Source organism: Dryobates pubescens, chromosome 24, assembly GCF_014839835.1.
Source record: "Dryobates pubescens isolate bDryPub1 chromosome 24, bDryPub1.pri, whole genome shotgun sequence".
NCBI lineage: Eukaryota > Metazoa > Chordata > Aves > Piciformes > Picidae > Dryobates > Dryobates pubescens.
This window is the reverse complement of record NC_071635.1, coordinates 17195147-17264702: the sequence shown is the minus strand read 5'-3', so window position 1 is coordinate 17264702 and position 69556 is coordinate 17195147.

The following is a 69556-nucleotide window of genomic DNA, read 5'->3' as shown; positions in this document are numbered from 1 at the left end:
TCCCTCTGGAGCCCACTGGGAATGTCCCCAGCAGGACCTTGCCCCCAGCCCCCCTTGGCTTTGCCATCAAGCACAGCCCTGTGAGGAGAGGCTGAGGGAGCTGGGGTTGCTCAGCCTGCAGAAGAGGAGGCTCAGGGGAGACCTTCTTGCTCTCTGCAACTCCCTGCAGGGAGCTTGGAGCCAGCTGGGGGTTGGTCTCTTCTGCCAGGCCCCCAGCAGCAGAACAAGAGGACACAGTCTGCAGCTGTGCCAGGGGAGGCTGAGGCTGGAGGGGAGGAGAAAGTTCTTCCCAGCAAGAGGAATTGGCCACTGGGATGAGCTGCCCAGGGAGGTGGTGGAGTCCCCAGCCCTGGAGGTGTTCCAGAGGGGATTGGATGTGGCCCTTGGAGCCAGGGTTGAGTTGCTCAGATGGTGCTGGGGGAGAGGTAGGACCTGGTGAGCTCTGAGGCCTTTTCCAACCTGGTTAATTCTATTCTATTCTATTCTATTCTATTCTATTCTGCACTGGGACAGGAGGAGTTTGGTGTTCAGCAGGTGTAGGAAGTGCAAGAGGTCTCCCCATGGGGAATCACAGAGCTGCCAGGGCTAGAAGGGACCCCAAGGCTCAGCCAGCCCCAGCCCCCTGCCCTGGGCAGGGACACCTCACCCCACAGCAGGTTGCTCACAGCCACCTCCAGCCTGGCTGCAAACACCTCCAGCCAGGAGGCTTCCACCACCTCCCTGGGCAGCCTGGGCCAGGCTCTCACCACCCTCCTGGCCAACAACTTCTTCCTCACAGCCAAGCTCCAGCTCCCCACTTCTACTTCTGCTCCAGCCCCCCCAGTCCTGTCCCTCCCTCACCCCCCAGAGCAGAGGGGCAGGATCCTCTCCCTCCACCTCTGGCAATGGGCACTGGCAGCCCAGAAGGCTCAGCTCAGCTGCCCTTGGCCTTCTGGGCTGCCAGTGCCCATTGCTGGCTTTCTGTCCCAGGCCTGATTCCTGCCCCCCTCAGAGGTGTCCCAGACCCCTATCCCTCCCTCACCCCCTCCAAAGTCCCTCCCCAGCTCTCTTGCAGCCCCCTGCAGCTCCTGGGAGGCCACCAGAAGGTCTCCTGGGAGCCTTCTCCTCTGCAGCCTGCACAACCCCAACTCTCTCAGGCTGTGCTCAGAGCAGCTCCAGCCCTCTGCTCCTCCTCCTGGCCCTGCTCTGGACACCTTCCAGCCCCTCCAGAGCCTTCCTGGCACAGAGGCTCCAGAGCTGGCCCCAGAGCTGCAGCTGTGGGCTCAGCTGTGATCCTCCTGACCAGCTAATGACCCCCATGGGGCAGATCCCCTCTCAGGCTTCTCCCTTCTAGCCAGCCCCATGGCTCTCAGCCTCTCCTCACCAGGCACTTTCCTATCTCTGAATCCATCTTTCTCCTCCTCCTGCATCCTGGGGCCCTGCCAGGCAGCCCAGGCTGCTCCTCCCGGGCTCCCTCCCTGGGCTTTGAAGTGCCCCTTGATATTCAAAGCTGCTGGAGCCTGCTGCCTGGCACTGGCAGCCTCCAACCCAGCTCAGGGCCACACTACAAATAAACTTCCCTGTGCTGAACCTGCTGCTGGCTCCAGCCCTGCTAACGTCAGCCCCAGCCCCCCCCCGGGCCGGGGGCTCAGCTCAGCAGCAGCAGCAGGGCAAAGCCAAACAAACCCCCAGCAGGAAGCCCTGCAGAAGGCAAACAGTCAGGGACTGAAAGCTCCCCAGCTCCTCTTCTCCCCCCTGTTAAAACACTTGGGTGTTCTTCAGGAGAGGGAATTTCCCCCCCCTGCTCCCCACCAGAGGTGGCCAAAGTGTTACTCACTGTTTACAGAGCTTTGATCTCAGCCTCCTCAGTCTCAGTTCAGCTTTGAGGAATGTGAGGGTCAACTGCTGGAGCTTTCTCTCTCCCTCTCTTTCTCTTTCTGGGGCAGTTTAGGCTGAGCTTCATCCCAGCACCTACTGCAAGCAAGGAAATGCAGGGAGGAATCCTGCTGTAGCTCTCAGCAGTGCTTGAGGTGATGATGAGGAGGAGGAGGAGGAAGCTGAGGGGCCTGGAACATCTCTCATGTGAGGAGAGGCTGAGAGCCCTGGGGCTGGAGAATCATCGAAGCAGAGGGACAATAAGGTTGGAAAAGACCTCAGAGATCATCAAGGCCAACCTGTGACCTAACCCCCAGCACAGAGCCCAGGGTGCTGGGGGATGGATGTGATTCAATTCACCTTCCTGCTGCACAGCTGCTCACCCCAAACCTCCCCTCAGCTTGTGCAGGGGAGGTGATCTCAGTTCCCAGCCTGATCATTTCTCCCTGAGAGGAGTTCTGCTCCACTCAGCAAACCTTCTTCTTCTCCTCCTCATCAACTCTTACAGCAGCACAGCTGCCAGGGTGCTGGGGGCTGGGAGGGAGCCCTGGAGAGCTTCCAGTGGCAGCCCCTGGCAGAGCAGGAGCAGAGGATCCAGCCCAGGGCACACAGAACACAGCCAGCCAGGGCTGCAGAGGCTCCACAGAAGGAGACTCCACAACCTCTCTGGGCAGCCTGCTCCAGGCCTCTGGCAGCCTCCCAGCCAAGAAGTTGCTCCTGATGCTGAGCTGGAGGAGAGGGAGAGGGAGAGGGAGAGGGAGGGGGAGAGGGAGGGGAGGAGAGGGAGGGGGAGGGGGAGGGGGAGGGAGGGGGAGAGAGGGGAGAGGAGAGGAGGGGAAGGGAGAGGGAGAGGGAGAGGGAGAGGGAGAGGGAGAGGGAGAGGGGAGGAGAGGAGAGGGAGAGGAGAGGAGAGGAGAGGAGAGGAGAGGAGAGGAGAGGAGAGGAGAGGAGAGGAGAGGAGAGGAGAGGAGAGGAGAGGAGAGGAGAGGAGAGGAGAGGAGAGGAGAGGAGAGGAGAGGAGAGGAGAGGAGAGGAGAGGAGAGGAGAGGAGAGGAGAGGAGAGGAGAGGAGAGGAGAGGAGAGGAGAGGAGAGGAGAGGAGAGGAGAGGAGAGGAGAGGAGAGGAGAGGAGAGGAGAGGAGAGGAGAGGAGAGGAGAGGAGAGGAGAGGAGAGGAGAGGAGAGGAGAGGAGAGGAGAGGAGAGGAGAGGAGAGGAGGGGAGAGGAGAGGAGAGGAGGGGAGAGGAGAGGAGAGGAGGGGAGAGGAGAGGAGAGGAGAGGAGAGGAATTACCCATGTTGGAAGAGACCTCTGAGCTCCTGCAGTCCAACCTCTGCCCCAGCACCATCTGATCCCTAACCCATGGCACCAAGGGCCTCACCCAGTGCAGAGCCAGCCCGTGGGGAGGGGGCTGTGGGGTGGCTTCAGTGCAGGCTGGGCACTGGAGCTGGGGGTCTGCAGGGGGCCCTGGGGAAGTGGAGGCCCCAGCTGGGTGTGCACAGCCCCAGGCAGCCAGGCACAGGCTGTGTGCTCCAGCAGGTGCTCAGCTGCCCTGAGCCTGCCTTTGAACCCTGGGATGCTGCTTTGATTAAAAGGCTTTGCTGGCTTTTCCCTCCCCCCTTCCCCCTCACCTCTGCTCTCTAATAGGTTCTGCATTGCCCACTGTGAGCTGTGATTTGCACTACACCACGGGCAGTTACCTGAGGCTTCAGCCCTGCTGCAGCATTAAATCACCCAGAAAAAGCAATTTATTGCTTCACACATCCCAGCACCATGACCAGCAGCCATTAAATCTCCATCTCCCAGAGTGACCACCCTGCTGCCTGCTGGGATGGCAGCCTCAGCCTGCAGCCTCAGCCAGGCCACTGCCCTCTCCCTGCCAGCCTGAGGCTCCTGGCAGCAGCCTGTGGCCTCCCCAAGGTGTGCTGCAGGCTCCCAGCTGGGAGACCAAGCCCCAGGAGCCCAGGCCCTGCTGAGGTGGTGCTGCCCCTCTGCTGCTCTGCTGAGAGCTCTCCTTGCACACAGCTGCTGCCCCACATCCCTGAGCTCCTCATCCAAACAGCCCCTGCTGGGAGGCTGAGGCTGGGGCACAGAGCAGCCTGCCCAGCAGTGACCTTGCTGGGGAGGAAATTCTTCCTGATGACCAACCTGAGCCTCCCCTGGGGCAGCCTGAGGCCATTGCCTCTCCTCCTGGCCCTTGTTCCTGGGGAGCAGAGCCCAACCCCCCCTGGCTGCAGCCTCCTCTCAGGGAGCTGCAGAGAGCAAGGAGGTCTCCCTCAGCCTCCTCTGCTCCACACTCCCCACCCCCAGCTCCCTCAGCTGCTCCTCCCCAGCCCTCTTCCCCAGACCCTTCCCCACCTTTCTTGCCCTTCCCTGGCCCTGCTCCAGCTCCTCAAGCTCCTTCTGGCAGCCAGGAGCCCAAAGCTGAGCCCAGCCCCCAAGCTGTGGCCTCCCCAGTGCTGAGCCCAGGGGCACAATCCCTGCCCTGCTCCTGCTGCCCACACCACTGCTGCTCCTCTCCAACCTGAGCCTCCCCTGGGGCAGCCTGAGGCCATTGCCTCTCCTCCTGGCCCTTGTCACTTGGAGAAAGAGCCCAACCCCTACCTCCCTGCAGCCTCCTCTCAGGAAGCTGCAGAGAGCCAGAAGCTCTCCCCTGGAGCCTTCTCCTCCAGGCTGAACCCCCCAGCTCCCTCAGCCTGTCCCCACAGCAGAGCTGCTCCAACCCTCCCTTGGTGGCCAGCCTTGAGGGCAGGAGCAGCCACCTGAGTGTCCATAGGGCAAGACCCTGGCAAAGGGACTTGGGAACTGCAGCCAGGAAAGAAGAGGCTCCAGGGCTGTGCTGCAGTGCTGTGAGGTACACACAAACACTTCAGCTGCTCTGACCTGCTCATGGCAGCCCCAGGAGGTGCAACCAGCCCAAGGGCAAGGTCCTGCAGCTGGGGCAGGGAAATCCCAGGCCCTGATCCAGGCTGGGCAGGGACTGGCTGCAGAGCAGCCCTGGAGGAAAGGCCTTGGGGGTGCTGGGGGAGGAGAAGCTCAGCAGGAGCCAGCAGGGAGCACTTGCAGCCCAGAGAGCCAAGCAGAGCCTGGGCTGCAGCAAGAGAAGTGTGGCCAGCAGGGCCAGGGAGGGGATTCTGCCCCTCTGCTGCACTCTGCTGAGCCCACAGCTGCAGCTCTGGGGCCAGCTCTGCAGCCTCTGTGCCAGGAAGGCTCTGGAGGGGCTGGAAGGTGTCCAGAGCAGGGCCAGGAGGAGGAGCAGAGGGCTGGAGCTGCTCTGAGCACAGCCTGAGAGAGTTGGGGTTGTGCAGGCTGCAGAGGAGAAGGCTCCCAGGAGACCTTCTGGTGGCCTCCCAGGAGCTGCAGGGGGCTGCAAGAGAGCTGGGGAGGGACTTTGGAGGGGGTGAGGGAGGGATAGGAGTGGGGGGGCTGGAGCAGAAGTAGAAGTGGGGAGCTGGAGATTGGCTGTGAGGAAGAAGTTGTTGGCCAGGAGGGTGGTGAGAGCCTGGCCCAGGCTGCCCAGGGAGGTGGTGGAAGCCTCCTGGCTGGAGATGTTTGCAGCCAGGCTGGAGGTGGCTGTGAGCAACCTGCTGTGGTGTGAGGTGTCCCTGCCCAGGGCAGGGGGCTGGGGCTGCCTGAGCCTTGAGGCCCTTTCCAACCTGGAGGATCCTTGGGGTCCCTTCCAGCCCTGCCAGCTCAGTGGCTCCTTCCAGAAGCAGCCCATCCTTGGCTTGGGAGCTGCAGCTGTGCTGAACCCCACATGGAGCAGGGACTGAAAGCCTCATAAATGTAGCACATAAAATCAATGGCAGTGTCAGGAGCATTTAGCTGGAGGGGGTTTTTTCCCCACCCCCACCCCTGAGCCTGTAGATCATGTTGAAATAAGAGCCTTTCAGTCCACTTTTAGTCAAATCTAAGTCTAATGGATATTGCTTTTTAAGACACTAAAACCACTTTTATTTCTCTCTTTGGCCATGCAGAGCAGGCTCTCAGGGAGGTACTCTGAGCAGCATTAGTTATTTATTTCCACCCCCCACCCCCCCCAGACTTTGTTCTTCCCTCCACAGGCACTGAAACACCAATTCAGCAGTTCCAGCCTCTGCTGCCTCCAGTGCAGAAAGGCTTCCCAAGGAGAAACGACTCCTGCATGCTGAGGGAGAGATCCCCTTGGCCTGCTGGACACAGAGTCACAGCAGCACAGAAATCAGAGGCTGCAAGGGAGCTCTGCAGATCCTCCAGGCCAGCCCCAGCCAGGGCAGGGCACCCAGGGCAGGGCACCCAGGGCAGGGCACCCAGAGCAGGGCACCCAGGGCAGGGCACCCAGGGCAGGGCACCCAGGGCACACCCAGGGGGGTTGGAAGCTCTCCAGAGCAGGAGGCTCCACAACCTCTCTGGCAGCCTGCTCCAGGCTCCAGCAGCCTCACCCCAAAGCAGTTTCTCCTCCTGCTGAGGTGGAACCTCCTGGCTCCCAGTCTGTGCCCACTGCCCCTTGGCCTGTCCCAGGGCACCACTGAGCAGAGCCTGGCCCCTGCTGCTTGCCCCCCAGCCCTCAGCTCTTGAGACATTGCTCAGCTCCCTCTCAGCCTTCTCCTCTCCAGGCTAAGCACCCCCAGGGCTCTCAGCCTCTCTGCACAGGGGAGATGCTCAGGTCCCCAACTCCTCCTCCTGGCTCTCCCTTGGGCTCTCCCCAGCAGGTCTCTGTCTCTCTGCACCTGGGGAGCCCAGAGCTGGGCACAGGATTGCAGCTGTGGGCTCAGCAGGGCAGAGCAGAGCAGAGGGGGAGCAGAACCTCCCCAGCCCTGCTGGCCACACTCTTCCTGCTGCCCCCCAGGCCCCCATTGGCTCTCTTGGCCCCCAGGGCCCTTTGCTGTCCCCTGCAGACCTTGCTGCCCAGCAGCACCCCAAGGTCTTTCTCCCTGGAGCTGCTCTGCAGCAGGGCAGCCTCTAACCTGTCCTGGGGCTGCTGTGCCTCCCCCCCAGGGGCAGGACCCTGCACTGCTCCTGATTGCCCTTCCCCCAGCCCTCAGCATGTGCAGCCCTGCTGGGATGGCAGCACAGCCTGAGGGGGCTCAGCCACCCTCCCCCCCAGCTTGCTGCCATCAGGAACTTGCTGAGGGAGCACTCAGTGCCCTCAGCCAGGAGGGGAATGAAGAGGTGGAACCAGGCTGGGCCCAGTCCTGATCCCTGGGGAGCACTGAGGGACCCTCACTTTTAGGGGCTGGAGCAGGGCCAGGGAAGGGCAAGAAAGGTGGGGAAGGGTCTGGAGAAGAGGGCTGGGGAGGAGCAGCTCTGCTGGGAGCACAGGCTGAGGGAGCTGAGCCCCAGGGGGACCTCAGAGCTGCTGCCAGGAGCTGAAGGGATCCTGCAGGAAGGCTGCAGAGGAACTGCTCCTGAGGGGGTCTGAGCCAGGCCAAGGGGGAAGGGTTTGGAGCTGAATTAGACTGGAGCTAAGGAAGAAGTTCATCAGCATGAGGGTGGTGAGGAGCAGCTGAGGGAGCTGGGGGTGGGGAGTGTGGAGCAGAGGAGGCTGAGGGAGACCTCCTTGCTCTCTGCAGCTCCCTGAGAGGAGGCTGCAGCCAGGGGAGGTTGGGCTCTGCTCCCCAGGCTCAGGTGAGGGAACCAGAGGCAATGTCCTGAACTTGTGCCAGGGGAGGGTCAGGTTGGAGAGGAGGAAGAATCTCTCTGCTGCCAGAGTGGTCAGGGCCTGGCAGAGGCTGCCCAGGGGGTGGTGCAGTCCCCATGCCTGGAGGTGCTGCAGCAAGCTGTGGCCATGGCACCTGGGGCCAGGGCTTGGTGGCCATGGTGGGGCTGGGCTGGTGCTGGACTGGGTGCCCTGGGAGGCCTTTTCCCACCCAAAGCATTCTCTGATTGCATGAGAAAGCCATCAGGCAGCAGGTACCACAAGGACATCTCTCAGTGGGTCAAAGGCAGCAGGTTGAGGGCCGGGGGGGGGGGGTGTTCCCTTCCTCCCCACCCCCCCAAAAAAAGCAGAGGTCATAAATCTCAGCCTAGGTGACTGCCACCCTGGGCAGCACTGTCAGCCTTGGAGGTTTGGGCAAGCTGCCAGTAATGAAGATGTATTAATGCTTAATGCAGCTTAATGTAATAGGTGTCATGTTCATAATTTACAGAAGCTCTTTCTAAAGCATTAAATTCATTTATACTCCTTAAAAGCTACTCAATCCTCAGGGCTCAGGGAGTTTGCTGGGCTGGGGGGGGGGGCAGGGGGAGGGCTCCCTTCTTCTTAGGCCCAAATGATATCTAAGTTGTGACCATCTCCAAAGTCATCCATTAGTGTGGGTGGTGGAGACATAAATGTGCCAGGGCTGCCACAGCCCCAGGGGGGGAAAACCCTGTGGGCAGCAGGGATGGAAGGGTGTCCTGAGTGCCCCCCAAGGAGGGGGAAGAATGGGAGGAGAGGTTCGGAGAGGTTCGGAGAGGAGAGGTGAGAATTAACCAGGCTGGAAAGGCCTCAGAGCTCATCCAGTCCAACCTCTCCCCCAGCACCATCTGAGCAACTCAACCATGGCACCAAGGGCCTCAGCCAGGCTCTTCCTTGGCTCAGCCTCCTCTTCGCCACACTCAACACCCCCAGCTCCCTCAGCCTCTCCTCACAGGGCTGTGCCCCAGCCCCCTCCCCAGCCCTGTGCCCCAGACCCCTCCCCAGCCCTGTGCCCCAGACCCCTCCCCAGCCCTGTGCCCCAGCCCCCTCCCCAGCCTTGTGCCCCAGACCCCTCCCCAGCTTTGTTGCCCTTCTCTGGACACCTTCCAGCAGCTCAACCTCTTTCCTACCCTCAGGAGCCCAGAGCTGGACACAGGACTCAAGCTGTGGCCTCAGCAGTGCTGAGCACAGGGCACAAGGACTTCCCTGCTCCTGCTGGCCACACTCTGCCTGACCCAGGCCAGGCTGCCCTTGGCCTTCTTGGCCCCCTGGGCACACTGCTGGCTCCTCTTCAGCTGCTCTCCCCCAGCACCCCCAGGTCCCTCTCTGCCTGGCTGCTCTCAGCCACTACACAAGGCTACAAAAGACCCCCTGGGAGCCATGCCCCCAGGAGCAGGGGGCAGCACAGCTCAGGAAAACCTGCAGAAGAGGAGGCTCAGGGGAGACCTTCTTGCTCTCTCCAGCTCCCTGCAGGGAGGTTGTAGCCAGCTGGGGGTTGGTCTCTTCTGCCAGGCCCCCAGCACCAGAACAAGAGGACACAGTCTCAAGCTGTGCCAGGGGAGGTTGAGGCTGGAGGGGAGGAGAAAGTTCTTCCCAGCAAGAGGAATTGGCCACTGGGATGAGCTGCCCAGGGAGGTGGTGGAGTCCCCAGCCCTGGAGGTGTTCCAGAGGGGATTGGATGTGGCACTTGGAGCCAGGGCTTAGCTGTCAGGAGGGGTTGGGGATGAGGTCCCAGGTTGGACTGGATGAGCTCTGAGATCTTTTCCAACCTGGTTGATTCTCTGATTCTAAGCCTTTGGTCCTGTGTGCCAGCAGAGCAGGGCAGAGCCTGGCAGCAGAGCTGTCCCTGCGCTGCTCACAGCCCCCTGGGGTGGGCAGCGGTGGGGGCAGCCTGGGCGCCGCCTCCGTGGCAGCTGCAGCTCAGCCCTCACCCACCTGCAGAGCCCTGTGCAGAGCCCCAGTGCAGAGCCCTGTGCAGAGCCCTGTGCAGAGCCCCGGTGCAGAGCCCCTGTGCAGAGCCCCTGTGCAGAACCCCTGTGCAGAGCCCTGTGCAGAGCCCTGTGCAGAGCCCCTGTGCAGAGCCCTGTGCAGAGCCCTGTGCAGAGCCCTGTGCAGAGCCCCGGTGCAGAACCCCTGTGCAGAGCCCTGTGCAGAGCCCCTGTGCAGAGCCCCTGTGCAGAACCCCTGTGCAGAGCCCCTGTGCAGAGCCCCTGTGCAGTGCCCTGTGCAGAGCCCTGTGCAGAGCCCCTGTGCAGAGCCCCTGTGCAGAGCCCTGTGCAGAGCCCTGTGCAGAGCCCCTGTGCAGAGCCCCTGTGCAGAGCCCCAGTGCAGAGCCCCTGTGCAGAGCCCCTGTGCAGTGCCCTGTGCAGAGCCCCTGTGCAGAGCCCCAGTGCAGAGCCCTGTGCAGAGCCCCTGTGCAGAGCCCCTGTGCAGAGCCCCAGTGCAGAGCCCCTGTGCAGAGCCCCAGTGCAGAGCCCCTGTGCAGAGCCCCTGTGCAGAGCCCCAGTGCAGTGCCCTGTGCAGAGCCCTGTGCAGAGCCCTGTGCAGAGCCCCTGTGCAGAGCCCTGTGCAGAGCCCCTGTGCAGTGCCCTGTGCAGAGTCCTGTGCAGAGCCCGGTGCAGAGCCCCTGTGCAGAGCCCCAGTGCAGAGCCCCTGTGCAGTGCCCTGTGCAGAGCCCTGTGCAGAGCCCTGTGCAGAGCCCCTGTGCAGAGCCCCTGTGCAGAGCCCTGTGCAGAGCCCCTGTGCAGAGCCCTGTGCAGAGCCCTGTGCAGAGCCCCAGTGCAGAGCCCCTGTGCAGTGCCCTGTGCAGAGCCCCAGTGCAGAGCCCCTGTGCAGAGCCCCTGTGCAGTGCCCTGTGCAGAGCCCCTGTGCAGAGCCCCTGTGCAGAGCCCCTGTGCAGTGCCCTGTGCAGAGCCCCAGTGCAGAGCCCTGTGCAGAGCCCTGTGCAGAGCCCCTGTGCAGTGCCCTGTGCAGAGCCCTGTGCAGTGCCCTGTGCAGAGCCCCGCTGCAGAGCCCTGTGCAGAGCCCCTGTGCAGAGTCCTGTGCAGAGCCCTGTGCAGTGCCCTGTGCAGAGCCCCTGTGCAGAGCCCTGTGCAGAGCCCCTGTGCAGAGCCCCTGTGCAGTGCCCTGTGCAGAGCCCTGTGCAGTGCCCTGTGCAGAGCCCTGTGCAGAGCCCGGTGCAGAGCCCCTGTGCAGAGCCCTGTGCAGTGCCCTGTGCAGAGTCCTGTGCAGAGCCCGGTGCAGAGCCCCTGTGCAGAGCCCCAGTGCAGAGCCCCTGTGCAGTGCCCTGTGCAGAGCCCCAGTGCAGAGCCCCTGTGCAGAGCCCCTGTGCAGTGCCCTGTGCAGAGCCCCTGTGCAGAGCCCCTGTGCAGTGCCCTGTGCAGAGCCCCAGTGCAGAGCCCTGTGCAGAGCCCTGTGCAGAGCCCCTGTGCAGTGCCCTGTGCAGAGCCCTGTGCAGTGCCCTGTGCAGAGTCCTGTGCAGAGCCCTGTGCAGTGCCCTGTGCAGAGCCCCTGTGCAGAGCCCGTCGCAGAGCCCCCTGTGCAGTGCCTGTGCAGAGCCCAGTGCAGAGCCCCTGTGCAGAGCCCCTGTGCAGTGCCCTGTGCAGAGCCCCTGTGCAGTGCCCTGTGCAGAGCCCCAGTGCAGAGCCCCTGTGCAGAGCCCCTGTGCAGAGCCCCTGTGCAGAGCCCCTGTGCAGTGCCCTGTGCAGAGCCCCAGTGCAGAGCCCTGTGCAGAGCCCTGTGCAGAGCCCCTGTGCAGTGCCCTGTGCAGAGCCCTGTGCAGTGCCCTGTGCAGAGCCCCGCTGCAGAGCCCTGTGCAGTGTGCCCTGTGCAGAGCCCTGTGCAGTGCCCTGTGCAGAGCCCTGTGCAGAGCCCTGTGCAGTGCCCTGTGCAGAGCCCCTGTGCAGAGCCCGTGCAGAGCCCCGCTGCAGAGCCCTGTGCAGAGCCCTGTGCAGAGCCCTGTGCAGAGCCCCGGTGCAGAGCCCTGTGCAGAGCCCAGTGCAGAGCCCTGTGCAGAGCCCCTGTGCAGAGCCCTGTGCAGAGCCCTGTGCAGAGCCCTGTGCAGAGCCCTGTGCAGAGCCCCAGTGCAGAGCCCTGTGCAGAGCCCTGTGCAGTGCCCTGTGCAGAGCCCTGTGCAGAGCCCTGTGCAGTGCCCTGTGCAGAGCCCTGCTGCAGAGCCCCTGTGCAGAGCCCTGTGCAGAGCCCTGTGCAGAGCCCTGTGCAGAGCCCTGTGCAGAGCCCTGTGCAGAGCCCTGTGCAGAGCCCGGTGCAGAGCCCTGTGCAGAGCCCCTGTGCAGAGCCCTGTGCAGAGCCCTGTGCAGAGCCCTGTGCAGAGCCCAGTGCAGAGCCCTGTGCAGAGCCCTGTGCAGAGCCCTGTGCAGAGCCCAGTGCAGAGCCCCTGTGCAGAGCCCTGTGCAGCCCCTGTGCAGAGCCCTGTGCAGAGCCCTGTGCAGAGCCCTGTGCAGAGCCCTGTGCAGACCCTGTGCAGAGCCCTGTGCAGAGCCCTGTGCAGAGCCCTGTGCAGAGCCCTGTGCAGAGCCCCTGTGCAGAGCCCTGTGCAGAGCCCCTGTGCAGAGCCCTGTGCAGAGCCCCTGTGCAGAGCCCTGTGCAGAGCCCGGTGCAGAGCCCTGTGCAGAGCCCTGTGCAGAGCCCTGTGCAGAGCCCTGTGCAGAGCCCTGTGCAGAGCCCCTGTGCAGAGCCCTGTGCAGAGCCCTGTGCAGAGCCCTGTGCAGAGCCCCAGTGCAGAGTCCGGTGCAGAGCCCTGTGCAGAGCCCTGTGCAGTGCCCTGTGCAGAGCCCCTGTGCAGAGCCCCTGTGCAGAGCCCGGTGCAGAGCCCCTGTGCAGAGCCCTGTGCAGAGCCCCTCTGCAGAGCCCTGTGCAGAGCCCGGTGCAGAGCCCTGTGCAGAGCCCTGTGCAGAGCCCCTGTGCAGAGCCCTGTGCAGAGCCCTGTGCAGAGCCCTGTGCAGAGCCCCTGTGCAGAGCCCTGTGCAGAGCCCCTGTGCAGAGCCCTGTGCAGAGTCCGGTGCAGAGCCCTGTGCAGAGCCCGGTGCAGAGCCCCTGTGCAGAGCCCTGTGCAGAGCCCCTCTGCAGAGCCCTGTGCAGAGTCCGGTGCAGAGCCCCTGTGCAGAGCCCTGTGCAGAGCCCCTGTGCAGAGCCCTGTGCAGAGCCCTGTGCAGAGCCCCCGCCGCAGCGCCAGGCTTTGCCACCTCCGCGGCCCCCCGGGCCGGCAGCGCCGGGCTCGCAGTCCCCCTAGTGTCAGCAGCCCCGCAGCTCCCCCGGCCGCGGCGCTCAGGCCTCTGCCGCCCGCTCCGGCAGGGGGCTTGCACCGGAGGAGCTTCCCAGCTCCCTTCCAGCCCTGCTGTTCCGTGTGACCCGGCCGGCACTGCCCCCCCGAGCTCCACACAGCTGCACCCCCGGCTCAGGGAGACCTTCTTGCTCTCTACAGCTCCCTGCAGGGAGGTTGGAGACAGCTGGGGGTTGGTCTCTTCTGCCAGGCCCCCAGCCCCAGAACAAGAGGACACAGTCTCAAGCTGTGCCAAGGGAGGTTGAGGCTGGAGGGGAGGAGAAAGTTCTTCCCAGCAAGAGGAATTGGCCACTGGGATGAGCTGCCCAGGGAGGTGGTGGAGTCCCCAGCCCTGGGGGTGTTCAGGCAAGGCTTGGATGTGGCACTTGGAGCCAGGGTTTAGCTGTCAGGAGGGGTTGGGGATGAGGTCCCAGGTTGGACTGGATGAGCTCTGAGGTCTTTTCCAACCTGGGAGGCTGCCAGAGGCCTGGAGCAGGCTGCCCAGAGAGGTTGTGGAGTCTCCTTCTGTGGAGCCTCTGCAGCCCTGGCTGGCTGTGTTCTGTGTGCCCTGGGCTGGATCCTCTGCTCCTGCTCTGCCAGGGGCTGCCACTGGAAGCTCTCCAGGGGTCCCTTCCAACCCCTAACACCCTGTGAGCTGTGATGCTCTAGCAAGGGCCAGCTGGGATCAAGGAAGTTGATCTCTGGCCCTGCTGACAGCAGCACTCAAGACCACAGGCACACAGAGAGCCTTAGACTCACCTTGGCTGGAAGGGAGCCTGAGGGTCCCTGAGTGCAGTCACTGCCTGACCCCCACAAGGATCACAGAATGCAGCAGGCTGGCAGGGACCCCTTGTCCACCCCCCTGCAGCCAGCAGGGACAGCTCCAACTGGAGCAGGCTGCCCAGGGCCACAGCAGCTTTGACCTTCATTGTCTCCAGGGCTGGAGCCTCCACCACATCCAGCAGTGACCAGCACCAGCTCTGCCGGGTCTGGTGCTGAGCAGTGCCCCTTGGGTGGCACCCTGGCTGGATCCTGAGTCTCTGCTGGGAGCATTGTGGCCTGGGGAGCATTGCCTTGCTGAGCAGTGCCACACACCCTGCTTAGCCCCCAGAGGAGCTGCCTGCAGGGAGAGCCTCACATCTGCATCAGAGCCCTGTGGTGGTGGTGTGCCAAACCCCTGCCTGAGCAGCAAGCTGCCCCTTGCAAGCAGGACTCCACAGAGGGCTCTGCCCCTGCTCTTTGCCCACCCTCAGAGAAGGGTTTGCACAGGAAGGGACCTCAGAGATCATCCAGTGCCAGCCTCCTGCCATGGGCAGGGACACCTCCCCCCAGCCCCAGCTTGCTCAGGGCCTCATCCAGCCTGGCCCTGAGCACCTCCAGGCAGGAGGCAGCCACAGCCTCCCTGGGCAGCCTGTGCCAGAGTCTCCCCAGCCTCACTCTCAAGGATCTCTTCCTCCTCTCCACTCTCAGTCTCTCCTCTCCCAGCTCCAAGCCATTGTTCCTCAGCCTGGCACTCCCAGCCCTTGCCCAGAGTCCCTCCCCAGCTCTCCTGGAGCCCTTCAGGTACTGGAAGCTGCTCTGAGGTCTGCCTGGAGCCTTCTTTCCAGGCTGCACAGCCCCAGCCCTCCCAGCCTGGCCCCACAGGGGAGGTTCTGCAGCCTCTGAGCATCTTGGTGGCCTCCTCTGGACCCCCTCCAGCAGTTCCAGGTTCCTCTTGCACTGGGGTCCCTGGCCAAGGAGGATCTTCTCAAAGACCCCTCCAGACTCCCAGCAGCAGAGCCCTGAGCCTTCCTCTTCTGCTGCTTGCCTGGGGGGTGGTGGAGTCCCCACCCCTGCAGGGCTTTACGAGATGCTGGGACAAGGAGCTCAGGACCACTCTGCCAGCTCTGTGCAGGGGCCTGCGAGGTTCTGGCTGGGCTTAATGATCTCAAGACCTTCCCCAGCCAGGCCCTTGTGTGGGGTTTAATCCCTGCTTCCCCCCCCCCAGCTGCCTGCACCCTCAGCACCCTGCCAGCAGGCTGAACCCTTCCCGGGCGGGCAGGGCGGGCGCAGGAGGGGCACAGCCCTGCCTGCAGGGGCAGCTCCGGCGGCTCCCCGCTGTGTCTAACAAGCTGTAATTAAGTCCTGTCATGTCAGCCAGGCTGGGCCGGGAGAAAAATGCCTCCAGTAATTGCATTTAGTTCATCTTGTAGCACGGTCCCCATCAGAAGCGCTAATTCAATTGTCCCGCCGCTCTGCCAGCTCGCTGCCATTAAGCACGCATTTAATTACCTCCACTAAAGGATTAATATGCGGCAGAGAGAGAGAGAGGGGAGGGAGGGAGAGGGGAGAGCAGCCAAGGCACACAGCTGCCCCCGGGCTCAGCCAGCGAGATAAAGCCGGCAGCTCGCCGGGCAGCCGCAGCCTGCTCCGCAGACATCATCATTAGCGCTGCCGCTGGCCGCGGCCGCAGCCCTGCCTGGCACCAGAAAGAGTCATAACGGGGCCCTGACAGCTCTGCCTTTGTTGGCCCGGCCCGGGGGGGCACTGCTGCCCCCCGCGCTTTGCCTAGCTCCCCCTCCTCTCCCTCCCTCCGAGCTTGTAAGGTTGCTCTTATCTCGTCTCCAGGCGAGGGGCTTACAGCAGCTACATTACAACATCCTGAGATAAGGAGCTCTGCTTGACATTGTTCCTGTCTGGGCTGCAAACGTCTGACAAGCACAACACACACGCGGAGGGGGGAGAAAAACGAGAGAGGGAGAGAAAAGGGAAGAAAGAGCAACAAAGGCAGCTGCCCCCCCGCCCCCTCCTCACCTCCTCCCCATCCTGGCTGCCTGCTCCCCCCTGCTCCCTCCCCAGCAGACAGCTCATCAATTCTGCAGGATGTACACAATGATTATTGTAGGGGAAACAAAGCCCAGTGTCAATTGTGCGGTGTTATAGAGCAGTCCCTCAAATTAAAGCCTTGTACCTAACTGCATCTGATGGCAGAAGCTATTTAGCAGCCGCTGCTTCACGGAGGGCAATGAAAAGCAATAACTGCTTTTATTTAATGTATCTGCTCCATCCAGCTGCCTCGGGGAGGCCTTAATAGAAGCTGTCCATCACTGTCAGGGCCTCGGAAATAACTGCAGCAGACTGCAATAAACATGAAGGGAAAGATAACTGCAGCTCCTGATCAGCCGCTCGTTACCTGCCCGCGGCCGGGGAGCTGTCACCGGCGGCCCGCAGGCTGCCGGGAGGGCTGCAGGCTGCCGGGAGGGCTGCAGGCTGCCCGGGAGCAGAGCAGGAGAGCAGCCACAGGGGGGGACAGGCACTGCCCAAAGGAGCACAGCCAGGACACCACAACTTAGGTGCTGCGCCAGCACTGCTGAGGCCACAGCTCGAGTCCTGTGTCCAGTTCTGGGCTCATCAGGTTAAGAACATTGAGAGACTTGAAGGTGTCCAGAGAAGGGCAAGGAGGCTGGGGAGGGGTCTGGGGCACAAGGCTGGGGAGGGGTCTGGGGCACAGCCCTGTGAGGAGAGGCTGAGGGAGCTGGGGTTGCTTAGCCTGCAGAAGAGGAGGCTCAGGGGAGACCTTCTTGCTCTCTGCAACTCCCTGCAGGGAGGTTGGAGCCAGCTGGGGGTTGGTCTCTTCTGCCAGGCCCCCAGCCCCAGAACAAGAGGACACAGTCTGCAGCTGTGCCAGGGGAGGTTGAGGCTGGAGGGGAGGAGAAAGTTCTTCCCAGCAAGAGGAATTGGCCACTGGGATGAGCTGCCCAGGGAGGTGGTGGAGTCCCCAGCCCTGGAGGGGTTCAGGCCAGGCTTGGATGTGGCACTTGGAGCCAGGGTTTGGCTGTCAGGAGGGGTTGGGGATTAGGTCCCCAGTTGGACTGGATGAGCTCTGAGGTCTTTTCCAGCCTGGCTGATTCTATGGTTCTGTGATCTCCAGAGAGCACAGAGCTGTCCTGCTGCTGCCCCACTCCAGCACAGCTGCTCCCTCACTCTTCTCTGGTCAGAGGGTCACAGGATGGGTTGGGTTGGAAGGGACCTGAAGATCAGTGAGGCCCCAGCTGGAAGATTGCCTCCAGCCCTGGGCTGCCCAGCTCAGGAGGGACAGGGAGCTGCTGCAGAGAGGCCAAGGCAGGCTGCAAGGCTGCTGAAGGGACTGCAGCACTGCCTGGGGAGGAGAGGCTGAGAGCCCTGGGGGTGCTGAGTGTGGAGAGCAGAAGGCTGAGAGGGAGCTGAGCAATGGCTCTCAGGAGCTGAGGGCTGGGGGGCAGGAAGGGAGGCACAGGGACAGCCTCTGCTCACTGTGCCCTGGCACAGGCCAAGGGGCAAGGGATGGAAAGTGCAGCCCAGGAGCTTCCAGCTCAGCATCAGGAGCAACTTCTTGGCTGGGAGGCTGCCAGAGGCCTGGAGCAGGCTGCCCAGAGAGGTTGTGGAGTCTCCTTCTGTGGAGCCTCTGCAGCCCTGGCTGGCTGTGTTCTGTGTGCCCTGGGCTGGATCCTCTGCTCCTGCTCTGCCAGGGGCTGCCACTGGAAGCTCTCCAGGGCTCCCTCCCAGCCCCCAGCACCCTGGGAGCTGTGATGCTGTGATCCCAACCCCCTGCCATGGGCAGGGACACCTCCCACCAGCCCAGGTTCCTCAAGGCCTCATCCAACCTGGTCATAAGGCTTATTGAATATTCACACAGATGCTCAGGGTGCCCAGTGGTGCACCAAGGGCAAGGGGCACAAAGTGGACCCCAGCAGGTTCCACCTGAACAGGAGGAGAACCTTCTTTGGGTGCTGTGGCCCTGGAGCATGCTGCCCATAGAGGTTGTGGAGTCTCCTGCTCTGGAGAGCTTCCAACCCCCCTGGGCATTTGCTCCTGGGCCAGCTGCTGTGGGTGCCCTGCTGCAGCAGGGGGCTTGGGCTACATCTCCAGAGGTCCCTTCTGCCCCCCACCACGCTGGGGTTCTCTGAGCTGCTTCAGACAGAATCAGCAGAACCTCCTTGCCCAGTCTGCTCCTCTGAGGAAAGCAATTCCTTGCCCCTCTCCCTGCTGAGCCAAGCAGATCTGTGCCTCCAAGAGCAGAGCAGCCTGATCCAAAGGGAAGCCTCCAGCAGCACCAAGGCTGCTCCCCAGCACTTCCAGGGCACAACTGAGACAGGAGGCAAGGCCAAGATTAAGGAAAGGCCAGGAGAGGAGCTCAGGTCATGAGAGCAATGAAGACAACGATTGACTTGCAGCTGCTCTGCTCACCCCCTGCCCCTTGGGCTCCAGAGCTTCCTTAAACAGCTTTTGATTATCAACTTCTCTGGGCAGGCTTTGAAAGCTTCCTCTTGGCAGCTGTCACAGGAGCAGGGTTTGTCATCACTTCAGCTCCAGGCTCCAGCTGATGGTTGTTGACTTTGCTGCAAGGGAGCCAGGGGAGCTCCACAGGAACCTGCAGCTGCTGGGAGAGCCAAAAGTCCTCTGCCCCACTTTGCACAGCCCTCCAAGGTCACTCCAAGGCTCTCAGAGTCTCCCTCAGGAAACTGAAGCCTTGGCCTCTGGGCTTCCACCTGCTGGCCTCCAAGGAGCAGCAGGGAGAGATTTGGTATTAGCAGGGAGCCTGTGGTCAGCATTGGCCTGAGGGGAGACCTCCTGGCTCTCCACGACTCCCCCCAGCCCCAGCCTGCTCAGGGCCTCATCCAGCCTGGTCCTGAACGCCCCCAAACAGGAGGCAGCCACAGCCTCCCTGGGCAGCCTGTGCCAGAGTCTCCCCAGCCTCACTCTCAAGGATCTCTTCCTCCTCTCCACTCTCAGTCTCTCCTCTCCCAGCTCCAAGCCATTGTTCCTCAGCCTGGCACTCCCAGCCCTTGTCCAGAGTCCCTCCCCAGCTCTCCTGGAGCCCTTCAGGCACTGGAAGCTGCTCTGAGGTCTCCCTGGAGCCTTCTCCTCTCCAGCAGCCCCAGCTCTCCCAGCCTGGCCCCACAGGGGAGGCTCTGCAGCCTCTGAGCATCTCTGTGGCCTCCTCTGGAGCCTCTGCAGCAGCTCCAGGTCCTTGTGCTGGGGGCCCCAGAGCTGCCCCAGCCCTGCAGGGGAGGGCTGAGCAGAGCAGAGGGCAGAATCCCCTCCTTGCCCCTGCTGCCCACACTGCTGGGGCTCAGCCCAGCACAGCCTTGGCTTCTGGGCTGCCAGCTCCCCTTGCTGCCTGCTGGGGAGCTGCTCCTCCCCCAGCACCCCCAGGGCCTTCTCCTCAGCACTGCTCTCTGCCCATTGTACCAAACCCTTCCCCTCCTGTCTGCTGGGCAGACTGTGACTATGATTCTGTGACTCTCTGACTCTGACTCCATGACTCTCTGTGTGACTCTATGACTCTTTGGCTCTCTGACTGTGTGACTCTATGACTCTCTGACTCTGTGACTCTATGACTCAATGCCTCTGTGACTGCCTCTCTGACTCCATGAGTCTGTGCCTCTGACTCTGATTCTATAACTCTATGATTCTGTGACAGTTCCTCTATGATTCTGAGAGCCTTGACTCTATGATTTTAGGATTCCATAACTCTATGACTTTATGATTCAGAGACTCTGTGACTCTATGACTCTGAGTCTATGACTGACTCTGACTCTATGATCCTATGACTCTTTGAATCTATGATTCTATGGGCAGGGACTGGCTGGAAAGCAGCCCTGAGGAGAGAGACTTGGGGGTGCTGGGGGAGAAGAAGCTCAGCAGGAGCCAGCAGGGAGCACTTGCAGCCCAGAGAGCCAAGCAGAGCCTGGGCTGCAGCAAGAGAAGTGTGGCCAGCAGGGCCAGGGAGGGGATTCTGCCCCTCTGCTCCACTCTGCTGAGCCCACAGCTGCAGCTCTGGGGCCAGCTCTGCAGCCTCTGTGCCAGGAAGGCTCTGGAGGGGCTGGAAGGTGTCCAGAGCAGGGCCAGGAGGAGGAGCAGAGGGCTGGAGCTGCTCTGAGCACAGCCTGAGAGAGTTGGGGCTGTTCAGTCTGGAGAAGAGAAGGCTTCCAGGTGACCTCATTGTGGCCTTCCAGGATCTGCAGGGGGCTCCAAGAAGGCTGGGGAGGGACTGCTCAGGATCTCAGGCAGTGCTAGGACTAGGGGGAATGGAATGAAGCTGGAGGTGGGGAGATTGAGGCTGGAGGTGAGGAGGAAGTTCTTCCCCATGAGAGTGGTGAAGCCCTGGGATGGGTTGTCCAGGGAGGTGGTTGGGGCCCCAGCCCTGGAGGTGTTTAAGCCCAGGCTGGATGAGGCTCTGGCCAGGCTGATCTAGTGTGGGGTGTCCCTGCCCATGGCAGGGGGTTGGAACTGGATGCTCCTTGTGGTCCCTTCCCACCCTGACTGATACTGTGATACTGTGACTCTCTAGGATTCTCTGACTCTGTGACTCTTTGACTCTGTGAATCTGTGACTCTGACTCCATCACTCTATGATTCTGTGACTCCATCACTCTACAAGTCTTTGCCTCTCTGGCTCTGTGACTCTGGTTCCATGATTCCAGATCTCTATGACTCTGTGACTCCATCACTCTGATTCTGGGACTCTGTCTTTGAGTCCATGACTCTGTGGCTCTATCATTCTATGTCTCTATGACTCTGTTACTCTGTGACTCTATCATTCTATGCCTCAGTGACTATGATTGTATGACTCTGTGACTACATGATTCTGTGGCTCTGTGACTCTTTGGCTCTATGACACTGTGGCTCTATGACACTGTGGCTCTATGACTATGGCTCTGTGACTCTGAGTCTATGAGACTATGATTTTATGATTCCATAACTCTGTGACTTTATGACTCTGACTTTATGACTCTGTGATTCTATGATTCTATGACTCTGTGACTCTGACTCCATGATTCTATGACTCCATGACTCTGTGACTCTGATTCTATCATTCTATGATCTATGACTCTCTGACTCTCTGATTCTCTGACTCTCTGACTCTGACTCTCTATGACTCTCTGACTCCATGATTCTATGACTCCATGACTCTCTGATTCTATCATTCTATGATCTATGACTCTCTGATTCTCTGATTCTATGACTCTGACTCTCTCTGACTCTCTGACTCTCTGATTCTATGACTCTGACTCTCTGACTCTGACTCTCTCTGACTCCATGATTCTCTGACTCTGTGTCTCTTTGACCTCAGAGACCTGAGGTCTCTGCCCTTATCTCCCTCACCACCTGAACATGGAGTGATTAGTTGCAGGTCTACTCCCTCATGCCGCACTCTGCACATCTTCCCCATCAGGCTGCAGAGCCCTGGTGCAGAGCAGAGCCCTGGTGCAGAGCAGAGCCCTGGTGCAGAGCTGAGCCCTGGTGCAGAGCAGAGCCCTGGTGCAGAGCAGAGCCCTGGTGCAGAGCAGAGCCCTGGTGCAGAGCACCACCTGTCAGCAAGCTGCAACCCCAAGCACTGCCCAGCCGCAGGGCCGGGGCTTGCCGACGCTGCCCACACACAGAGCTCCTGCTGGGAGGGGGAGCTGTGCCCACCCACTGTGCTACCAGCCCCCAGAGCAGCTCCAGGCACTGAAGTGGTGGCCAGAGGGGCTCCAGCCTTTGCTGTGTGCTCAGAGATAATCCCTGCTAGCACTCAGGGGAAATGGAAGTTTCCCAGGAGAAGGAGGAGACCCCAAGGGGCTGCAAATGACTGATGTGCCCAAAGCTGCAGGAAAGCCACTTGGAGCCTCATGTCCACCTCCCACCCAGGGGCTGGAGAGCTGCTGACCAGCTGCATGTGGCAGTTGTGCCTGGAGAGGTGGCTGCAGGACTACAAGAGCCACTGGGGGCTGGCCAGCAGAGGTCAGCCCCCCCCTGGCTATTAGTAGAACACAAAAAATAGTGATGAATAAGCCCCAGCAGGGACTGGCAGCTGCTCTGGGCTCTGCCTGCAGCCTTCTCTTCTGCAGGCTCAACACCCCCAGCTCCCTCAGCCTGGCCCCACAGCAGAGCTGCTCCAAGCCCCTCAGCATCTTGCTGGCCTCCTCTGGAGCCTCTCCCTCAGCTCCAGCTCCCTCCTGTGCTGAGGGCTCCAGAGCTGGCCCCAGCCCTGCAGGTGAGGTCTCCCCAGGGCAGAGCATAGGGGCAGGATCCCTCTCTCCAGCTCTGGCCTCCCTACTTTGAATAGAATAGAATAGAATAGAATAGAATTAACCAGGTTGGAAGAGACCTTCGAGATCATCGTGTCCAACCCATCATGCGACACCACCTAATCAACCAAACCATACAACCAAGCATCCTGTCAAGCCTCGCCCTGAACACCCCCAGCGTTGGCGACCCCACCACCTCCTCAGGCAGCCCATTCCAGTGGGCAATCACTCTCTCTGTGTAAAACTTCCTCCTAACCTCCAGCCTAAACCTCCCCTGACGCAGCCTGAGACTGTGTCCTCTTGTTCTGGTACTGGTTGCCTGGGAGAAGAGACCAACCTCTGCCTGTCTACAACCCCCCTTCAGGTAGTTGTAGAGAGCAATAAGCTCACCCCTGAGTCTCCTCTTCTCCAGACTAAGCAACCCCAGCTCCCTCAATCTCTCCTCACAGGGCTGTGCTCCAAACCCCTCACCAACTTTGTTGCCCTTCTCTGGACTCGTTCCAGCAAGTCAACCTCCTTCCTAACCTGAGGGGCCCAGAACTGGACACAGTACTCGAGGTGCGGCCTAACCAGTGCAGTGTACAGGGGCAGAATGACCTCCCTGCTCCTGCTGGCCACACTGTTCCTGATGCAGGCCAGGATGCTTTGGGTGCAGCCCAGGCTGCCCTTGGCCTCCTGTGCTGCAGCCTCACCCTGCCTGCTCCTGGCCAGCTTCTCCCCTCCCCAGCCCCCCCAAGGCCTTCTCCTCAGGGCTGCTCTCACTCTCCTCACCCCCAGCCTGGACTGGTCTCTGGCCTTGCCCTGACCCAGCAGCAGGACCTTGCCCTGGGCCTTGTTGAAGCTCAGGAGGTTCTCTGCAGCTGCCTCTGCCTGGCTCCCATCCCTCACACTCCTGCACCACACCACTCAGCTGGTGCCATCTGCACCCTCCTGGGGGGGCCTCAATGCTTTCTCTGCCCTCCTCCCCCAGGCTGTGCTGGCAGTGAGGATTGTCCCAGCCCAGAGCCAGGACCCTGCCCTTGCTCTGGTTGAGCCTCAGCAGCTTCCCCTGGCACCACCTCTGCAGCCTGCCCAGGGCCGTCTGGATGCCCTCCTGTCCCTCTGGCCCATGGACAGCACCACTCAGCCTGGTGCCAGCTGCACACTGCCGCTGCTGCCTGCAGCCTGCTGCCTGCAGCACTGACAAAACATCCCCAGAAGCCAGGCCCCCAGAGGTGCCTTCCAGAGGCCTCTCTGACCAATCTCCATCGGCCAGCAGGAGCTTTGTCCTCGACCTGCACACAGGACCAGAGCTGTTCCCTGCACTGCCCTCAGGGGTGAAGGGCCAGGGCTGGGCTGGGCGCTAAAGGAGTGCCAGAGGCTCCCCAGGGAGCTCTCTGCTTCCCAGAGGGAAGGGAAAGGGAAGGAGGGAGAGAGGCTGCTGGGCTGGGGAAGAAACTAAAGCAGCTGGGATGGAAAGAGCAAAGCCCTGGGACAAAGGCAGAGACACAAAGCCAGGGGGGAGCCAGCCCCTGAGGACTGTTCAGCCCAGGGGCAGGACCCTGCACTTGCTCTGGTTGACCCTCAGCAGGAAGGTACATTGTGGATGTTCTCCTTGTGCTTGAGGCTGATGGAGCCACACTCTCTGTCACCTGCTGGGGTCAGGCACTGGACACCTGCACCCACTGCTCCTTTTTGAAAGCCATCTGCAAGCATTAAGTGCCCTGAAGCTCCCCCAGTCTCTCCTCTCCCAGCTCCAAGCCATTGTTCCTCAGCCTGGCACTCCCAGCCCTTGGCCAGAGTCCCTCCCCAGCTCTCCTGGAGCCCTTCAGGGAGTGGGAGGCTGCTCTGAGCTCTGCCTAGAGCCTTCTCCTCTCCAGGCTGAGCACCCCCAGCTCCTGGGTACAAGAGCTGAGCCAGACCCAGCTCCCCCAGCCTCCCTGCACACTCTTGGCCATTCCTTCCCAGCAGACAATGGCTTCAGCAGCTCCACAGCCTGAGCTCACTAACCTCATTTCCAAGTGTGACCCAAGCCTGAATTGATCCTCCTGCTTCCAGGGGTGAGAGGCCACAGCACTGCATTAACCCCCAGAAATGGAGATATTCCCACTCCTCTCCTGCCTCCTCAGCTGCTCTGATTTACATGCAGCCTCTGTTCCTCACCTTGGCCAAGGCATCCCAGACACCAGCTTTGCTTCCCAGTTTTTCACAGCTGCATAGCTCAGAATCCTGGGAGAGCTCAGAGCAGCCTCCCAGCCACACCTTCAGTGCTGTGTCCAGCTCTGGGCTCCTCAGTTTAAGGACATTGAGAGACTTGAAGGTGTCCAGAGAAGGGCAACAAAGCTGGGGAGGGGTCTGGGGCACAAGGCTGGGGAGGGGTCTGGGGCACAGCCCTGTGAGGAGAGGCTGAGGGAGCTGGGGTTGCTTAGCCTGCAGAAGAGGAGGCTCAGGGGAGACCTTCTTGCTCTCTCCAGCTCCCTGCAGGGAGGTTGGAGCCAGCTGGGGGTTGGTCTCCTCTCCCAGGCCCCCAGCCCCAGAACAAGAGGACACAGTCTCAAGCTGTGCCAGGGGAGGTTGAGGCTGGAGGGGAGGAGAAAGTTCTTCCCAGCAAGAGGAATTGGCCACTGGGATGAGCTGCCCAGGGAGGTGGTGGAGTCCCCAGCCCTGGAGGTGTTCCAGAGAGGCTTGGATGTGGTACTTGGAGCCAGGGTTTAGTAGTCAGGAGGGGTTGGGTGACAGCTTGGACTTGATGAGCTCTGAGGTCCTTTCCAGCCTTATTGATTCTATGATAAGGGGCTCCAGGGGAGCTGGGGAGGGACTCTGAGCAAGGGCTGGCAGTGCCAGGCTGAGGAACAATGGCTTGGAGCTGGGAGAGGAGAGACTGAGAGTGGAGAGGAGGAAGAGATCCTTGAGAGTGAGGCTGGGGAGACTCTGGCACAGGCTGCCCAGGGAGGCTGTGGCTGCCTCCTGCCTGGGGGGGTTCAGGGCCAGGCTGGATGAGGCCCTGAGCAAGCTGGGGCTGGGGGGAGGTGTCCCTGCCCATGGCAGGGGGCTGGGGCTGGATGAGCTTTGGGATCCCTTCCAACCCAACCCATCCTGTGAGGATCTTTCTGTTCAGCCTGTCCAAAAGCACAGAACATGACCAATGCTTGACTCCTGGTGCACCTTCTGCACAAACAGCCAAGAAAGTGCTGCAGGAAGGAAGCAGAAAACACCACTGAGAACTCAGGAAGGGACCTCTGGAGATCATCCAACCCCTGCCAGAGCAGGGCACCCAGGGCAGGGCACCCAGCACACATCCAGGTGGAGTCTGAGTATCTCCAGAGCAGACTCCACAACCCCCCTGGGCAGCCTGCTCCAGGCTTCAGCACCCTCACAGGGACAAAGGTTTCCCTCCTGTTCCCCTGGCACCTCCTCTGCTCCAGCTTGCCCCCAGTGCCCCTGGTGCTGTCCTTGGCCAGCCCTGAGCAGAGCCTGGCTCCAGCCCTGCACATCTTCATCCCCAGCAATGAGGTCACCCTCAGGCTCCTCTGCTCCAAGCTCCAAGCCCCAGCTCTCATCCTGGCTCACAGGGAGATGTTCCCCTGGCTGCAGCAGCTCTGTGCCTCTGGGCTGGGCTCTCTGCAGCAGCTCCCTGAGCTCCTGCTGGAGCTGAGGGGCCCAGAACTGGAGACAAGATTGCAGCTGTGGCCTCAGCAGGGCAGAGCAGAGGGAGAGGGTTAGGGTTGGCCACCAGAGCACATTGCTGGCTCATGGTCAACCTTCCATCCACAAGGACCCCCAGGTCCCTTTCCCCTTTGCTGCTCTCCAACAGCTTAGAATAGAATAGAATAGAATAGAATAGAATAGAATAGAATAGAATAGAATAGAATAGAATTAACTAGCTTGGAAAAGGCCTCAGAGCTCATCCAGTCCAACCTCTCCCCCAGCACCATCTGAGCAACTCAGCCATGGCACTAAGGGCCTCAGCCAGGCTCTTCCTGAACACCTCCAGGGACGGCGACTCCACCACCTCCCTGGGCAGCTCATCCCAATGCCGAACGACTCGCTCAGGGAAGAACTTTCTCCTCACCTCGAGTCTAAACCTCCCCTGGCGCAGCTTGAGACTGTGTCCTCTTGTTCTGGTGCTGAGGGCCTGGGAGAAGAGACCAACCCCTCCCTGGCTACAACCTCCTTTCAGGTAGTTGTAGAGAGCAATGAGGTCACCTCTGAGCCTCCTCTTCTCCAGGCTAAACAATCCCAGCTCCCTCAGCCTCTCCTCAGAGGGCTGTGCTCAAGGCCTCTCCCCAGCCTTGTTGCCCTCAACTGTGCCCAGAACTGGACACAGGACTCAAGGTGTGGCCTAACCAATGCAGAGTCCAGGGGCACAAAGACCTCCCTGCTCCTGCTGGCCACACTGTTCCTAATGCAGGCCAGGATGCCATTGGCCTTCTTGGCCCCCTGGGCACACTGCTGGCTCCTGATTAGGCAGCTGTCAATCAGCATCCCCAGGTCCCTCTCTGCCTGGCTGCTCTCAGCCACTCTGCCCCCAGCCTGTAGCTCTGCCTGGGGTTGCTGTGGCCAAAGTGCAGCCCCTGGCACTGGGACTTGTTGAATGCCATCCTGTTGGCCTCTGCCCATCTGTCCAGTGGGTCCAGGTCCCCCTGCAGAGCCCTTCTGCCCTCTGACTGACCAACATCTGCTCCCAGCTTGGTGTCATCTGCAAACTTGCTGATGCCTGACTCAATGCCCTCATCCAGATCATCAATGAAGATGTTAAAGAGGATGGGGCCCAGCACTGAGCCCTGGGGCACATCACTGGTGCCTGGCTGCCAGCTGGCTGTGGCACCATTCACCACCACTCTCTGGGCTCAGCCTCCAGCCAGTTCCTCACCCAGCTCAGAGCTGCTGTCCCAGCCAGGGGCTGACAGCTTGGCCAGCAGTTTGCTGTGGGGGACAGTGTCAAAGGCCTTGCTGAAGTCCAGGCAGACCACATCCACAGCCTGCCCCACATCCCCCAGGCAGTCACCTGATCATGGAAGGAGATCAGGTTGGAGAGGCAGGACCTTCCCTTCCTAAATCCATGCTGGCTGGGCCTGAGCCCTTGGCCATCCTTCAGGTGCAGTGGTTGCCCCCAGGATAATCTGCTCCATCACTTTCCCTGGCACTGAGCTCAGGCTCCAGGCCTGGAGCTTCCAGGTTCCTCCATCCGACCCTGCTTGTGGATGGGGACCACCTTGGCCAGTTTCAGTCACCTGGAACCTCTCCAGTGAGCCAGGGCTGGAGGAAAATGATGGAGAGCGGCTTGGCAGCTCATCTGCCAGCTCTCTCAGCACCCTGGGATGGATCCCATTGGGTCCCATGGACTTGTGAGTGTCCAAGTGGCTCAGCAGGTCCCCAGCTAATTCCTCATGGATTTCTGGGGCATCACACTGCTCCCCAACCCTATTACCCAGCTCAGGAGGCCACTGGTGCTGAGCTCCTCCCTTGCTGTTAAACATTGAGGCAGAGAAGGTGTTCAGGACCTCAGCCTTTGCCTCCTCTTCAGTCACAGTGTTCCCCTCCAGCTCCAGTAAGGAGTGCAGGTTCTTCTTGCCCTTCTTTTTAGTGTTGATGTATTTGTAACAATGCTTTTTGCTGTCTCTCACAGAGGTGTTCAGCTTCAGTTCCAGCTGGGCCTTTGCCTCTCTATGAGCTCAGATATTGTAGTTGTTGAGGTCACAGAGGGCAGTTGTTGAGGTCAGAGAGTGCAGCTGCTGAGGTCACAGAGTGCAGCTGCTGAGGTCACAGAATACAGCTGCTGAGGTCACAGAGTACAGCTGATGAGGTCAGAGAATACAGCTGCTGAGGTCACAGAGTGCAGCTGCTGAGGTCACAGAGTACAGCTGCTGAGGTCACAGAGTGCAGCTGCTGAGGTCAGAGAGTGCAGCTGCTGAGGTCACAGAGTGCAGCTGCTGAGGTCACAGAATACAGCTGCTGAGGTCACAGAGTGCAGCTGCTGAGGTCAGAGAGTACAGCTGCTGAGGTCACAGAGTGCAGCTGCTGAGGTCACAGAGTGCAGCTGCTGAGGTCACAGAATACAGCTGCTGAGGTCACAGAGTGCAGCTGCTGAGGTCACAGAGTACAGCTGCTGAGGTCACAGAGTGCAGCTGCTGAGGTCACAGAGTACAGCTGCTGAGGTCACAGAGTGCAGCTGCTGAGGTCACAGAGTACAGCTGCTGAGGTCACAGAGTGCAGCTGCTGAGGTCAGAGAGTACAGCTGCTGAGGTCACAGACTGCAGCTGCTGAGGTCACAGAGTGCGGCTGCTGAGGTCACAGAGTACAGCTGCTGAGGTCAGAGAGTGCAGCTGCTGAGGTCACAGAGTACAGCTGCTGAGGTCAGAGAATACAGCTGCTGAGGTCACAGAGTACAGCTGCTGAGGTCACAGAGTGCAGCTGCTGAGGTCACAGAGTACAGCTGCTGAGGTCAGAGAATACAGCTGCTGAGGTCAGAGAATACAGCTGCTGAGGTCACAGAGTGCCACTCTTGAGGTCACAAAGTGCATTTATTGAGGTCACAGAGTGCAGCTACTGAGGTCACAGATTACAGCTGCAGAGGTCACAGACTGCAGCTGCTAATGTCACAGAGTGCCACTCTTGAGGTCACAAAGTGCTGTTGTTAAGGTCACAGAGTGCTGCTTCTGAGGTTACAGACTGCAGTTGCTGAGGTCACAGAGTGTAGATTATGAGCTCACAGAGTGCAGTTGTAGAGGTCACAAAGTGCTGCTGTTGTGGCCATACTGTTTAGCTAATGAGGTCACAGAGTGCAGCTAATGAGGTCACAGGAAGCAGCTCTTGAGATCACATAGTGAGGCTGTCGAGGTCACAGAGTGAGCTGTCAAGGCCACAGAGTACTGCTGCTGAGGTCACAGAGTGCATTTAATGAGGTCTGTGAGTGCAGTTGGTGAGGTGAGAGTGGTGTTTGAGCTCACATAGTGCAGTTGTTGAGGTCACAGAGTACCGCTGCTGAGCTCAGAGAGTGCAGCTGCTGAGGTCACAGATTGCATCTGCTAATGTCACAGAGAGCCACTCATGAGGTCACAAAGTGTTTTGTTGAGCTCACAGAGTGCAGCAGTTTTGTTCACAGAGTGTAGCGTATGAGGTCACTACGTGCATTTGTTGAGGTCACTAAGTGCAGCTGTTGAGGTCACAGAGTGCAGCTAATGAGATTACAGAGTGCAACTCTTGAGCTCACAAAGTGCAGCTGTTGAGGTCAGGGATTGCAGAGTATGAGCTCATAGAGTGCAGCTCTTGAGGTCACAGAGTGGGGATAATGAGGTCACAGAATGCAGTTGATGAGGTCGCAGAGTTCAGCTGTTGAGGTCACAGAGTGCCACTCTTGAGGTCACAAAGTGCATTTGTTGAGGTCACAGAGTGCAGCTGATGAGGTTACAGAGTCTGGCTCTTGATGCCACACAGTGCAGCTGTTGAGGTCAGAGAGTATTGCTACTGAGGTCACAGAGTGCAGCTGTTGAGGACACGGAGTGCAGTAGTTTTGGTCACAGAGTGCAGCTTATGAGGTCACGGAGTGCAGTTGTTGATGTCACAGAGTGCAGCTGTTGAGGTCACAGAGTGCAGCTTATGATCTCACATATTCCAGTTGTTGAGGTCACAGAGTGCAGCTGTTGAGGTCACAGAGTGCAGTTTATGATCTCACATATTCCAGTTGTTGAGGTCACAGAGTGCAGCTTATGATCTCACATATTCCAGTTGTTGAGGTCACAGAGTGCAGCTGTTGAGGTCACAGAGTGCAGTTTATGATCTCACATATTCCAGTTGTTGAGGTCACAGAGTGCAGCTCTTGAAGTCACAGAGTGCAGCTAATGAGGTCAGTGAATGCAGTTGTTCAGGTCACAGAGTGCAGCTTATGAGCTCACAAATTGCAGATGTTGAGGTCACAGAGGGCAGTTGTTGAGGTCAGAGAGTACAGCTGCTGAGGTCACAGAGTACAGCTCCTGAGGTCACAGAGTGCCGCTCTTGAGGTCACAGAGTGCCGCTCTTGAGGTCACAAAGTACATTTATTGAGGCCACAGAGTGCAGCTAATGAGGTCAGAGAGGGCAGTTCTTGAGGTCAGAGATGGCAGTTCTTGCAGACACAGAGTACAGCTGCTGAGGTCACAGATTACAGCTGCAGAGGTCACAGAGTGTAGCTAATGTCACAGAGTGCCGCTCTTGAGGTCACAAAGTGCATTTGTTGAGGCCACAGAGTGCAGCTGATGAGGTCACAGAGTGAGGCTCTTTATGTCACGGAGTGCAGTTTTTCAGCCCACATAGTGCTGCTACTGAGGTCACAGATTGCAGCTGCTGATGTCACAGAGTGGAGCTGCTGAAGTCATGGAGACTACCTCTTGAGGTCACAGAGTGCAGCTAATGAGGTCTCAGAGTGCTGTTCTTGAGGCTCATAGTGAGGCTCTTGAGGTCACAGAGTGCAGTGTATCACAGCATCACCAAGGTTGGAAGAGACCTCCAGGATCATCGAGTCCAACCTGTCTCCACAGACCTCACGACTAGACCAAGTGCCACATCCAATCCCCTCTTGAACACCTCCAGGGATGGGGACTCCACCACCTCCCTGGGCAGCACATCCCAGTGATGAACAGCTCTCTCAGTGAAGAACTTTCTACTCACCGTGAGCCTAAACTTCCCCTGGCACAGCTTGAGACTGTGTCCTCTTGTTCTGGGGCTGGTTGCCTGGCAGAAGAGACCAACCCCCACCCAGCTACAACCACCTTTCAGGTAATTGTAGAGAGGTCTCCCCTGAGCCTCCTCTTCTGCAGGCTAAGCAACCCCAGCTCCCTCAGCCTCTCCTCACAGGGCTGTGCTCAAGGCCTCTCCCCAGCCTTGTTGCCCTTCTCTGGACACCTTCAAGTCTCTCAATGTCCTTCCTAAACTGAGGAGCCCAAAACTGGAAGCAGGACTCAAGGTGTGGCCTAACCAATGCAGAGTCCAGGGGCACAATGACCTCCCTGCTCCTGCTGGCCACACTGTTCCTGCTGCAGGCCAGGATGCCATTGGCCTTCTGGGCCCCCTGGGCACACTGCTGGCTCATGTTCAGGCAGCTGTCAATCAGCACCCCCAGGTCCCTCTCTGTTTGGCAGCTCTCAGCCACTCTGCCCCCAGCCTGTAGCTCTGCATGGGGTTGTTGTGGCCAAAGTGCAGCCCCTGGCACTGGGACTTGTTGAATGCCATCCCATTGGCCTCTGCCCATCTGTCCAGCCTGGCAAGGTCCCTCTGCAGAGCCCTTCTGCCCTCTGACTGACCAACATCTGCTCCCAGCTTGGTGTCATCTGCAAACTTGCTGATGACTGACTCAATCCCCTCCTCCAGATCATCAATGAAGATATTGATCAGGCTGGGGCCCAGCACTGCTCCCTGGGGCACACCACTGGTGCCTGGCTGCCAGCTGGCTGTGGCACCATTCACCACCACCCTCTGGGCTCAGCCTCCAGCCAGTTCCTAACCCAGCTCAGAGCTGCTGTCCAAGCCAGGGGCTGACAGCTTGGCCAGCAGTTTGCTGTGGGGGATGGTGTCAAAGGCCTTGCTGAAGTCCAGGCAGACCACATCCACAGCCTGCGCCACAGCCACCAGGCAGTCCCCTGGACATGGAAGGAGATCAGGTTGGAGAGGCAGGACCTTCCCTTCCTACATCCATGCTGGCTGGGCCTGAGCCCTTGGCCATCCTTCAGGTGCAGTTATTGCTGCCAGGATAATCTGCTCCAACAATGCTTTTTGTTGTCTCTCACAGAGGTGTTCAGCTTCAGTTCCAGCTGGGCCTTTGCCTCTCTAAGTTTTCTCCTACATAATCTAACAGCTTCCTTAAACATACCTGGAGAAGCCTTCCCCTCCTTCCAGAGGTGATACAGCCTCTTTTTCCCCTTCAATCCTCCAGCAGCTGCTTGCTCACCCAGGCCCAGAGCCTTCCCCTGGGCTCATCTTTCAGCACATGGGCACTGCCAGTTCCTGTGCCTTCAAGAGCTCCTGCTTGAAGCAGCTCCAACCCTCCTGGACCCCTCGGTTCTTGAGGGTTGGTACCCAGGGAACTTTACAAATAAGTTTCTTAAAGAGGCTGCAGTTTGCCCTCCTGCAGTCCAAGGTGAAGGTTCTGTTGGTGCTCCTCCCTAGCTCCCTGCATATTGAAAACTTCACTATCTCGTGGTCACTGCACCCTGGGCAGCCTCCCACGGTCACATCTCCCACCAGCCCTTCCCTATTGGAGAGCAGCAGGTCAAGCAGAGCCTGGCCCCTGCTAGGCTCACTTAACAGCTGCAGCAGGAAGCAGTCCTCCATGCGCTCCAGGACTTTCCTGGACTGCCTTCTCTCTGCTGAATTAAGTTCCCAGCAGATATCTGGCAGGTTGAAGTCACCCACAAGGACAAGATCTGATGATCTTGAGATGTATGAACTGACAGAGCACAGATGTTGAGGTCACAGTGTGCAAATGTTGAGGCCAGAGAGCATTGCTGTTGAGGTCACAGAGTGCAGCTGCTGAGGTTACAGAGTGTGGCTGATGATGTCACACAGTGCAGGTTTTGAGATCACAGAGTCCTGCTACTGAGGTCACAGAGTGCAGCTGTTGGGGTCTGAGATTGCAGTGTATGAACTCAGAGAGTGCAGCTGTTGGGGTCTGAGATTGCAGTGTATGAACTCACAGAGTGCAGCTGTTGAGGTCTGAGATTGCAGTGTATGAACTCACAGAGTGCAGCTGTTGAGGTCAAAGAGTGCAGTTGTTGAGATCACAGGGTGCAGGTAATGAGGTCAGGGAGTGCAGTTATTGGGGTCACAGAGTGCCATTTTTGAGGTCACAGAGTAGAGCTGCTGAGGTCAGAGAGTACAGCTGATGACATCACAGAGTGCATCTGCTAATGTCACAGAGTGCAGTTGTTGAGGTCACAGAGTACAGATGTTGAGGTCACAAAGTACAGCTGATGAGGTCTGAGACTGCAGCGTATGATCCCACTGAGAGCAGTTGTTGAGGTCACAGAGTGCTGCTACTGAGGTCAGAGACTGAATCTCTTGAGATCACAGAGTGCAGTTGTTGATGTCACTGAGTACAGCTGTTGAGATCACAGAGTGCAGCTGTTGATGTCACTGAGTGCAGCTGTTGAGGTCACAGAGTGCGGTGTATGAGCAGATAGAGTGCTGTTGTTAAGGTGACAGAGTGCAGCTCTTGAAGTCAAAGAGTACAGCTGCTGAGGTCACAGAGTGCAGCTGCTGAGGTCACAGAGTGCAGCTGCTATTGTCACAGAGTGCAGTCAATGAGGTCAGTGAGTGCGGTCACAGAGTGCTGCTAATGAGGTCACAGAGTGCAGCTGCTGAGGTCACAGAGTGCAGCTGCTATTGTCACAGAGTGCAGTCAATGAGGTCAGTGAGTGCGGTCACAGAGTGCTGCTAATGAGGTCACAGAGTGCAGTTATTGAAGGCACAGTGTATGGCTGATGAGTTCAAAGAGTGCAGCTGAAGTGGTCCCAGAGTGCAGCTGTTGATGACACAGAGTACAGCTGAAGAGGTCGTAGAGTGCGGCTATTGAGGTCACAGAGTGCAGCTAATGATGTCACAGAGTGCGGCTGTTGAGGTCACAGAGTGCAGCTGCTGAGGCCAGGGGTTGCACTGTCTGTCCTCACGGAGTGCAGTCACTATGTTCAAAGCGTGCAGCTGTTGAGGTCACAGAGTGCAGGTGTGTGGGGGGGTAGGAGTGAAGCTGTTTGGGTCAGAGATTGCAGTGTATGACCTCACAGAATGTAGTTGTGGAGATCACAGATTGCACCTGTTGAGGTCACAGAGTGCAGCTAATGAGGTCACAGAGTGCGGCTATTGATGTCACAGAGTGAGCTGTTGAGGTCACAGAATGCAGTAGTTGAGGTCACAAAGTACAGTAGTTGAGGTCACAGAGTTCAGTTGTTGAGGTCACAGAGTGTGGCTGCTGAGGTCACAGAGTGCAGCTGTTGAGGTCACAGAGTACAGCTGTCGAGGTCACAGAGTGCGGCTGTTGAGGTCACAGAGTGCAGCTGCTGAGGTCACAGAGTACAGCTGTCGAGGTCACAGAGTGCGGCTGTTGAGGTCACAGGGTGCAGCTAATGAGGTCACAGAGTGTGGCTGTTGAGGTCACAGAGTACAGCTGTTGAGGTCACAGAGTACAGCTGCTTAGGTCACAGAGTACAGCTGTTGAGGTCACAGAGTGTGGCTGCTGAGGTCACAGAGTACGGCTGTTGAGGTCACAGAGTGCAGTTGTTGAGGTCACAGAGTACAGCTGCTGAGGTCACAGAGTGAGGCTGTTGAGGTCACAGAGTGCAGCTGCTGAGGTCACAGAGTGAGGCTGTTGAGGTCACAGAGTGCAGCTGCTGAGGTCACAGACTGCAGCTGCTGAGGTCACAGAGTGCAGCTGTTGAGGTCACAGAGTACAGCTGCTGAGGTCACAGAGTGCGGCTGTTGAGGTCACAGAGTGCAGCTGCTGAGGTCACAGAGTACAGCTGCTGAGGTCACAGAGTGCGGCTGTTGAGGTCACAGAGTGCGGCTGTTGAGGTCACAGAGTACAGCTGTTGAGGTCACAGAGTACAGCTGCTGAGGTCACAGAGTGCGGCTGTTGAGGTCACAGAGTGCAGCTGCTGAGGTCACAGAGTGCGGCTGTTGAGGTCACAGAGTGCAGCTGTTGAGGTCACAGAGTGCGGCTGCTGCGGTCACAGAGTGCGGCTGTTGAGGTCACAGAGTACAGCTGTTGAGGTCACAGAGTACAGCTGCTTAGGTCACAGAGTGCAGCTGTTGAGGTCACAAAGTGTGGCTGTTGAGGTCACAGAGTTCGGCTGTTGAGGTCACAGAGTACAGCTGCTTAGGTCACAGAGTGCAGCTGTTGAGGTCACAGAGTTTGGCTGTTGAGGTCACAGAGTACAGCTGCTTAGGTCACAGAGTACAGTTGTTGAGGTCACAGAGTGCGGCTGTTGAGGTCACAGAGTACGGCTGTTGAGGTCACAGAGTGCAGCTGTTGAGGTCACAGAGTACAGCTGCTGAGGTCACAGAGTGCAGCTGTTGAGGTCACAGAGTGTGGCAGTTGAGGTCACAGAGTGTAGCTGTTGAGGTCACAGAGTGTAGCTGTTGAGGTCACAGACTACAGCTGCTGAGGTCACAGAGTACAGCTGCTGAGGTCACAGAGTGCAGCTGTTGAGGTCACAGAGTGCAGCTGTTGAGGTCACAGAGTGTAGCTGTTGAGGTCACAGAGTACAGCTGTTGAGGTCACAGAGTGCAGCTGTTGAGGTCACAGAGTGCGGCTGTTGAGGTCACAGAGTACAGCTGCTGAGGTCACAGAGTGTAGCTGTTGAGGTCACAGAGTGCAGCTGCTGAGGTCACAGAGTGTGGCTGTTGAGGTCACAGAGTGCAGCTGCTGAGGTCACAGAGTGCGGCTGTTGAGGTCACAGAGTTCGGCTGTTGAGGTCACAGAGTGCGGCTGTTGAGGTCACAGAGTGTAGCTGCTGAGGTCACAGAGTGCAGCTGCTGAGGTCACAGAGTGTAGCTGTTGAGGTCACAGAGTGCAGCTGCTGAGGTCACAGAGTTCGGCTGTTGAGGTCACAGAGTGCGGCTGTTGAGGTCACAGAGTGCAGCTGCTGAGGTCACAGAGTGTAGCTGTTGAGGTCACAGAGTGCGGCTGTTGAGGTCACAGAGTGCAGCTGCTGAGGTCACAGAGTGCGGCTGTTGAGGTCACAGAGTGCAGCTGCTGAGGTCACAGAGTGCGGCTGTTGCGGTCACAGAGTGCAGCTGCTGAGGTCACAGAGTGCAGCTGCTGAGGTCACAGAGTGCGGCTGTTGAGGTCACAGAGTGCAGCTGCTGAGGTCACAGAGTGCAGCTGCTGAGGTCACAGAGTGTAGCTGTTGAGGTCACAGAGTGCGGCTGTTGAGGTCACAGAGTGCAGCTGCTGAGGTCACAGAGTGCGGCTGTTGAGGTCACAGAGTGCAGCTGCTGAGGTCACAGAGTGCAGCTGCTGAGGTCACAGAGTGTGGCTGTTGAGGTCACAGAGTGCGGCTGCTGAGGTCACAGAGTACAGCTGCTGAGGTCACAGAGTTCGGCTGTTGAGGTCACAGAGTGTAGCTGTTGAGGTCACAGAGTGCAGCTGCTGAGGTCACAGAGTTCGGCTGTTGAGGTCACAGAGTGTAGCTGTTGAGGTCACAGAGTTCGGCTGTTGAGGTCACAGAGTGCGGCTGTTGAGGTCACAGAGTGCAGCTGTTGAGGTCACAGAGTACAGCTGCTGAGGTCACAGAGTGCAGCTGTTGAGGTCACAGAGTGTAGCTGTTGAGGTCACAGAGTGCAGCTGCTGAGGTCACAGAGTTCGGCTGTTGAGGCCACAGAGTGCGGCTGTTGAGGTCACAGAGTACAGCTGTTGAGGTCACAGAGTACAGCTGCTGAGGTCACAGAGTGCGGCTGTTGAGGTCACAGAGTGCAGCTGCTGAGGTCACAGAGTGCGGCTGTTGAGGTCACAAAGTGCAGCTGCTGAGGTCACAGAGTGCAGCTGTTGAGGTCACAGAGTACAGCTGTTGAGGTCACAGAGTACAGCTGCTTAGGTCACAGAGTGCGGCTGTTGAGGTCACAGAGTGCGGCTGTTGAGGTCACAAAGTGCAGCTGCTGAGGTCACAGAGTGCAGCTGTTGAGGTCACAGAGTACAGCTGTTGAGGTCACAGAGTACAGCTGCTTAGGTCACAGAGTGCGGCTGTTGAGGTCACAGAGTGTGGCTGTTGAGGTCACAGAGTTCGGCTGTTGAGGTCACAGAGTACAGCTGCTTAGGTCACAGAGTGCAGCTGTTGAGGTCACAGAGTTTGGCTGTTGAGGTCACAGAGTGCAGCTGTTGACGTCACAGAGTCCAGCTGTTGAGGTCACAGAGTACAGCTGTTGAGGTCACAGAGTACGGCTGTTGGGGTCACAGAGTGCAGCTGTTGAGGTCACAGAGTACAGCTGTTGAGGTCACAGAGTGCAGCTGTTGAGGTCACAGAGTACGGCTGTTGGGGTCACAGAGTGCAGCTGTTGAGGTCACAGAGTACGGCTGTTGAGGTCACAGAGTACAGCTCTGAGGTCACAGAGTGCAGCTGCTTAGGTCACAGAGTGCAGCTGTTGAGGTCACAGAGTGCAGCTGCTGAGGTCACAGAGTGTGGCTGCTGAGGTCACAGAGTGTGGCTGCTGAGGTCACAGAGTGCAGCTGCTGAGGTCACAGAGTGTGGCTGCTGAGGTCACAGGGTGCAGCTGCTGAGGTCACAGAGTGCAGCTGCTGAGGTCACAGAGTGTGGCTGCTGAGGTCACAGAGTGTGGCTGCTGAGGTCACAGAGTGCAGCTGCTGAGGTCACAGAGTGTGGCTGCTGAGGTCACAGAGTGTGGCTGCTGAGGTCACAGAGTGCAGCTGGTGAGGTCACAGAGTGCAGCTGTTGAGGTCAGAGTGCAGCTGTGCAGGGCACTGAGCTGTCCTGGAGCTGTGCGTGAGTCTTTGGGAGGCATTTGCAGCTCAGCCTGGGGAGTGACTTGCCTGGGAGTGCTTCGTGCTGCGCGGGTCAAAACCTTGTCACTGTGGTGCGCAGGGCACGGCCAGCGGCTCCTCTGCATGGGGGAAGTGACTCCTGCCACGGCCCGGGGGCTCGGCCCTGATGGCTGCCGGTCCTGACAGAGCAAAGTCCCCACTTCAGCGTGGGGAGGTGGCTGTATCGCTCCGGGACGGGTGGTGCACACAGGGCTACCACGGTTCCCTCACTCAGCAATGCCACAGGCAACAGCTGGCCCTGTCCGCAGGACGTGGGGTGCAGGACACGGGGTGTGGGATGCAGGCTGCAGGACACGGAGTGTGGGGTGTGGGGTGTGGGATGCAGGCTGCAGGACATGGAGTGTGGGATGTGGGGTGTGGGATGCAGGCTGCAGGACACGGAGTGTGGGATGTGGGGTGTGGGATGCAGGCTGCAGGACATGGAGTGTGGGATGTGGGGTGTGGGATGCAGGCTGCAGGACACGGAGTGTGGGATGTGGGGTGTGGGATGCAGGCTGCAGGACACGGAGTGTGGGATGTGGGGTGCAGGACACGGTGTGGGATGTGGGGTGAGGAATGAGGGGTGCAGGATATGGGATGCAGGCTGCAGGACATGGAGTGTGGGATGTGGGGTGTGGGATGCAGGCTGCAGGACACGGAGTGTGGGATGTGGGATGCAGGACACAGGGTGCGGGATGTGGGGTGAGGAATGAGGGGTGCAGGACATGGGATGCAGGGTGTGGGTCATGGGGTATGGGATGCGGGCTGCAGGACATGGGGTGTGGGATGTGGGGTGCGGAATGAGGGGTGCGGGATGTGGGATGCAGGACGCAGGGTGTGGGTCATGGGGTGTGGGACATGGGGTATGGGATGCAGGGTGAGGGACGCAGGGTGTGGGACGTGGGGCTCAGTCCGTGGAGCTCAGTCCGTGGGGCCGGCAGGCAGAGCGGCATTGACCGTAGCCAGGCAACGGCGTCAATCTGCAGCCAGGCGCTAGGGAATGATGCTGGTTCGAGTCCCATGCAGGGCAGACCCTGTGGCAACGCAGTGCGTGAGGCAAACACGGGCATGGGCACGGGCACAGGGCACTGGCTTGCCAAACCTACCCCTACATGTGACTGTGTGAGGCTGTGCCTTTAAGCAAGGGACAGTGCTGGGACACTCTGGCTGAATGGTTTGGTACCAGAATGAAAACACTCAGATATTCTGAACGGATTTCATCGGTGCATGGGCAGAGTGCAGCTTTAACTTGTAGGGCAGTGGGAATTTTCTCTGAGATTCTGCCTCTGTTCTGCCTTTCCTGCCTGCTCTGCCTTTCCTGCCTGTTCAGCCTTTCCTGCCTGCTCTGCCTTTCCTGCCTGTTCAGCCTTTCCTGCCTGCTCTGCCTTTCCTGCCTGCTCTGCCTTTCCAGCCTGCTCTGCCTTTCCTGCCTGTTCTGCCTTTCCTGCCTGCTCTGCCTTTCCTGCCTGTTCTGCCTTTCCTGCCTGCTCTGCCTTTCCAGCCTGCTCTGCCTTTCCTGCCTGTTCAGCCTTTCCTGCCTGCTCTGCCTTTCCTGCCTGTTCTGCCTTTCCTGCCTGCTCTGCCTTTCCTGCCTGTTCTGCCTTTCCAGCCTGCTCTGCCTTTCCAGCCTGTTCTGCCTTTCCTGCCTGCTCTGCCTTTCCTGCCTGTTCTGCCTTTCCAGCCTGCTCTGCCTTTCCTGCCTGTTCTGCCTTTCCAGCCTGCTCTGCCTTTCCAGCCTGTTCTGCCTTTCCTGCCTGCTCTGCCTTTCCTGCCTGCTCTGCCTTTCCAGCCTGTTCTGCCTTTCCAGCCTGCTCTGCCTTTCCTGCCTGCTCTGCCTTTCCTGCCTGTTCTGCCTTTCCAGCCTGCTCTGCCTTTCCAGCCTGCTCTACCTTTCCTGCCTGTTCTGCCTTTCCAGCCTGCTCTGCCTTTCCAGCCTGCTCTGCCTTTCCTGCCTGTTCTGCCTTTCCAGCCTGCTCTGCCTTTCCAGCCTGTTCTGCCTTTCCTGCCTGTTCTGCCTTTCCAGCCTGCTCTGCCTTTCCAGCCTGTTCTGCCTTTCCTGCCTGTTCTGCCTTTCCTGCCTGTTCTGCCTTTCCAGCCTGCTCTGCCTTTCCTGCCTGTTCTGCCTTTCCAGCCTGCTCTGCCTTTCCAGCCTGTTCTGCCTTTCCTGCCTGCTCTGCCTTTCCTGCCTGCTCTGCCTTTCCAGCCTGTTCTGCCTTTCCAGCCTGCTCTGCCTTTCCTGCCTGCTCTGCCTTTCCTGCCTGTTCTGCCTTTCCAGCCTGCTCTGCCTTTCCAGCCTGCTCTACCTTTCCTGCCTGTTCTGCCTTTCCAGCCTGCTCTGCCTTTCCAGCCTGCTCTGCCTTTCCTGCCTGTTCTGCCTTTCCAGCCTGCTCTGCCTTTCCAGCCTGTTCTGCCTTTCCTGCCTGCTCTGCCTTTCCAGCCTGCTCTGCCTTTCCTGCCTGTTCTGCCTTTCCAGCCTGTCTGCTTCTGAGCAACCAGCCGGAGCTGGCATTGAGATAAGCAAAACTAATCCCTGCATGTGCTTTGAAGCCTAATAACATCTCTTTTCCTTAATAACTGCCTTTCTTTCTCTCTCTAACCCCTTTCTGGGAAAAAAAAAGAGGTAGGGGGAGAAGGAGGGGGTTACAGGGAGGGAAACCCTCCCCGAGGAGGTTCCCATGTGCGAAAAGATGAGCCGAGGGGAAGGCTCTGGGCCTGGATGAGCAAGCAGCTGCTGGAGGATTGAAGGGGAAAAAAGAGGCTGTATCAGCTCTGGAAGGAGGGGAAGGCCTCTCCAGGTATGTTCAGGGAAGTGGTTAGATTATGTAGGAATAAAATGAGAGAGGCAAAGGCCCAGCTGGAACTGAAGCTGAACACCTCTGTGAGAGACAGCAAAAAGCATTGTTACAAATACATCAACACTAAAAAGAAGGGCAAGAAGAACCTGCACTCCTTACTGGAGCTGGAGGGGAACACTGTGACTGAAGAGGAGGCAAAGGCTGAGGTCCTGAACACCTTCTCTGCCTCAATGTTTAACAGCAAGGGAGGAGCTCAGCACCAGTGGCCTCCTGAGCTGGGCCATGGGGTCGGGGAGCAGTGTGATGCCCCAGAAATCCATGAGGAATTAGCTGGGGACCTGCTGAGCCACTTGACCACTCACAAGTCCATGGGACCGGATGGGATCCATCCTAGGGTGCTGAGAGAGCTGGCAGATGAGCTGCCAAGCTGCTCTCCATCATTTTCCTCCAGCCCTGGCTCACTGGAGAGGTCCCAGGTGACTGAAACTGGCCAATGTGGTCCCCATCCACAAGCAGGGTCGGATGGAGGAACCTGGAAACTCCAGGCCTGGCAGCCTGAGCTCAGTGCCAGGGAAAGTGATGGAGCAGATTATCCTGGGGGCAATAACTGCACCTGAAGGATGGTCAAGGGCTCAGGCCCAGCCAACATGGATTTAGGAAGGGCAGGTCCTGCCTCTCCAACCTGATCTCCTTCTATGCCCAGGTGACTGCCTGGTGGATGTGGGGCAGGCTGTGGATGTGGTCTGCCTGGACTTCAGCAAGGCCTTTGACACTGTCCCCCCCAGCAAACTGCTGGCCAAGCTGTCAGCCCCTGGCTGGGACAGCAGCTCTGAGCTGGGTTAGGAACTGGCTGGAGGGCCGAGCCCAGAGAGTGGTGGTGAATGGTGCCACAGCCAGCTGGCAGCCAGGCACCAGTGGTGTGCCCCAGGGAGCAGTGCTGGGCCCCAGCCTGAGCAATATCTTCACTGATGATCTGGATGAGGGGACGGAGTCTGTCATCAGCTAATTTGCAGCTGACACCAAGCTGGGAGCAGATGTTGGTCAGTCAGAGGGCAGAAGGGCTCTGCAGAGGGACCTCGACCGACTGGACAGATGGGCAGAGGCCAACAGGATGGCATTCAACAAGTCCCAGTGCCTGGTGCTGCACTTTGGCCACAGCAACTCCAGGCAGAGCTACAGGCTGGGGTCAGAGTGGCTGAGAGCTCCCAAACAGAGAGGGACCTGGGGGTGCTGATTGATCACCACCTAAACATGAGCCATCAGTGTGCCCAGGGGGCCAAGAAGGCCAAGGGCATCCTGGCCTGCCTGAGGAACAGTGTGGCTAGCAGGAGCAGGGAAGTCATTGTGTCCTGTACTCTGCATTGGTTTGGCCACACCTTGAGTCCTGTGTCCAGTTCTGGGCTCCTCAGTTTAGGAAGGACATCGAGACACTTGAAGGTGTCCAGAGAAGGGCAACAAGGCTGGGGAGAGGCCTTGAGCACAGCCCTGTGAGGAGAGGCTGAGGGAGCTGGGGTTGTTTAGCCTGCAGAAGAGGAGGCTCAGGGGAGACCTCATTGCTCTCTACAACTCCCTGCAGGGAGGTTGGAGCCAGCTGGGGGTTGGTCTCTTCTGCCAGGCACCCAGCAGCAGAACAAGAGGACACATCTCAAGCTGTGCCAGGGGAGGTTGAGGCTGGAGGGGAGGAGAAAGTTCTTCCCAGCAAGAGGAACTGGCCACTGGGATGAGCTGCCCAGGGAGGTGGTGGAGTCCCCAGCCCTGGAGGTGTTCAGGGAAGGCTTGGATGTGGCACTTGGAGCCATGGTTTAGCTGTCAGGAGGGGCTGGGGATTAGGTCCCAGGTTGGCCTGGATGAGCTCTGAGGTCTGGGCCCAGTCCTGCTCCCTGGGGGCCTCCCCTCTGAGTGCCAGGGAGGTTTTGGTGGCCAAGAGCCTTGTCAAGAGCAGAGAGAGGTGTTCAAGAGGGGATTGTAGGTGGCACTTGGTGCCATGGTCTAGTCATGAGGTCTGTGGTGACAGCTTGGACTCGATGATCTTCGAGGTCTCTTCCAGCCTTGGTGATTCTGTGACACGCCACACACTGCGACCTCAAGAGCAGCACTCTGTGACATCAGCAGCTGCTCTCTCTGACCTCAAGAGCTGCGCTCTCTGAGCTCAAACGCTGAAATCTCTGGTCTCAACAGCTGAACTCTTTGTCCTCAACAGCTGTACCCTATGACCTCAACAACTGCACTCTGTGACCTGTTCAGCTGCACTCTATGAGCTCTTCAGCTGCACTCTGTTACCTCATCAGCTGTACACTGTGACCTCAACAACTGCACTCTGTGACATCAAGAACTACACTCTGTGACCTCAACAGCTGCACTCTCTTACCTCAAGAGATGCCCTCTATGATGTCAACAGTTCCACTCTGTGACCTCTGTAGCAGCACTCTGTGACCTGAGCAACTGCACGCTGTGACCTGAACAATTGCACGCTGTGACCTCAAGAGCTGCACTCTGTGAGCTCATAATCTGCACTCTGTGACCTCAACAACTGCCCTCTATGAGCTCATAGGCAGCAATCTCTCAACTCAACATCTACACTCTGTGCCCTCAACGGCTCAAGTCTGTGCCCTCAACAACTGCACTCTGAGACCTCAAACACTGCAATATGTCAGCTCATGATCTGCACCCTGTGATCTCAACAGCTGCCCTCTATGACTTCATATGCTGCTATCTCTGACCTCAACAGCTGCACTCTGTGTCCTCAACAGCTGCACTCTGTGACATCAACAAAACACTTTGTGACCTCATGAGTGGCTCTCTGTGACATTAGCAGATGCAATCTGTGACCTCAGCAGCTGCACTCTCTGAGCTCAGCAGCGGTACTCTGTGACCTCAACAACTGCACTATGTGAGCTCAAACACCACTCTGTCACCTCACCAACTGCACTCACTGACCTCATTAAATGCACTCTGTGACCTCAGCAGCAGTACTCTGTGGCCTCGACAGCTCACTCTGTGACCTCAACAGCCTCACTATGTGATCTCAAGAGCCGCTTTCTGTGACCTCATTAGCTGCCCTCTGTGACCTCACCAGTTGCACTCACTGACCTCATTAAAAGCATTCTGTGACCTCAGCAGCTGTACTCTCTGACCTCAACAAATGCCCTCTGTGACCTCAACAACTGCAATATCTGAGCTCATAGAGAGGCAAAGGCCCAGCTGGAACTGAAGCTGAACACCTCTGTGAGAGACAACAAAAAGCATTGTTACAAATATATCAACACTAAAAAGAAGGGCAAGAAGAACCTGCACTCCTTACTGGAGCTGGAGGGGAACACTGTGACTGAAGAGGAGGCAAAGGCTGAGGTCCTGAACACCTTCTCTGCCTCAATGTTTAACAGCAAGGGAGGAGCTCAGCACCAGTGGCCTCCTGAGCTGGGCCATGGGGTCGGGGAGCAGTGTGATGCCCTGGAAATCCATGAGGAATTAGCTGGGGAGCTGCTGAGCCACTTGGACACTCACAAGTCCATGGGACCGGATGGGATCCATCCTAGGGTGCTGAGAGAGCTGGCAGATGAGCTGCCAAGCCGCTCTCCATCATTTTCCTCCAGCCCTGGCTCACTGGAGAGGTCCCAGGTGACTGAAACTGGCCAATGTGGTCCCCATCCACAAGCAGGGTCGGATGGAGGAACCTGGAAACTCCAGGCCTGGCAGCCTGAGCTCAGTGCCAGGGAAAGTGATGGAGCAGATTATCCTGGGGGCAATCACTGCACCTGAAGGATGGTCAAGGGCTCAGGCCCAGCCAGCAGGGATTTAGGAAGGGCAGGTCCTGCCTGACCAACCTGATCTCCTTCTATGATCAGGTGACCCGTCTGGTGGATGTGGAGCAGGCTGTGGATGGAGTCTGCCTGGACTTCAGCAAGGCCTTTGACACTGTCCCCCACAGCAAACTGCTGGCCAAGCTGTCAGCCCCTGGCTGGGACAGCAGCTCTGAGCTGGGTTAGGAACTAGCTGGAGGCTGGGCCCAGAGAGTGGTGGTGAATGGTGCCACAGCCAGCTGGCAGCCAGGCACCAGTGATGTGCCCCAGGGATCAGTGCTGGGCCCCAGCCTCTTTAACATCTTCATTGATGATCTGGATGACGGCATTGAGTCAGTCCTCAGCAAGTTTGCATATGACAGCAAGCTGGGGGCAGATGTTGGTCAGTCAGAGGGCAGAAGGGCTCTGCAGAGGGACCTCGACCGACTGCACAGATGGGCAGAGGCCAACAGGATGGCATTCAACAAGTCCCAGTGCCAGGGGCTGCACTTTGGCCACAGCAACCCCAGGCAGAGCTGGGGTCAGAGTGGCTGAGAGTGGAGTCACCGTCCCTGGAGGTGTTCCAGAGGGGATTGGATGTGGCACTTGTGCCATGAGGTCTGTGTGGTGACAGGTTGGACTTGATGATCTTTGAGGTCTCTTCCAACCTTGGTGATACTGTGACACACTGCACTCTGTGACGTCAACAGCTCACTCTGTGTCCTCAACAGCCTCACTATGTGTTCTCAAGAGCAGCACTCTAAGACCTCATTAGCTGCACTCTGTGACCTCAGCAACTGCACTCTCTGACCTCATAAGCTACACTCTGTGACCAAACCTGCTGCACTCTATGTACTCAACAGCTGCAATCTGTGACCTGAGTAGCAGCACTCTGTGACCTGAAGAGCTGCACTCTGTGAACTCAACAACAGCAATATGTCAGCTCATAATCTGCACTCTGTGGCCTCAACATCTGCAATCTGTTATCTCATAAGGTGCACCCTGTGACCTCAAGAGCTGTGCTCACTGACCTCATCACTGTGAGACCTCAACAACTGCACTCTCTTACCTCAAGAGCTGCGTTCTATGACATCAACAGCTCCACTCGGTGACCTCTGTAGCAGCACTCAGTGACATCAACAACTGCACTCGGTGACCTCAGCAACAGATCTGTGTCACCTGAAGAACTGCACTCTGTGACCTCAACAGCAGCAATATGTGAGCTCATAATCTGCATTCTGTGACCTCAACCACTGCCCTCTATAAGCTCATACACTGCTATATCTGACCTTAACAGCTCCACTCTGTGACCTCAAGAGCTGCACTCTATGAGCTCATATGCTGCAATCTGTGATATCAAGAGGTGCACTCAGTGACCTCAACAACAGCAGTATGTGAGACCATAATCTGCACTCTGTGACCTCATCAACCATTCTCTATGAGCTCATACACTGCTATCTCTGACCTCAACAGCTGCACTCTGTGACCTCAACAACTGCACTCTCTTACCTCAACAGCTGCACTCTATGACCTTAACAGCTCCACTGGGTCACCTCTGTAGCAGCACTCAGTGACATCAACAACTGCACTCTGTGACCTCAACAACTGCACTCTGTGACATTAGCAGCTACACTCTGTGACCTAATTAGCTGCACTCTGTGACCTCAACAACTGCACTCTGTGACATTAGCAGCTACATTCTGTGACCTAATTAGCTGCACTCTGTGACCTCAACAACTGCACTCTGTGACATTAGCAGCTACACTCTGTGACCTAATTAGCTGCACTCTCTTACCTCAACAGCTGCACTCTATGACCTCAGCAGCTCCACTGGGTCACCTCTGTAGCAGCACTCAGTGACATCAACAACTGCACTCTGTGACCTCAACAGCTGCACTCTGTGACATTAGCAGCTACACTCTGTGACCTAATTAGCTGCACTCTGTGACCTCAACAACTGCACTCTGTGACATTAGCAGCTACATTCTGTGACCTAATTAGCTGCACTCTGTGACCTCAACAACTGCACTCTGTGACATTAGCAGCTACATTCTGTGACCTAATTAGCTGCACTCTGTGACCTCAACAACTGCACTCTGTGACATTAGCAGCTACACTCTGTGACCTAATTAGCTGCACTCTCTTACCTCAACAGCTGCACTCTATGACCTCAACAGCTCCACTGGGTCACCTCTGTAGCAGCACTCAGTGACATCAACAACTGCACTCGGTGACCTCAACAACAGAACTGTGTGACCTCATTAGCTCCACTCTTTGACCTCAAGAGCTGCACTCAGTGACCTCAATAACAGCAATATGTGAGCTCATAATCTGCACTCTGTGACCTCAACAGCTGAACCCTGTGACCTCAACAACTGCACTCTGTGACCAAATTAGCTGCACTCTGTGCCCTCAACAACTGCACTCTGTGCTCTCAACAACTGCAATCTCTTACCTCAACAGCTGCTCTCTATGACATCAGCAGCTCCACTCTGTGACCTCTGTACCAGCGCACTGTGACCTCTACAGCAGAACTGTGTGACATTAGTAGCTGCACTCTGTGAACTCAGAAGCTGCACTCTTTTACCTCAAGAGCTGCAGTGACCTCAACAACAGCAATATGTGAGCTCATAATCTGCATTCTGTGACCTCAACAACTGCCCTCTAGGAGCTCATACACTGCTATCTGTGACCTCAACAGCTGCACTTTCTGACCTCAAAAACTGCAATCTGTAACCTCATGAGGTACACTCTCTGACCTCAAGAACTACACTCTGTGACCTGATTAGCTGCACTCTGTTATCTCAACAACTTCAATCTCTTACCTCACAGCTGCACTCAGTGACCTCAACAGCTGCACTGTGTGAACCCAGCAGCTTCACTCTGTGACCTCAACAACTTCAATCTGTTACCTCATAAGGTGCACTCTGTAACCTCAAGACCTGCACTCAGAGACCTCAACAGGTGCAATATGTGAGCTCATAAGCTGCATTCTGTGACCTCAACGACTGCCTTCTATGAGCTCATACGCTGCAATCTCTGAACTCAACAGCTGAACTCTATGGCCTCAACAACTGCAATCTGTGACCTCAAGAGCTGCACATTGTGTCCTCAAAAACTGGAATATGTGAGCTCATAATCTGCACTCTGTAACCTCAAGAGCTGCATTCTATGAGTTCATACGCTGCAATCTCTGACCTCAACAGCTACACTCTGTGACCTCAGAAGCTGCACTGTGTGACCACAACAGCTGCACATTGTGACCTCAACAACTTCACTCTGTGACATCAAGAGCTGCCCTCTGTGACCTCAAGAGCTGCACTCTGTGATCTCATTAGCTGCACTCTGACCTCAACAACAGCAATATGTGAGCTCATAATCTGCACCCTGTGACCTCGACAACTGAACACTGTGACATCAGCAGCTGCACTCTGTGAACCCAGAAGCTGTACTCTGTGACCTCAAGTGCTGCACTCTGTGACCTCCACTGCCCTCTATGAGCTCATATGCTGCAATCTCTGACCTCAAGAGCTGCAATCTATGACCTCAACAGGTGCAATATGTGAGCTCATAATCTGCATTCTGTGACCTCAACCACTGCCCTCTATGAGCTCATACAATGGAATCTCCAACCTCAACAGCTGCACTCTGTGACCACTGTACCTGCGCTCTGTGACCTCGACAACAGAACGGTGTGACATTAGCAGCTGCACTCTGTGAACCCAGAAGCTGTACTCTCTGACCTCAAGTGCTGCACTCTGTGACATCAAGAGTTGCCCTTTGTGACCTCTTCAGCTCCACTCTGAGACTTCATCAGCTGTACACTGTGACCTCAGCAACTGCACTCTACGGCCTCAGCAACTACACTCTATGACCTCAGCAACATCACTCTGTGATCTCATCAGCTCCACTCTGTTACCTCAACAGCTGAAGTCTGTGCCCTCAACAACTGCACTCTGTGACCTCAACAACTGCACTCTGTGACCTCATTAGCTGCGCTCTGTGACCTCAGCAACTGCATTCTGTGACCTCGATATCTGCATTCTATGACCTCAACAGCTCCACTCGGTGACCTCATTAGCTGCACTCTATGGCCTCCGCAACTGCACTCTGTGACCTCAACAACTGCACTCTATAACCTATACAACAGCTCTCTGTGACATCAACAGCTGCACCCTGTGACCTCATTAGCTGCATTCTGTGACCACATGTCTCGGTCCGGAGAGGGAAGGAGACTAGTTCTTTTGAATATTCCCGTGTTGTGAAATTAATAGGCACAAACGAGGCCAAAATATCAACAGCTAGACTATTTATTACATAGAGAAAATGGAAATAAGAAGGGGAGAGGGAGAAGATAGAGAGGGAGAGAGAGGAGAGAGAGAGAAGAGGAAAGGAATCATAGAGAAAGGGTGCTGAGGCTTTGGCTGGAGATGCGATGTGATCCCTTTGGGCAGCCTGGGTCTGTAGAGAAAGGGTGCTGAGGCTTTGGCTGGAGAATAGATGAAATCCCTCTGGGCAGCGTGGGTCAGCTCCATGAGTGGCAGCAAGCGGGACTTAGGACATGGAGAGAGGGTTCAGTCTGCTTCCTTCCTTCTCAGCAGCATGCTCCTCCTTCAGCGTTTTTCTCTCTGCGTTTTTCTTCCTCTGCGTTTTTCTTCCTACCTGAGCCAGTATTGGTCAAGTCTTTTATACAGTTTTTAGTCCTTAGGTATGTGTCCAAGCATTGTCCCTCAGGAATTCAGGAGCCAGGAAATCTTGTGATGGCTGGGTCCTTGGGTCATTGTTAGAGGCCAGCTGCAGTCCAGTGTTATCACGATGCAATCACAAGGTGATTTGCATCCAGGATTGGTCTTTGCTCTGCCCCACAACATATTGTCTGGGCAAGCAGCAAGTGATTTTATCTTTGTTGAGTCATACAAGGAATTTAGACTCTTACACCACAACAGCTGCACATTTTGACCTCAGCAACTGCAATATGTGAGTTCATAATCTGCACTCTGTGAATGCAGCAACTGCACTCTCTGAGGTCATACGCTGCAATCTCAGACCTCATCAGCTGCACTCTGTGACCTCAACAGCTGCAGTCTCTGACCTCATCAGCTGCACTCTGTGACCTCATCAGCTGCACTCTGTGACCTCAACAGCTGCACTCTGTGAACTCATTAGTTGCACTGTGTGACCTTAACAATCAAACTCTGTGACATCATTAGCTGCACTGTGTTACCTGAACAGCTGTACTCTGTGACCTCAAAAGCTGCACTCTGTGACCTGAGCAACTGCACTCTGTGACCTCATTAGTTACACTCTGCTTCCTCAACAGGTACAATGACCTCAACCACTACAATCTGTGACCTTGTTAGATGCACTCTCTGAACTCATCAGCTGCTGTCTGTGACATCAGAAGCTGCTCTCTGTGATTACATCAGCTGTACTCTGTTACCTGAACAACTGCACCCTGTGACCTCATTAGCTGCACTCTGTGACCTCAACAGCTGCACTCTGTGACCTCATTAGCTGCACTCTGTGACCTCAACAGCTGCACTGTGACCTTAACAACTGCACTCTGTGAGCTCACAGTCTGCAATCTCTGATCTCAACAGCTGCACTCTGTGACCTCAACAGCAGCAATCTCTGACCTCAACAGCTGCGGTCAGTGATGTCAACATGTACACTCTCTGGCCTCTACAGCTTCACTCTGTAACCTCAACAGCTGCAGTCTCTGACCTCAACAGCTGCACTCTGTGAACTCATTATTTGCACTCTGTAACCTTAACAATCAAACTCTGTGACGTCATTAGCTGCACTGTGTAACCTGAACAGCTGCCCTCTGTGACCTCAACAAGTGCGCTGTGTGACCTCATTAGGTGCACTCTGCATCCTCAAAAGCTGCACTCTGTGACCTCAACAGCTGCAGTCAGTGACCTCAGCAACTGCACTCTGTCTCCTATTAAGCTGCACGCTGTGACCTCAAGAACTGCACTCTGTGACCTCAACAGCTGCACTCTGAGACCTCATTAGCTACACTCTGCTTCCTCAACAGGTACAATGACCTCTACAGCTACAATCTGTGACCTTGTTAGATGCACTCTCTGAACTCATCAGCTGCTGTCTGTGACATCAGAAGCTGCTCTCTGTGATTACATCAGCTGTACTCTGTTACCTGAATAACTGACCCTGTGACCTCATTAGCTGCACTCTGTGACCTCAACAACTGCACTTTGTGAGCTCACAATCTGCAATCTCTGACCTCAACAGCTGCACTCTGTGACCTCTACAGTTGATGTCAGTGATGTCAACATGTGCACTCTGTGACCTCAATATCTGCACTCTCTGGCCCCAACAGCTGCACTCTGTGACCTCTTCAGCCGCACTCTGTGACCACAACAGCTGCTCTCTTTGACCTCAACAGCTGCACTCTGTCAGCTCAATACTGCTCTCTCTAGGCCCCAACATCTGGTCTCTGTGACGACAGCAGCTGCACTCTGTGACTTCAACAGCTGCATTCGGAGCTCCACACAGTTGCACTCTGTGACCTTATCATCTGCACTCTATCACCTCAACAGCTGCACTCTTGGGACTCAGGATCTTCTCTCTGTGACCTCAACAGCTGCACTCTGTGACCTCAGAGGTGCTCTCTGTGACCTCAACAACAGCAATATGTGAGCTCATCATCTGCACTCTGTGACCACAACTGCCCTCTATGAGCTCATACACTGCTATCTCTGACCTCAACAGGTGCACTCTGTGACCTTATTAGCTCCACTCTATGACCTCAATAACAGCAATATGTGAGCTCATAATCTGCACTCAGTGACCTCAACAGCTGAACCCTGTGACCTCAACAACTGCACTCTGTGACCGAATTAGCTGCACTCTGTGACCTCAACAACAACACTCTCTTACCTCAACAGCTGCTCTCTATGACCTCAACAGCTCCACTCTGTGACCTCTGTAGCGTCGCTCTGTGACCTCAACAACAGCAATCTGTGAGCTCATAATCTGCACTCTGTGACCTCAACAACTGCCCTCTAGGAGCTCATATGCTGCAGTCTCGGACCTCAAGAGCCGCACTCTGTGACCTAATTAGCTGCACTCTGTGATCTCATTAGCTGCACTCTGTGACCTCAAGAGCTGCCCTCTATCAGCTCATACAATGCAATCTCTGAACTCAACAGCTGAACTCTGTGACCTCAACAGCTGCACTCTGACCTCATTAGCTGCACTCTGTGACCTCAAGAGCTGCCCTCTATCAGCTCATACAATGCAATCTCTGAACTCAACAGCTGAACTCTGTGACCTCAACAGCTGCACTCTGACCTCATTAGCTGCACTCTGTGACCTCAAGAGCTGCCCTCTATCAGCTCATACAGTGCAATCTCTGAACTCAACAGCTGAACTCTGTGACCTCAACAGCTGAATTCTGTGACCTCAACAGCTGCACTCTGTGACCTCAACAGGTGCAATCTGTGATCTCCACAACTACATTCTGTGAGGTCATACGCTGCAATCTCTGACCTCAACATCTGCACTCGGACTCCCCCACCTGCACTCTGTGACCTCAACAGCCGCACTCTGTGACATCATTAGCTGCACTCTATGACCTCGATAGCTGCACGCTACGACCTCTTCAGCTGTACTCTGTGTCATCAACAGCTGCACTCTGGGACCACTTCAGCTGCACTCTTTGAACTCATCAGCTGTACACTGTGCCTTCAATAACTGCACTCTGTGACCTCATTAGCGGCGCTCTGTGACCGCACTCACTGACCTCATTGACTGCACTCTGTGACAATAGCAGCTGCACTGTGTGACCTCAACAGGTGCTCTCTGTGACATCAACAGCAGCACTGTGTGACCTCATTAGCTACCCTATGTGACCGAAACAGCTGTACTCTGTGACCTCAACAACTGCAATATGTGAGCTCATATTCTGCACACTGTGACCTCAGCAACTGCACACACTGAATTCAATAACTGCACTCTGTGACCTCCACAGCTGTACTCGGTGACCTCAACCGCTCACTCTGTGACCTCAACAGCCTCACTATGTGATCTCAAGAGCTGCTCTCTGTGACCTCATTACCTGCACCCTGTGACCTCAAAAACTGCACTCTTTGACCTCAACAGCTGCACTCTGTGAGTTCATGCACTGCAATCTCAGACCCAAACAGCTGCACTCTATAACCTCAACAACTGCACTCTGTGTCCTCATCTGCTGCACTCTGCGACTTCAAGAGCTGCACTCTGCAAGCTCAGCAACTTCACTCTTACCTCAACAGCTGTGCCCTTTGACATCAACATCTCCACCCTGTGACCTCTCTAGCAGCCCTCTGTGACCTCGACAACTGAACTCTGAGACCACAACAACTGCATTCTGTGACCTCATTAGCTCTGCTCTGTGACCTCAAGAGCTGCACTCAGTGACCTCAAGAGCTGCAATATGTGAGCTCATAATCTGCATTCTGTGACCTCAACAACTGCTCTCTATGAGCTCATTAGCTGCACTCTATGACCTCAACAACTGCAATCTCTTACCTCAACAGCTGCACTCTATGAAGTCAACAGCTCCACTCTGTGACCTCTGTACCAGCACTCTGTGACCTCGACAACAGAACTGTGTGACATTAGCAGCTGCACTGTGACCTCAACAGCTGCACTATGTGAGCTCATAATCAAGAACTGAGATCATAATCGTAATCATAATAATCATAATCACAATCATATGTGAGATCATAATCAAGAACTGCTCTCTGTGACCTCATTACCTGCACCCTGTGACCTCAAAAACTGCACTCTTTGACCTCAACAACTGCCCTCTGTGAGATCATATGCTGCAATCTCTGACCTCAAGAGCTACACTCTGTGACATCAACAGCTGAACCCTATGACCTCAGCAACTGCACTCTGTGGCCTCAAGAGGTGCCCTCTGTGACCTCAAAAACTGCAATATGTGAGCTCATAATCTGCACCCTGTGACCTCAACAGCTGCACACTATAATCTCATATGCTGCAATCTCTGACCTGAATAGCTGAACTCTGTGACCTCAAGAGCTGCTCTCAGTGACCTCAACAACTGCAATATGTGAGCTCATAATTTGCATTCTATGACCCCAACAACTGACCTCTAAGAGATCATATGCTGCAAAATCTGACCTCAACAACTGCACTCTGTGACCTCAACAGCTGAACTCTGTTACCTCAACAACTGCACTCTCTGACCTCAACAACTGCACTCTCTTACCTCAAGAGCTGCACTCTATGACCTCAGCAGCTCCACTCGGTGACCTCTGTAGCAGCACTCAGTGACATCAACAACTGCACTCTGTGACCTCAACAACAGAACTGGGTGACCTCATTAGCTCCACTCTGTGACCTCAAGAGCTGCACTCTGTGACCTCACAAGAGCAATATGTGAGCTCATAATCTGCATTCTGTGACCCAAACAATTGCTCTCTATGACTTCATAGGCTGAAATTTCTGACCTCAAGAGATGCACTCTATGACCTCAACAGCTGAACCCTATGACCTCAACAACTGCACTCTGTGACCTAATTAGCTGCATTCTGTGACCTCAACAGCTCACTCTGTGACCTCAACAATTGCCCTCTATGAGCTCATATGCTGCAATCTCTGACCTCAACAGCTGCACTCTGTGACCTCAACAGCTGAACTAAGTGTCCTCAACAAGTGCAATCTGTGACCTCAAAAACTGCACTGTGACCTCATTAGCTGCACTCTGTTACCTCAACAGCTGCACTCTGTGACCTCAACAACTGCCCTCTATGAGCTCATACAATGCAATCTCCAACCTCAACAGCTGCACTCTGTGACCTCAACAGCTGCACTCTGTGACCACTGTACCTGCGCTCTGTGACCTCGGCAACAGAACGGTGTGACATTAGCAGCTGCACTCTGTGAACCCAGAAGCTGTACTCTGTGACCTCAAGAGCTGCACTCTGTGATCTCATTAGCTACACTCTGACCTCAACAACAGCAATACGTGAGCTCATAATCTGCACTCTACGACCTCCACTGCCCTCTATGAGCTCATATGCTGCAATCTCTGACCTCAAGAGCTGCAATCTGTGACCTCCAGACCTGCACTCAGTGATCTCAACAGGTGCAATATGTGAGCTCATAATCTGCATTCTGTGACCTCAACCACTGCCCTCTGAGCTCTTACAAAGCAATCTCTGAACTCAACAGCTGAACTCTATGGCCTCAACAACTGCAACCTGTGACCTCATTAGCTGCACTCTGTGACCTCAAGAGCTGCACATTGTGTCCTCAAAAACTGGAATATGTGAGCTCATAATCTGCACTCTGTAACCTCTAGAGCTGCATGCTATGAGTTCACACACTGCAATCTCTGACCTCAACAGCTACGCTCTGTGACCTTGTTAGCTGCGCTCTGTGACTTCAGCAACTGCATTCTGTGACCTCAATATCTGCATTCTATGACCTCAACAGCTCCACTCGGTGACCTCATCAGCTGTACACTGTAACCTCAACTGCAACGAAGGGTGCAGTTCCGCCACTTGGCCGCTAGGTGGCGACTCAACGTGGGGAGTCTGGCTCTATACAGCGCTATGCCGATGGTTCTGTGCGTCAGCGCTTGCTCTGCTAGACGCGGATGCTTTGAACTGAGTGCTAGTGAGTGGAAAGCAGGTGGGAGGTACTCTGCAGCTGTTGTTTGTAGCAAGGTGGGGGTCCGGCAGGCTGCTGCGGCTGGGCTGGTTCCTAGTCGAGTTGGACAGCGGCGTTGGGTTACTGTCTCCTCTCTCCGCAGCAGTGGAGAGGGATGATGGAACCTGGGCTTAGCGCAGAAGCAGGTTCCCTCCAGGACTCGGTCGATTCCCTCCAGACAACAGGGATCGGTCCTGCTCGGGGTCGGCCCGTGGGGTCAGCCCGTGGGGTCGGCCCTCGGGGTCGGCTCGCACGGCAGGGCGGGGCGCCGGTTGCCGGTAGGCGGCTCGGAGGTTTCTGATGGGGCCAGGCAGCAGGCAGGGCTGCAGGGTCGGCCTGGCTACGGCGATTCTCGGGGCTGATGTAAACAGCCTCGGGGAGAGAATGCGGCTGCGTCGAGCGGCGGCTTCTCGTTTCCTTGGCTTAAAGGAACAGCGGGACGCTCGGAGTGGGTTTGGAGGAGTGCAGGCACCAAGGGTGCTATGAATCTTCCCTGAGGGTCACAGGGCTCAGAGCGGCACGCGTGGCGGCTCCTCTCCCGCTACGGCGGGGCTAGGCAGATGTGCACTCGGTCTCGATCAAGTCCCTGCTCCCCGGCAGCTGGGCAGGTCTTACCCTCAGGGGCTGGTCCAGTATGGGAATACCAGTGATGAGCAGTGTGAGCAATCCGGCAGTGCAGGCCTAGAGCCTGACATGGTGGTAGGCCATGCTCAGCATGAGTGCAGAGCCAGCTACCAGTATGCCAAATCAGTGCTGTGCCTGCAGCACTGTAACTAAAACAAGATGCTGGTAGCTAGAAACACAGCAAGCGACCTTGGGACAACAGGACATGCACCTGCATCACCAAACCTCGCGTGTCATCCATAGCTGGACCAATAATCTGTAACAGTGTGATGTGTGGTCACTCCTAGGGGACCAATGAGTCCATGCCAACAAGGCACACCAAGGGTATACAAATTGTAGCAGTTTCCTTGCTACGCACTTCTTCTTCTTTTCCTCTCTGTCCTGTCTCCTTTCCTTCCATGCTTTACTGTGCCATCCTTTCACCTACAATACTGGAACAATAAAGGATCAATACCCGATCATATTGGTCAGCCATATTGATTCCAAGAGTCCAGTCCCCCGGGGGCACGGTGGGCTCTCCCGGTCGGTACGACCGGCTGTGGCGACGCTGGGCTCCTCGGGCTCAGCACAGGTCCTCCCTCTGGAGATGATCCTCACGATTGCTTTCAGTATTGTGCAGGTATGACAGACGCTAACAACAAAGAGCTCAATGGCAGAGGCTGTGGCTTCAGAGTTGCTCTCTTGAGGAAGCACAAAGTGAAAGAGGGGGCAACTTGTTTACCAGCTGGGGTGATACCTATAGATTCCTCGAGGCTGGGCTTGCCCAATGGGCACTCTCATAGGCAACTGGCTCCAGCCTATAGAAAGCGTGAAGCTAGAGTTATGCCATGCTTGATATCTGCACCAGCACTGCCTGTGCTGGGTGCCTGCTGGCCTGGCTAATGCCTCGGCTTTTGTCTTCCTCCTGAAGGAGGGGAACTTGTCCACATGCTGGGACAAGATTTGATGTCTGGGCATAATGTGCCTTCACCACACCTGCACATCTGCTCTGTGATCTGCACAGCTGCACTCTGTGCCCTCTACAGCTGCACTCTGAGCTTTGACAGATGCACTGTGAAACCTCAGCAGCTGTACTGTGAGACCTCAACACCTGCACTATTTGACCTCAACAGCTGCACTCTCTGCTGTCTACAGCTGCACTCTCTTCCCCACACACTTCCCGTTCCCCTGCCAGTCCCTTCCGTGTCGCCGTTTGTGCCGTCCCCTGTCGCTCCTTGTGCAGCTTCTTGCCCTGCTGCACCGCACCCAAGCCCTCTCTGCTGCCCCTCGTCCCGACCCTGCCTGTGGCACCGGGCCCCGGGGGCTTCCCACTGGCCGCTGCCCTGCTTAGAGCAGAGCCACTGCGCCCCCTCGGGGCTCCCTCACAGAGTGCCCGGTGCTGAGCTCTCCCTCTAGCAATAATTAACCTGAGAGTACTAAGTGTTCTTAGAGTGCTTAATGTTCTTAGAGTGGCAAGTGTCCTTAGAGTCCTGAGTGACATTAGAGTACTAAGTGTCCTTAGAATACTAAGTGTCCTTAGAGAACTATCATTAGAGTACCAAGCCTTCTTAGAGTGCTAAGTGTCATTAGAGTACTGTGTTCTTAGAGTGCTAAGTGTCCTTAGAGTGCTAAGTGTCATCAGAGTACTGTCATTAGAGTGCTAAGTGTTCTTAGAGTGCTAAGTGTCATTAGAGTACTGTCATTAGAGTGTTCTTAGAGTGCTAAGTGTCATTAGAGTACTGTCATTAGAGTGTTCTTAGAGTGCTAAGTGTCATTAGAGTACTGTCATTAGAGTGTTCTTAGAGTGCTAAGTGTCATTACTGTCATTAGAGTGCTAAGTGTTCTTAGAGTGCTAAGTGTCATTAGAGTACTGTCATTAGAGTGTTCTTAGAGTGCTAAGTGTCATCAGAGTACTGTCATTAGAGTGTTCTTAGAGTACTAAGTGTTCTTAGAGTGCTAAGTGTCATTAGAGTACTGTCATTAGAGTGTTCTTAGAGTGCTAAGTGTTCTTAGAGTGCCAAGTGTCCTTAGAGTCCTAAGTGTCATTACAGTACTAAGTGTCCTTAGAATACTAAGTGTCCTTAGAGAATTGTCATTAGAGTACCAAGCCTTCTTAGAGTGCTAAGAGTCATTAGAGTACTGTCATTAGAGTGTTCTTAGAGTGCTAAGTGTCTTTAGAGTGCTAAGTGTCATTAGAGTACAGTCATTAGAGTGTTCTTAGAGTGCTAAGTGTCATTAGAGTACAGTCATTAGAGTGTTCTTAGAGTGCTAAGTGTCATTAGAGTACAGTCATTAGAGTGTTCTTAGAGTGCTAAGTGTTCTTAGAGTGCTAAGTGTCATTAGAGTACAGTCATTAGAGTGTTCTTAGAGTGCTAAGTGTTCTTAGAGTGCTAAGTGTCATTAGAGTACTGTCATTAGAGTGTTCTTAGAGTGCTAAGTGTTCTTAGAGTGCCAAGTGTCCTTAGAGTCCTAAGTGTCATTAGAGTACTAAGTGTCCTTAGAATACTAAGTGTCCTTAGAGAACTATCATTAGAGTACCAAACCTTCTTAGAGTGCTAAGTGTCATTAGAGTACTGTGTTCTTAGAGTGCTAAGTGTCCTTAGAGTGCTATGTGTCATTACTGTCATTAGAGTACCAAGTGCCCTTAGAGTGCTAAGTGTCATTAGAGTACTGTCATTAGAGTGTTCTTAGAGTGCAAAGTGTCCTTAAAGTGCTAAGTGTCATTACTGTCATTAGAGTGCTAAGTGTTCTTAGAGTGCTAAGTGTCATTAGAGTACTGTCATTAGAGTGTTCTTAGAGTGCTAAGTGTCATTAGAGTACTGTCATTAGAGTGTTCTTAGAGTGCTAAGTGTCCTTAGAGTGCTAAGTGTCATTACTGTCATTAGAGTGCTAAGTGTTCTTAGAGTGCTAAGTGTCATTAGAGTACTGTCATTAGAGTGTTCTTAGAGTGCTAAGTGTCATTAGAGTACTGTCATTAGAGTGTTCTTAGAGTGCTAAGTGTCATTACTGTCATTAGAGTGCTAAGTGTTCTTAGAGTGCTAAGTGTCATTAGAGTACTGTCATTAGAGTGTTCTTAGAGTGCAAAGTGTCCTTAAAGTGCTAAGTGTCATTACTGTCATTAGAGTGCTAAGTGTTCTTAGAGTGCTAAGTGTCATTAGAGTACTGTCATTAGAGTGTTCTTAGAGTGCTAAGTGTCCTTAGAGTGCTAAGTGTCATTACTGTCATTAGAGTGTTAAGTGTTCTTAGAGTGCTAAGTGTCATTAGAGTACTGTCATTAGAGTGTTCTTAGAGTGCTAAGTGTCCTTAGAGTGCTAAGTGTCATTAGAGTACTGTCATTAGAGTGTTCTTAGAGTGCTAAGTGTCATTACTGTCATTAGAGTGCTAAGTGTTCTTAGAGTGCTAAGTGCCATTAGAGTACTGTCATTAGAGTGTTCTTAGAGTGCTAAGTGTCATCAGAGTACTGTCATTAGAGTGTTCTTAGAGTGCTAAGTGTCATTAGAGTACTGTCATTAGAGTCTTCTTAGAGTGCTAAGTGTTCTTAGAGTGCCAAGTGTCCTTAGAGTCCTAAGTGTCATTACAGTACTAAGTGTCCTTAGAATACTAAGTGTCCTTAGAGAATTGTCATTAGAGTACCAAGCCTTCTTAGAGTGCTAAGTGTCATTAGAGTACTGTCATTAGAGTGTTCTTAGAGTGCTAAGTGTCCTTAGAGTGCTAAGTGTCATTAGAGTACAGTCATTAGAGTGTTCTTAGAGTGCTAAGTGTCATTAGAGTACTGTCATTAGAGTGTTCTTAGAGTGCTAAGTGCCATTAGAGTACTGTCATTAGAGTGTTCTTAGAGTGCTAAGTGTCATTAGAGTACTGTCATTAGAGTGTTCTTAGAGTGCTAAGTGTCCTTAGAGTGCCAAGTGTCCTTAGAGTCCTAAGTGTCATTAGAGTACTAAGTGTCCTTAGAATACTAAGTGTCCTTAGAGAATTGTCATTAGAGTACCAAGCCTTCTTAGAGTTTAAAGTGTCATTGGAGTACTGTGTTCTTAGAGTGCTAAGTGTCCTTAGACTGCCAAGCGTCATTACTGTCATTAGAGTGCTAAGTGTCCTTAGAGTGCTAAGTGTCATTACTGTCATTAGAGTGCTAAGTGTTCTTAGAGTGCTAAGTGTCATTAGAGTACTGTCATTAGAGTGTTCTTAGAGTGCTAAGTGTCCTTAGAGTGCTAAGTGTCATTACTGTCATTAGAGTGTTAAGTGTTCTTAGAGTGCTAAGTGTCATTAGAGTACTGTCATTAGAGTGTTCTTAGAGTGCTAAGTGTCCTTAGAGTGCTAAGTGTCATTAGAGTACTGTCATTAGAGTGTTCTTAGAGTGCTAAGTGTCATTACTGTCATTAGAGTGCTAAGTGTTCTTAGAGTGCTAAGTGCCATTAGAGTACTGTCATTAGAGTGTTCTTAGAGTGCTAAGTGTCATCAGAGTACTGTCATTAGAGTGTTCTTAGAGTGCTAAGTGTCATTAGAGTACTGTCATTAGAGTCTTCTTAGAGTGCTAAGTGTTCTTAGAGTGCCAAGTGTCCTTAGAGTCCTAAGTGTCATTACAGTACTAAGTGTCCTTAGAATACTAAGTGTCCTTAGAGAATTGTCATTAGAGTACCAAGCCTTCTTAGAGTGCTAAGTGTCATTAGAGTACTGTCATTAGAGTGTTCTTAGAGTGCTAAGTGTCCTTAGAGTGCTAAGTGTCATTAGAGTACAGTCATTAGAGTGTTCTTAGAGTGCTAAGTGCCATTAGAGTACTGTCATTAGAGTGTTCTTAGAGTGCTAAGTGTCATTAGAGTACTGTCATTAGAGTGTTCTTAGAGTGCTAAGTGTCCTTAGAGTGCCAAGTGTCCTTAGAGTCCTAAGTGTCATTAGAGTACTAAGTGTCCTTAGAATACTAAGTGTCCTTAGAGAATTGTCATTAGAGTACCAAGCCTTCTTAGAGTTTAAAGTGTCATTGGAGTACTGTGTTCTTAGAGTGCTAAGTGTCCTTAGACTGCCAAGCGTCATTACTGTCATTAGAGTGCTAAGTGTCCTTAGAGTGCTAAGTGTCATTACTGTCATTAGAGTGCTAAGTGTTCTTAGAGTGCTAAGTGTCATTAGAGTACTGTCATTAGAGTGTTCTTAGAGTGCTAAGTGTCCTTAGAGTACCAAGTGTTCTTAGAGTGCTAAGTGTCATTACTGTCATTAGAGTGCTAAGTGTCCTTAGAGTACTGTGTCATTAGAGTACTAAATGTTCTTAGAGCGCTAAGTGTTCTTAGAGCACTGTCATTAGAGTACTAGAGTGCTAAGTGTCATTAGAGTACCAAGTGTTCTTAGAGTGCTAAGTGTTCTTAGAGCACTGTCATTAGAGTACTAAGTGTCCCTAGAACACTAACTACACTTAGAGTACTAATTATCTTTGGAGCGCTAAGAACCCTTAGAGTATTGGGAGTATCCTTAGACTACGAGTATCATCGGGGTGCTAATTATCCTTGGAGCACGAAGTACCCTTGCAATACTAACTACCCGTAGAGTACTAAGTATCTTAGCATACTAAGTATCCTTAAAGTGTTAATTATCCTTTGAGTACTAAGTATCCTTAGAGTACTAATTATCCTTAGAGTGCTAATTATCCCTAGAGTGCTAAGTATCACAGAGTCCCAGAGTGCTCCAAGCCCCTGCCCTCAGCAGGGACATCCTCCCCTGCAGCAGCTTGCCCACAGCCCTCTCCAGCCTCCCCTGCAAGCTCTCCAGCCATGGGGCCACAACCACCTCCCTGGGCAACCTCTTGCAGGCTTCCAGCAGCCTCCTGGGGCACAACTTGTTCCTCACATCCAAGCTCCAGCTGCTCTGCTCTCATCTCAACCCATTGCCCCTGGGGCTGTCCCTGCAGCCCTTTGGCAGCAGTCCCTCTGCAGCCTGCTTGCAGCCCCTGCAGGGACTGGCAGCTGCTCTCAGCTCTGCCTGCAGCCTTCTCTTCTGCAGGCTCAACACCCCCAGCTCCCTCAGCCTGGCCCCACAGCAGAGCTGCTCCAACCCCCTGAGCACCTTGGTGGCCTCCTCTGGAGCCTCTCCCTCAGCTCCAGCTCCCTCCTGTGCTGAGGGCTCCAGCTCTGGCCCCAGCCCTGCAGGTGAGGTCTCCCCAGGGCAGAGCAGAGGGGCAGGATCCCTCTCTCCAGCTCTGGCCACCCTGCTTTGGGTGCAGCCCAGGCTGCCCTTGGCTTCCTGTGCTGCAGCCTCACCCTGCCTGCTCAGTATCGTTACAGCACTAAGTATCCTTATAGTAGTAAACATCTTTTAAACCCAGGTTCTACCAACTTCCTTGCAGTGTGGCCCCCACCAGTGAGCAGTGAAGCACAGACAGGTTGTGGGATACTCCAAGACTGTGTTAAGCAACTTGGGAGCCCCCAGCTCACAGTGGCAGCCTATGAGTAAAGAAACAACAGGGCCCACTCCTGAGTTAGAAGGCAGGGTTTAGAGCTGCCAGATGCTCCTCAGCACACAGCAGCCTACAGGGAGGAGGCAAGAAAACTCTCCACAGCACACACCACCTGCAGCACCAGGCCACCTCTGCACATGAGAGCAGCCCTGTGGAGAAGGCCTTGGTGCTGGGGAGGGGGGAGAAGCTGGCCAGGAGCAGGCAGGGTGAGACTGCAGGACAGAAGGCAAAGCAGAGCCTTGGCTGCATCCAAAGCAGTGAGGCCAGAGCTGGAGAGAGGGATCCTGCCCCTCTGCTCTGCTCTGGGGAGACCTCACCTGCAGGGCTGGGGCCAGCTCTGGAGCCCTCAGCACAGGAGGGACCTGGAGCTGATGGAGAGGCTCCAGAGGAGGCCACCAAAATGCTCAGAGGGCTGCAGAACCTCTGCCATGGGCACAGGCTGAGGGAGCTGGGGCTGCAGGCAGAGCTCAGAGCTGCAGTTCAGTGTCTGCAGGGCAGCTGCAGGCAGGCTGGGCAGGGGCTGCTCAGAAGGGGCTGTGGGGACAGGAGAGCAGCAAGGGGCTGGAGCTGGAGCAGGGCAGAGGTAGGTTGGAGCTGAGGAGGAAGCTCTGCACAGGGAGGCTGGAGAGACTCTGGCACAGGCTGCCCAGGGAGGTGCTGCAGGCTCCATCCCTGCAGCCATTCAAGAGCAAACTTGATAGGGCCTTGAGCAACCTGCTCCAGTTGGGGTTGTTTAGCCTGGAGGCTCAGGGGAGACCTTCTTGCTCTCTCCAGCTCCCTGCAGGGAGGTTGGAGCCAGCTGGGGGTTGGTCTCTTCTGCCAGGCCCCCAGCAGCAGAACAAGAGGGCACAGTCTCAAGCTGTGCCAGGGGAGATTGTGGCTGGAGGGGAGGAGAAAGTTCTTCCCAGCAAGAGGAATTGGCCACTGGGATGAGCTGCCCAGGGAGGTGGTGGAGTCCCCAGCCCTGGAGGTGTTCCAGAGGGGCTTGGATGTGGCACTTGGAGCCAGGGTTTAGCTGTCAGGAGGGGCTGGGAATTAGGTCCCAGGTTGGGCTGGATGAGCTCTGAGCTCTTTTCCATCCTGGCTGATTCTGTGAGTCTATAAAGCAGTGGCTGTGGCCCTGGGCAGTCTGCTCCAGCTGGAGCTGTCCCTGCTGCCTGCAGGGGAGGTTGGACAAGATGCCCTTGGGGGTCTCCCTTCCAGCCCAGTGCACTCTGTGACTCTCTCTGTACAGCTTAGCTCTTCTCTGAGGCAGGGCCAGGCAGTGCCCTGCAGTTCCCTTCCCCTTGCCCTGCCAGGACTTCCCCCTCCCCGCCCTGCCAGGACGTCCCCCTCCCTGCCCTGCCTCGCTGCAGGAGCCTCTCCATTTAGCCGTGGCTGGGCAGGAGTTAAAGCAGAGCCAACAAATCACCAAGATGAGACAGGGAATGAGGATGTGAGGGCAGCAGCACCTCTGGAGATGTGAGGAGAGTAGTCCCAAGGAGCGGGGGGGGGGGGGGGGGGGGGGAGGAACTAAGAATAGCATCAGAGAGCTTGGCTGGGGCAATTGTCTCTAATGGACAGGATGGGATTGACCGCTTAGTGCCTGCAGCTAATGGCAGCGCTCAATTAGTGCACGGCAGGGGACGCCACGGGGTGGGCACAGCTGGGAGCCAGCGGCTGCTGGCAAGCCGGCGGCAAGCTGCCCAGAGGGCACGGCCCCGTGCAGAAGCTTCAGGACAGCACCACCCCAGCCCTCCAGGGAGGACAGCAGCAGCTACAGCTGCTGACTCAGCGGGTTTTTTGCATGCTGGGCAGGCAATTGAGCTCCGGGACAGGGCGCTCAGAGCAGCTATTAATTAGCCCTCGTCGCTGATTTTACTGCATGCTGCTGAGCTGCTGCTTTGCTTCGTTGCTCCACAAACACATCAGAAAGCTCAGCTCAGGGCAGAGCAGCCTGAGGGCTGCCCTCATTGCTGGGGATAAAGATGGGATCACAGAATCAGCCAGGCTGGAAAAGACCTCAGAGGTCATCAAATCCCACCTGGGACCTAATCCCTAACACCTCCTGACAGCCAAACCATGGCTCCAAGTGCCACATCCAAGCCTTCCCTGAACACCTCCAGGGCTGGGGACTCCACCACCTCCCTGGGCAGCTCATCCCAGTGGCCAATTCCTCTTGCTGGGAAGAACTTTCTCCTCCCCTCCAGCCTCAACCTCCCCTGGCACAACTGCAGACTGTGTCCTCTTGTTCTGCTGCTGGGGGCCTGACAGAAGAGACCAACCCCCAGCTGGCTCCAACCTCCCTGCAGGGAGTTGCAGAGAGCAAGAAGGTCTCCCCTGAGCCTCCTCTGCTGCAGGCTAAGCAACCCCAGCTCCCTCAGCCTCTCCTCACAGGGCTGTGCCCCAGACCCCTCCCCAGCCTTGTGCCCCAGACCCCTCCCCAGCTTTGTTGCCCTTCTCTGGACACCTTCCAGCAGCTCAACCTCTTTCCTACCCTCAGGAGCCCAGAGCTGGACACAGGACTCAAGCTGTGGCCTCAGCAGTGCTGAGCACAGGGCACAAGGACTTCCCTGCTCCTGCTGGCCACACTCTGCCTGACCCAGGCCAGGCTGCCCTTGGCCTTCTTGGCCCCCTGGGCACACTGCTGGCTCCTCTTCAGCTGCTCTCCCCCAGCACCCCCAGGTCCCTCTCTGCCTGGCTGCTCTCAGCCCCTCTGCCCCCAGCCTGTGGCACTGCCTGGGGTGGTTGTGGCCAGTGTGCAGCCTCTGGCACTTGGGCCTGTTCAAAGCCAAGGTGTGCAGGGCTGGAGCCAGGCTCTGCTCAGGGCTGGCCAAGGACAGCACCAGGGGCACTGGGGGCAAGCTGGAGCAGAGGAGGTGCCAGGGGAACAGGAGGGGAAACCTTGTCCCTGTGAGGCTGCTGGAGGCCTGGAGCAGGCTGCCCAGAGAGGTTGTGGAGTCTGCTCTGGAGATATTCAAACCCCCTGGATGTGTTCTGGGTGCCCTGCCCTGGGTGCCCTGCTCTGGCAGGGGGTGAAAAAGCAGCAGCAACTTCTGCTCCTCATTTGCAGGTCCCTGTGTTGGTTCACAGATTCATGGAGTCACAGAATGGGTTGGGTTGGAAGGGACCTTCAAGATCATCCATTTCCACCCCCCTGCCATGGGCAGGGACACCTCTCACTTGACCAGTTCAGGTGGGCTGAAAACAGCAGCACCAGGACCATGTTCAGTTTGCTTGCTGTGACTGATCTGAGCTGTGACTCCAGGAGCCTCAGCAGCACAACTGCTAACAGTCACTAAAGGGCTGGGTGTGAAATCTCTGCCCTGAGTGCTGCCAGACACCAGGGCTGGCTCTATTTAAAGATTCTTATGCAGTGTGAGCAGCAGCACAGGGAGGGGATGCTCTGCTGAGACCCCCTCCTGCAGCACTGCCTCCAGCTCTGCAGCCCCCAGCTCAAGGACCTGGAGCTGCTGGAGAGGCTCCAGAGGAGGCCACAGAGATGCTCAGGGGCTGCAGAGCCTCCCCTGTGGGGCCAGGCTGGGAGAGCTGGGGCTGTGCAGCCTGGAGAAGGCTCCAGGGAGACCTCAGAGCAGCTTCCAGTACCTGAAGGGCTCCAGGAGAGCTGGGGAGGGACTTTGGACAAGGGCTGGGAGTGCCAGGATGAGGAACAATGGCTTGGAGCTGGGAGAGGAGAGACTGAGAGTGGAGAGGAGGAAGAGATCCTTGAGAGTGAGGCTGGGGAGACTCTGGCACAGGCTGCCCAGGGAGGCTGTGGCTGCCTCCTGCCTGGAGGGGCTCAGGGCCAGGCTGGATGAGGCCTGGGGACTCCCTTGGGAAGTCTTTCCTCAGCAGATCACCTTGGGAAGCCACTCCAGGCTGGAGCTGCCATCTCTAATGCCTTGTTCCAGCCCTTGGGAAGTCTTTCCTCAGCAGATCACCTTGGGAAGCCACTCCAGGCTGGAGCTGCCATCTCTAATACCTTCTGCCAGCCCCCAGCAGCTCTGAGGCCCGCAGCTGGTGGCAGAGATTTAGTGCTGGTGCACATTAGTGATGTCAGCACAAAAAGGCCATCTTCTCCTCTGAATAATTTATCTCCCACCCCCCTCCTCTGCATAATTTTCTTATTTCATTCTTTCTTTCTTTCCCCTTATCCCTCTTGGCTGTTCCTGTAGATGGGAAGGCAGAGAGGCTGCTTCAGCCCTCCACCAAACCCCCACGGAGCATCCTTGCCATCAATCAATTAAAAAACACTTACCTTACACTCAAGGTGATTTATTCCTTGTTAATACAATTGTCTCACTATATCCTTCTATTATTATACCTTTAATTCCATTAGCTGTTCCCTTAATGCTCTCCTCAAAGCTGACCCCCCCCCCTCCTTCCCTCCCCCCAGCCTGGAGAGGAGGCACAGAAAAGTTCTCCTGATGGAGGCTGTGCCAATAAAACCCCTGAAGCTCTTCTCTTAAAACCCTGTAGGTCACAGGAAAGGCAGCTCCAGGGGACAGCCTCTCTGCTCCCACAGGAGAGTATTTCTTCTTCTTCTTTGTTTCCATTCAGTTGCCACCAAATGCTTAGCTGGCTCCAGGCCGTTTGGGTTTTCCTCCATCACCACCTGCTCCATGCTTCCCACAGGGCAGCTCTGGCACCAGGGCAACCCTGTGCCCAGCCCTCCTCTGAGTCATTCAGCTCTGGTGTGAATAGAAGCACAGAACTGTCAGGGCTGGAAGGGAGCTCCAGGCTCAGCCAGCCCCAGCCCCCTGCCCTGGGCAGGGACACCTCACACCACACCAGGTTGCTCACAGCCACCTCCAGCCTGGCTGCAAACACCTCCAGCCAGGAGGCTTCCACCACCTCCCTGGGCAGCCTGGGCCAGGCTCTCACCACCCTCCTGGCCAACAACTTCTTCCTCACAGCCAAGCTCCAGCTCCCCACTTCTAGTTCTGCTCCAGCCCCCCCCAGCCCTATCACTTCTTGACACGCTCAGAAGTCCCTCCCCAGCTCTCTGGCAGCCCCCAGCTGATGTGGAGAGCAGCAGGTTCCTGACAGCTGCTCCTTTCAGCTGGTCCAAGCAGACAGAGCAATGTTTAAAGCAGGCAGCTCGGTGCCACCGCTGGGAGATTCGTTCGAGCAGGCAGACCCCTGAGGTCTGCAGGCTGCTGCTGGCTGCCTGCTCTCCGGGGCCAGCTTTGTCTTGTGGCCATCAGCACATCCCGGGGCGCTCAGGCTAATAAACAGAGGAACCGCAGGGAGCTGTGCGCAGCCTGCCCGCGGGGCTGTGTTTAGACTGAGCTGTCCGAGCGGTAGGGGGAAAGCTTCAGATGTGTGCTGGGGAGGAAAGGCTCCGGGGAAGAGAAAGGCACTTTCTGTGCACGCAACGTGAGGCTTTCCTCTCCGATCAGGCAGCGATCAAAGGGCGTTTCTTCTGCCCCGGCAGTCATAACACAGACCGCAGGGCCGGCCCTGCCATCCCATCCCATGCTTCATTTACACCTTTGATGCTGAGCTGACTTCATGGCCCAAGCGTCTTGGCAGGGCTGCAGCACCTGCTGGCAAAGGGAAACACTGATGAAAGGCCTGAGGGCTCCTTAAAGAGACCTTGTTCGGCTCCATGGAACCACGGTGCAGGGCTCCCACGGCAGCTGCTGCTGCTCACACCCTGCTCAAACCCTGCTCAAGCCCTGCTGCCCTTCTGATGCCTTGCCCTCACCCTCCTCAAGCCCTGCTGCCCCTCTGCCTGTGCCCTCACCCTGCTCAAGCCCTGCTGCCCCTCTGCCTGTGCCCTCACCCTGCTCAAGCCCTGCTGCCCCTCTGCCTGTGCCCTCACCCTCCTCAAACCCTGCTGCCCCTCTGCCTGTGCCCTCACCCTCCTCAAGCCCTGCTGCCCCTCTGCCTGTGCCCTCACCCTGCTCAAGCCCTGCTGCCCCTCTGCCTGTGCCCTCACCCTGCTCAAGCCCTGCTGCCCCTCTGCCTGTGCCCTCACCCTCCTCAAGCCCTGCTGCCCCTCTGCCTGTGCCCTCACCCTGCTCAAACCCTGCTGCCCCTCAACACAGGAGGGAGCTGGAGCTGAGGGAGAGGCTCCAGAGGAGGCCAGCAAGGTGCTCAGGGGGTTGGAGCAGCTCTGCTGTGGGGCCAGGCTGAGGGAGCTGGGGGTGTTGAGCCTGCAGAAGAGAAGGCTGCAGGCAGAGCTGAGAGCAGCTGCCAGTCCCTGCAGGGGCTGCAAGCAGGCTGCAGAGGGGCTGCTGCCAAAGGGCTGCAGGGACAGCCCCAGGGGCAATGGGTTGAGATGAGAGCAGAGCAGCTGGAGCTTGGATGTGAGGAACAAGTTGTGCCCCAGGAGGCTGCTGGAAGCCTGCAAGAGGTTGCCCAGGGAGGTGGTTGTGGCCCCATGGCTGGAGAGCTTGCAGGGGAGGCAGAACCTAACTTTGTCTTCTTGGCCCCCAGGGCACCTTGCTGCCCCATGCAGACCTTGCTGCCCAGCAGCACTGCCAGCTGCTTCTCCTTGGGGCTGCTCTCCAGCAGATCCCCTCCCAACCTGTCCTGCTGCAGTTGATTCTTCCTGCCCAGCTGCAGGACTCTGCTCTCCTCCTGGCTGAGCCTCAGCAAGTTCCTCTCTTCAGATGTGACTATTTTCAGGCCCCGACAAGGGGAGGTGCAGCTGTGGAGCCTGGTGAGCTAAATGCAACACATGGCTGACCTCAAATGGGAGTACACAGAAGTTCAGCTTCATCCTGGTTGAGCAACTCAGCCCTGGCACAATTCCAGGCCATTTTCTCTGCTTCTATCACCCGAGACTAGGGGGAGCAGAGCCCACCCACCCCCTGCCTCCAGCCTCCTCTCAGGGAGCTGCAGAGAGCAAGGAGGTCTCCCTCAGCCTCCTCTGCTCCACACTCCACACCCCCAGCTCCCTCAGCTGCTCCTCCAGTTCTTGCCTCGATCACTTGGAGCACAGCTAACATTGCAGGAGAGAAGGAGAGGGGGAGGGAAGGAGAGGAGGGAAGGAGGGAAGGTGGCAAGGTGGCAAGGAGCAAAGGAGAGGAGGAAGGAGAGGAGGGGAGGAGAGGACAGAAGAAGGGAAGGTGGCATGGAGGGAAGGAGAGGGAGGAAGGAGAGAAAGAGGGGAGGAGAGGACAGAAGGGAAGGTGGCAGGGAGGGAAGGAGAGGAGGAAGGAGAGAAGGAGGGGAGAAGAGGACAGAAGAAGGGAAGGTGGCAAGGAGGGAAGGAGAGGAGGAAGGAGAGAAGGAGGGGAGAAGAGGACAGAAGAAGGGAAGGTGGCAAGGAGGGAAGGAGAGGAGGAAGGAGAGAAGGAGGGGAGGAGAGGACAGAAGAAGGGAAGGTGGCAAGGAGGGAAGGAGAGGAGGAAGGAGAGAAGGAGGGGAGGAGAGGACAGAAGAAGGGAAGGTGGCAAGGAGGGAAGGAGAGGAGGAAGGAGAGCAGGAGGGGAGGAGAGGACAGAAGAAGGGAAGGTGGCAAGGAGGGAAGGAGAGGAGGAAGGAGAGAAGGAGGGGAGGAGAGGACAGAAGAAGGGAAGGTGGCAAGGAGGGAAGGAGAGGAGGAAGGAGAGAAGGAGGGGAGGAGAGGACAGAAGAAGGGAAGGTGGCAAGGAGGGAAGGAGAGGAGGAAGGAGAGCAGGAGGGGAGGAGAGGACAGAAGAAGGGAAGGTGGCAAGGAGGGAAGGAGAGGAGGAAGGAGAGAAGGAGGGGAGGAGAGGACAGAAGAAGGGAAGGTGGCAAGGAGGGAAGGAGAGGAGGAAGGAGAGCAGGAGGGGAGGAGAGGACAGAAGAAGGGAAGGTGGCAAGGAGGGAAGGAGAGGAGGAAGGAGAGAAGGAGGGGAGGAGAGGACAGAAGAAGGGAAGGTGGCAAGGAGGGAAGGAGAGGAGGAAGGAGAGAAGGAGGGGAGGAGAGGACAGAAGAAGGGAAGGTGGCAAGGAGGGAAGGAGAGGAGGAAGGAGAGAAGGAGGGGAGGAGAGG